The sequence below is a fragment of the Halichoeres trimaculatus genome, unplaced genomic scaffold (assembly GCF_033239565.1).
Source record: "Halichoeres trimaculatus isolate MK-OKI-2021-1 unplaced genomic scaffold, fHalTri1.1 fHalTri1_scaffold_4, whole genome shotgun sequence".
Classification (NCBI taxonomy): Eukaryota; Metazoa; Chordata; class Actinopteri; order Labriformes; family Labridae; genus Halichoeres; species Halichoeres trimaculatus.
Genome location: NW_027437182.1, coordinates 16,276,592 through 16,342,535, shown reverse-complemented (window position 1 = coordinate 16,342,535; position 65,944 = coordinate 16,276,592). Strand labels below are relative to the sequence as shown.

Sequence of the window (65,944 nt, the reverse complement as noted above, 5' to 3'; positions counted from 1 at the left end):
AATCCCCTGGCTGTTTTAGAATGGAGCTGTAAAGCTGGCATGATAACACCTCTCTCACACAAGCCCCACACATACAGTAACCCTTTCCCAGTTTGATGGTCCTGATACTAGTTCTGGGCTCTGATATTGATAGTTCAGAGTTGGTTCAACTTTGAAAGCCACTTTGTTCTTCTTAAGGCAAGGCCCCAGAAAAGAGCCTAGTAACACATCATTATTACACCTCCAATGTCCTGTGAACAACCTCATATCTGGGTTCTACTTTTTTACATACATTATGTACGACATACGTACGAGACAGTGAGGGGAAGTGCCTGATTTTTTCATTTCAATCATACACAACATGTCATGTTTTGGCTGTTATTCCACGGATAATTACTTGAATGCTTCCAAGCGGCTAAGTTTTCTCAAAGAAGCAGCAGAAATACCCTTTGCAATTGGAGGGTAACGTCGCGCTCACATTGGCTCCGGAACGGTTGCAGTCCAGATTCCGTGCTGATTTTCCGCAAGCTGCCACTCACATCAGCTCCAGATAGAGACTGTGGCTGGCTCCAGTGCCGGGTCGGGAAAGGGCACTCACGAGAGTAGAAGCTCACGTGGGTTCATGTTCTTGTCTGGACTTCGCCCGTGACCTTTATTCCTCTCATATTTATTATTTTAAATAACATTACTTTTTTCTTTTCTTGTATTATCCTTATAAGGATGGGATGTGTCATATGAAATGGAATGACTTTCCACTTCAAGGATGAGTCTCTTGTCGTCCCTTGTTGTCAAAATGAGTGAGGAGATGCTGTGCTGCTCACTTTTGCGACCTTGTGTCACCGAGTGTGATGTAATGTTTACATTAACTACTAGCGCGACTGTGCTGTCAAAGAAGAGTCCAGTTACATTTGTTTGTACACTGATTTTATTCTAAAAAACAACGGATCTTCATGCCACCCGGCAATTCACTTCCTGTATAGCTCGTCATATTTCATTAAGCATGACGCAGACTCTCTCTGGCGTCCGGGAAAGATAGACTTCTTGCAGATTCTTCTTCCGTTGTGCCATATAGCTCATGCAACTGGACTCACACCCCGCGGGGCTAATGTGAGCCTACAACAGTGATTTTAATGATACGGATTACATGCGGAAGCCGCACCAGAGCCGCACAGGATTCAGTGTGAGCCTGGGGTAATACGGCAACAATCAGCATTACATTACTGGATGAACCATAGAGTTTGTACAGGTTTACAGAGACTTTACACTTACAACAGAAATGAGGAGAACTTTGCAGCTTAGCAGATGAAAATAAATCGCTAAAGAATACAAAAAAAGAAAAACATCTTTCCTTTGACACTTATGGTCAGTAGTAAATGGAGCAGAACTTACAAGTATCTTTTCAGTCTTTCTGATTTCTTCAAGCACTTTTACACATCTATCACACACAGATAGAGACTGTCATTGCAAGGAAGCATCAGAAATAAACAGTTTTATTCAGACACAGTCACACACTGCTGATGAACAATAGGAATAATTTGTTGTTTGGTTTCTCGCTCAAGGACATTTTAACATGTGACTTCAGGAGTTGGGCTCTGAACCACTAACTTCCCATTGGGAGGTACATCTCTACCACTCAGGCATAGTGCCCCACTACCTTATGGGATTTTATACGGTATGAATATATGCAGTATAACAATATTTAAAATGTAAAGTTAATGTTAAGACATCTCCATAATCCTCCATCTCTGAAAACACCAGCAAAGGAATTTATTTAGAGAGGTTATTACCACAAACATTGAATTTGCATTTGTTTAGCCACAACAAAGACTTCAGAGGTGAGATTTTTCTAAGATAAACCCGCCTCCAGCTCCTGATATAAGCAGTTCTTGTTCTAGCCCAGCAAGGAGTTGGTGCTACTCTGGAAATTTTGTGTTTTAGGGACGTTTCATTTGCAGTTTAAACACATAAAACTGATACAATATTAAGCGATAGCTTCAAACTGGGCCTTGAAATGACTTGGTAGGAAAAGGGTTAAAATGTGGAGTCACCACTGTTGAAGGGGAGTAGAGGATAATGAGTTTGGGCAAGCAGGAAATAACATCAATTTATGTATGTACATTATGTATCATGTAGCTCTTCATACAGCTCAGGCTGTATGATAGGAGTATGGTCAACTATTGGGTGAATTTGCTTCCACCTGGTCTGACTGACTTTAAAGTCTACCTAAAGCGCAGGATTTAAACCATACTGACTTAAGATTTATAAATCTTAATCACCTGTAATTCTTTTTGGGGTTGTCCAGTATTCAATTCATCTGCTCGTATTGCATCATTCTTATCACTTTTACTTTGTAAGGAAAAAAAAAGAGGCATTGTATCCTGGACTATACTCTCCATTTGGCATTCAGCAGTGTGATTCTCAGGAATGCTTGGCTTTGGTGTTAGTTACATGATAAAACAAGGAGGCCACTGTGAGGGATTTAACACTCTGATGGTCCACCGGTCCACTCTGAGCATTTGCAGCTCTAGGTACAGATGAAATCAATCAACACAACATCTGCACGCTAATCTGCCGAGGCGCCCTGCACTGGGAAAATCTTCCATTAGCACAATTCCCACTGGACTCTGGGAGACATATGTAAATACATACACACTAATGCACTCACACTGGTAGCCTGCATTCACACAAATTCAAGAAATGTGATCGTTTGCTGCTTTTGGCAGTAATCTTAATCACTGTAACAGGATCGGAGTGAGAGACGGTCATTTTATCAGGTTGAGGGATTATGAAAACCTAGATAACAAGGTAGATTTCTGATGGAGAAACTTGATTATTTGGAAATGCATAAGCTCTTCTAGGTTTCTTTGTGCTGAGGCCAAAATAATAAAACCAAACCTTGACTCCTAAGAGTTGCAAAACAACAGCACATTGACTTTACTTAACTCCTTAGAAACTTTAAAGTAACGAAACAACCTAAAACCTCTTGGTGTTGTAGAATAAAACGCAAACTGAGGCCAGTTATTACCATGTAAGACATGAGAGGGCTCTGACAACCAATGACTATAGTTCTTAAATACATACATTTTTGTTGATGGTTTTTAATTCCATTTGGTGTAAAGAGCACATTTTCTCTGCCGTGTCTTAGTGCTCCTGTGAACTCAGATTTCCAGGTAGATCCTTCGAGGCTTCCAGGAACAGCCACATGCTGAAACCATTCAGGCACTCAGAGTTTCATTTCTGTAAACAAATACTCCCCGATACTTCTCCCAGAGCTACCAGTCAGTACCTTGTGGCTTCAAACATTGCCTTAATATTAGGTAACTGACTGAGGATATTTAAGGTCATATTGGCACATGCACCCCTGTTGTTATTATTGATTATCACACAGCTGTGATAAATGCATCTTAAAAGGTCAGTGATGGCATTTCTTCTATGTAGTCTGTGGCTTTAAAACAATTACCTCCTCTTGAGACTCTGGTCTGACCTCAGAACCAAAAGGTAAAAATGTAATCATATCAGTTAATAGAAAAGAAAACTGGAAAATGTGATGCTGGCCTACTTACTGTGAAGCTAATGAAAGAATACAGAAGAAAAACAATGAAGGAAAGGCAAAACAGATCTGAACAGCCTGATTCCACTACATTAGCCACGTATACATGGACCCAAATATTCTGCTTGCATTCGGTTTATTTGCTCAAACGGAAAGAATTTAACCTTTGTATACACCTCATTCAGAAAGAAAAGTGTCAATCCGAATGGACATTTAATCTATTTCACAGGGGTGGAATATTCCTTTCCCCAAACCGATTGAGGTATCATGTATCCACTAAAAATGGAAAGTTGTCAGGGTGCGTTCTTTCAGCGCATGCTCAGATATGACCTAAGACGCAACTAGAGACGTTCCTCAACTTTATAAATGGCGGCAAGCCGTCAGCACTGGACTGCTGTGGAAAGTTTGATCCAATCTTTTAAAGAAATGAACATAATTTCAAGACTGGACGGACTATTGCAACTCCGTGATAAACAAACTGCCATCCTCCAGCTTTGATTAATCTTGTGATGTTTACATTTTTCTGCGCATGCACCATTGACTATTCTGTTTGATTACAGCGGCGCATGTAGACCAGAAATTGGAATATTCCTTTCCATGTATACTATTGTTTTCAGAAAAGTCAATCGGAAAGATTCCATTCGGAAAGACGCAAAACTCCTCATGTAACTGTGGCTACTGATATCTGGTACATCTTGGCCGCATCAAAGCAGATCTGATTGGTTTCAATTATAGTGAATGTGCTCACTTTTGATGGTCCTGCCTTATTTTCTGCCAACATTTTAATTCACATCAATTTGCACTAAGCAGATCCAGCAAGGCAGAGAGTAAAACACCCAAAACAACATTAAAGCATCTTGTTTATTTTCAGATGACAACACTCCATGGTGAATCCACAACGTCCTTCTCTTAACTTCAACTATCATACAGATCGACTGGAGTCAACAGGTTTTCAGACATTTCAAAAGAACATGAATGAGGAGAGGCTTCTCACAGGGTGGAAAATCATTTGTCATGTGACTCCAGCTGCTGTCAAGCTCTTGACAAAGCAACCAGTGGGTGCTGACAGACAAGGGAGGATGGGGCAAATGTAGTGGAGACTTATCAGAAACTGATCTGTTGAATACGGTGGCTGGTAGGTGTCAGCCGATTTGCAAAAGCAACAACACGAATGCAAACACCACAACATGAATGCAAAAGCGGCAACACAACGGGAGTACAGCCACAACAGAAAAGGAGTTAAGAGGACAGTTATCCTAACAGACACACAAAAATGTTTCTTTTATAACTTCATTTATGATAAATAAAGCTCTAATGCTCATGTTGTGACTGATTCATAAAGCTAAATATAAGATTACATATTTTTCCAGTAAATAAAAAAATATAAGTACAACAAAGGATATCACAACACCCCTACGAAGCTATATTTATGATAGATGATAACTAACCTCTTTTAACTTCTGTTTTGCCTGTTGCGTTGTGGCTTTTGCATTTGTGTTGTCGCCTCTGCATTCATGGTTTTGCAGGTTGTGCAAAACCATGCCTGACACCCATTGGCCACCATAGTTAAAAGTCTGGCCTTAGACTCAAAGAAAACGTAAACAAAATTAGTCAGATCTTTTAAAAATGAAAAAAATATTCAGTCTAAAGGCCTATTTATACTCCCTTCACATACAAAAATGTATCTGTCTTTTTCAAAGGATGTTACCATCACTTTACATTGGCATTGCAGTTAACCAGTATATCCACCAGGGAGAGCAGCCCAGAGTCAAATGTTTATCACACTGAAACTCAAAAACAAGGCGACTGTGGAAGAGGTATTGCTAATGTACCACTTGCATAAAGGACGAAAGTGGAGGCAGTGTTGTAGGAGGCGGTGGTCAGTGAGACTGTGAAGTACATTGCGGAAGTTCAGCCATTGTTGTTTCTTCTTTGTGTCTCACTAAAGCTTGGTATCAGGTAGTAACAGCAACACTGCCCCCATGGTTTGCAGTGGTACTGCTACGTTTAGTCTGTATCCATAAGCTCCATGGAAACATGCAAAAATATGGACGAAACGAACGCAGAGCATGGACAGAATGCTTTGTCCGTATCTGTATGTAACGTTGAGCATAAATGGGCCTTAAATCTCAAGCAGGAACAGTGTTTTCTGTGTTATGTAATCAGCTGAAAATAAGTTGTTTTAACTGCCTGCTGCACATTATAATTGACTTTTTATTGTTCAAATCGACAGACATACTTCAGCGGTGGTAGAGTCGTCATCCTGCTGAGACCTTGGGGAGAAACCCCTCTAAGCTGAACCGTTAAGACAAATGGAGGAATGGGCCTGGGGTGTGCACAAAGGCTCCAGACAGCCCCTCTGAGTGTTGTGTATGTGGGTCAGGGATATATCTGCACATCCACCAGATTTAGCAGATTCCTCCTATTGTTTGTGTCAACACTGAAGGACCAGAAGCAAACAAATGAGGCTTGTTAGAAAACGGGGCCCTGTGAGGCTTCAGCTGTGTCCTTTGAAAGTCAGAGAAGCGCCTCTCTATCAGAGGAACTAATGTTGCGCTCCATTGTTCAAAGACACAGGGGGTTCACCACTCCACAGTGATTGTTTGGACAGATTTCTGTAAGCTTTCTTCAGGGACCACATTAACACAGGATGACTACCACATCTGATTATTGTCTAGGGCCTCGGTGGCAATTGCTAGCAAGCTAATGAGACTGTATGAACATAAAGCTTAGTGATTCAGTACACACAACTAAACAAAGAGAAGGGTACAGTTGGCATTGAAAGACAACCAGTGAGGCCATAATGGGTTTGTCAGATCACTAATGATAACATTTCACTAGAAAAGGGGCCCTAAGCTATAACTAGAAATGGGGCCCCTGCCTAGTGAAATGTCAGACATCTATTATAAAAAAAAACTTGACCAGGAATTTACACAAACTTTATGTAATGATGAGGTACTTGTGAATCAACACTTAATGTTAAGCTACACACTCATTAAAAACCCATGCAAAAATCTTCCCCTAGCAGTGACCTTGCCTGTAGTATTGTCTCTGACTCTCAGCGGTAATTGCCACTTATCTGCTACATAAGCACAATAGGTCATATGGTAAAAATTACAAAAATGCAATTAAAGAAATAAAAAAAAACCTTTTCAGTTTGATAAATGTTCGAAAACAACAAGGGTAACAGTAACAGCACAGTGCGTACTTGTCCATTCCTTTCTGCCATATAACACAATCTGCCTTTGGAAAGAAATCAAAACATCATCAGGAGTCTTGGCTGCAGTCATCACAAGAGAAAATAAATCATATCAAGACCCTGATAATCTCTCCCACATGACCCAGAGGACTCGGGATGTATTAAAAGAATTTTGTTCAACATGATGGTACATTCCCCAACCTGTTGCATCACACCGAACAGCTCCTTGATCATTTAATAAATCTGGTCTGGATAAACCTTCTGTTTTATTGTCTTCTACCATGACAGCCAAGTCACCACTCCCTTGTCTTTTCTCAAAAATGGCTCCCCAGTGGAGGCATTTCAAGGATTTTCCCTCTTTGGCAGGTCAGTCCGCTATTGTCTGCCAACTCAAAACATCTGGGTTATAAAAATACACTTTTCACATTATGTTTAGACGACAAACTCTGTTCAAGCATGATAATTTGGAGTAAAGCCCAAAGACGACTCAACACTGATACTGTTCAACCAAAAATAAAAAGTCCTTGAATCAGAACACTGAACTTTTGTTCCCCTGTGAACGATACAGTTTCAGCTCATGAAAATTCTTTGTGGGCCTCAAAAATACCTGGAGTCAAACCATGAGTAACCATGAGTTAGCATGAAATCTTGAAAGAAGAGCCCTTTTGAAATAGACAGAGGTGAAGTGTACAACTGTGCTGGCGTCTGATAAGCTAAAACTTGGCGTTCTTTTTGGAAACCATAAATATTGAAAAGAAAAGTATCCTAAATCCTATTCCCTATGGTGCAAAATTCAACTTCAATAGCTCCAGAAACTGGTCATTTTCATCAATTTATGTTTTGTCTTTGCGATCAGTACTAACACACACAATGAACTGTCTCACTGTCACTCCCTCATGTCATTGAGTATTTCACGTGTCTCTGACTCTTTTTCATTCGGAAGTGTCCTTATATAAATAAAATAAAAAAGATAAATGTAATTAATTATTCATACAATAAGATTTGGATTCATTTTTCTGCATTAAATTCACATGCTGAGATTAAAGCAGCAGTTATCAACACTCTTATTTCTTCTGTGATTTCAGTGTAACTTGTGTAACTTCTGAAATACTAATTGAACAAAAGTTCAATTCAGAAAGTGAGAGTAAAGTGAGGATAAACCTACTGTACATATACGCAGAAGTTAACAGATTTAATCATGAAGCTTGGTGTAGTTCTTTGTAAAATGCCGAGTTGTCAATAAACTGCAGTCAGGAGTGTCTTTTTCACAATGACACTGTCATTCAAATCACCCAGTTCTATGCTGTTTCGTAAAAAGGGGATTCAACAGGAGGTGCAAGTATCTCAGATGAAAAGCTTTGGCCTTGTTTCTGAATCACCAAACATAAGTGTAATCAATCCAATAAGTGGCTTTCTCCCAGTGTTAGTGCCTGCCTGTTACAGAGATTTGGTGCTGCCAGCAATCTCAATACTCTGCCAGTTTAGGTGATATAAAGCAAGTAATTATCTTCTGCTGAAATGAAGGTTGTACAAACAGATTGGGAGGGGAACCTTACTGAAAGTTAACAGCCGTGATAGGACAGTTATGTTATAATTTCTACTCAGCTGTAACAGTGATTTTTTTGTTGTTGTTGATTTGTCACTGATTGAACGGTGGTCAGTCACTTTGTGGATTCAGTTTGGGTTGCTGTTGAACTGGACTATTTTAAATGTCACTATTTAACAACCTATTATATTGATTAAAGAAGGCTGCATAACATAAACACCTTGATTGACAGTGGGTGTTCTCAGTAAATAAGCTATTTAGTGTAGAACAATACCATCTAGAAAGGTGTTTCCTAGAGTATCAAACCATGCCCTCTTGTTGCACCTATTCTACAGTTGCCACTCCCAGGTTTGTATGAATGTGTTTAAAGAAATTAACTAACAATGTAGGGAATGGATAGAATGTAGAAAGGGCAGTATTACAATAACTGGTGGCATGCAAATGAACTAAAGGCCTAAACCTCCATTAGGTTTAGTTTTTTTTGCCGTCTTAAGGGAATTTTTTTAGTCACACTGTCTTCTACTAAAGGCATATGGGTAAAGCCTGTAAGTTTCACATTAGTATGAATTTACATGCTCTATATTACAGAAATTTACATTCAAATCAATAACTTTGAAAACAGAATATTTTCCCACATGATGTGTTTTCACAGCTGTGGTCTCAGAGGATCTTTTACTTAATGGACAGTGAACAACCTGACTGATTTCTGTCTCCTGAGTGTCTGCAGTCATGAAATGTTCCTGAAAGTGTCACAGTCATGGATGATTTGAGTACTGAGAATCTCAACAGTGTTGCTAGACTAATGGCAAGAAGCCTGGACTTGAGTAGCTTGCATAACATCTTTACTATTTTGGGAATGCAATGTGTAAAATCACTTGGACTTGTGGTTCGTGCGTCTCTCAGTTGTCACTCTCTAAACTTCTTCTTGTGGGTTCAGTCCTAAAACTGCACATGGCCTCAGAAACAGTAAAATAACGAAGTTCATTAAGAAAATGGGAGCAGAATGCTTGAAAAGGCTTGTAAAGTCTCGTTAAGCATGCTTAAATTGTAATCCAGTGTGCTGGGGTAACAACACTTTGCAGACTGTTAATGCAGGTATCTGCCATATCCACAGAGCCTGTTGCTTCAACCTTATGTGGGAGAGAAGATGTTTCTTGTACCTTGCCGTCTGTGTGGTTTGGCAATCTTATTTCAGGTTCTGTAACACGGCTTAATACATGCTGTGTAAATAGTCCAAGCCAACTGCTGTTTGTTGCACTAGCATTCACTAGCATTAACATACTTTGTCATATTAACATTGGAATGTGTGGACAAAAAATGCTTTGTTTCACAACTCCTCTTATAAAGTGGAGTTAGCCCTTTTAAGCCTCTACAGGAAGGACAGGGTGCATATATATATATATATATATATATATATATATATATATATATATATATATATATATATATATATATATATACATATGTGTGTGTGTGTGTGTGTGTGTGTGTGTGTGTGTGTGTAGTCTTGTATACCTCATCTGAAACTACGACAGCAGGACAGCAGCATCTGATAACAAGTCCATACCTTCATCACTTGAAGCTTTGCTGCATTCATTAACCTATCCCTGACCCTGCGATTCTAAAGCTCTGCGTGATTCCTGGACTCTGACCCTCTCTCCCCTGATCCCTAACACTTAAGTATTTCTCTTTGTTCTGCTGCAAATTCTGTTGAATAAATGCACCTGTAATATTTTGTAAAAATACACAACTGAAATTTCCACTCCTTAATTTTTTTTGCCTGCCAAAAAGGCTGATACAAAGCTAACTTTTGACTAAAGTGTTTATGTGGAATTCCAATTTATATAGAAAGACAGTCACCTTTCAAAGTTTTCATCCTACACTGAGGGTTAGTGTCACAGAGAGTAAAAGAAACATTGAATAAGTTTTTGTGTAAATAAAGTTGCAATGTTGCAAGAAAAAGTTTGACATAACGAGATTAAGGTGAAAGACAGCATCCCCCATAGCCATTAGGGTGATCTTAGATGCAAGATTCCAATACCCTTTAACCAAACCAGCTAAATGGCCACCACTTATTTTATCACTGACACTTAGACCTAAACCAACTGTGACATTTCAGTGACTGATTAAGAAAAAATGCCTATGAGTAATTTCCTTTGACATCAAACATTTGAGTTCAGTTGCTGTCTCCACCTTGAGCTATAATTAACCATGTAAATCAACGCCTCAGTGACCCACTATTGAGGAACGCAGTTATATACACAATGTATGTGAGTCATGTTTTACTAAATAAAGAACATAACTGATTGTCAAACTAATTACATATGTTTTGACAGCAAAGTCAGTTCAGCCACATAAACACAACATCATTTTGTTTGATTTAATATTTCATTTTTTTTCCCCAGACAGTCTTCCAAAAGGGTAAGTGAGGTAGCTTCACGTTTAAAAACGAGGTTTTTATAATGATTTTCATGCTGTTGGACAATGCATTTGATTGTGCAGTCCTACTTCACAAAGGAAAATCGTGCAATTACACTTAACCTCCCGCACAATCAGCTGCTATTGTCCTCATCAGCGCCACGTGGTCATCAAATCTATTTTATGAAACGTCCCATTGTTTCTGCAGTCAAACACCACATGATGAACTCCATCAGCTATCAAACCAGAGCTTTTGCTGCTATAAGTTGATGGAAAGTGGGGCAATGGAGAAATGCAATCATCAACTCTAACAAATGAAAATATTAATAAAGTACATTGTATACAGTCTTAAAGAAAATGCTTATCAATTAAGTGAAGATGTGTTTAAATAACCATTATTCATTCAAAAGTGGAACAACCTGAAAAAGCAGAAACAGCACAGTGAGGTGGTCGGAAACTTCTGCTTCACATTGACTGAGTCTGAGTCCAAACAGGAGCCAGAAGGTTCTGCCCTCCTACCAATAAAGACGAGACTGTGTTTTTGAATTGCTGTTATGCAGCACAGTGGCACATTGATGAACACTGCTGTCTCACAGCAGGCAGGTTCTGGGTTAAGTCCAGAGTGGTCCTTACTGTTCACAACTGCATTGTGGGTCATGGTTTTGAACTACCATTATGTACTGGTTGTAAATAAACTTTGACAACCAGCTTTGCAAGGGCATGTAGGTTAAAGTAGTGATTAGCACCACATGCTTCTGGGTTTAAATCCCAATCACAGCCCAGTGTGGAGATAGTGAGATGGTTGTGAGTACAATGCTGATTGGTTGCTTGGTTGCCATGTGTCAACTCAGGGAGAGGTAATGGGGAAAGGAAGAGGAAGAAGGCATGTGAAAGAAAAGAAGAAAGAGACAGTGTAATTAAAGCACCCACATCGAGAGGGTTGTTTATAATGTGAAAATGATATAAAGACTTGTGATCGCATTATACTAAGAGAAATTTTGTCATAAAACACATTAAATGTCCACATATATTGACATATGTTGTTAGTACTTCATTATTAGTTATTTGGCATACCTCTAGCAGATGTGTGCTCACAGTAATTGGGCCACACTGGTTGGATCAAATAAGTAAGGGGCACTGTCACGAAGCAAAATGTTGCATCATGCAAATTTACTGTTCCATAAAAGTCTACATATGGTTCTATTAGTTCAGGTTGATCCAGTATAAGGTAATGCATAGACTGCATTTCTCAAAGAAAAAACTTCATCACATCTTTCCTTCAGTCTCCTGTAAATGTGACAGATGCTGTTCTGCCAAGGGTTCTCTGGCACATCTTCTCTAGTTTTGCCCTGTATTTTGCAACTTTGGACTTCGTTTTCGAATGCTTCTTAAAACCACATTCCAGAGACGTTCAACACAGATAAAACCTGGCCATCTTTTGGTGCTTTGCAGAGACTTTAAAACTGTCGCATGATTTGCAGACTGCATTGCTTTATGAATGATGGTTGCTAAAAAACTTATTATTCTCACATGGAAATCCACCTCACCACCCTGCTTCCTGCATTGGCTTAAACACATGCTTTATGTTGTACAAATGGAAAAACTACATTTGCACGAACCCAACACAGAGAATTTTTTTTTTTTTTTTCAAGAGGGTATGGAGACCTTTCTTGGCATATTGTGATATTAACTTGCTTTCACAACATGGTTTTGGTGATCCCAGAGTTGTACCTCTTCGACCATATTTTCATGCCACTTACCTCATTCCTGAGTGGTTACTCTTGTGATAACAACTTAAAACTCTATGAATATAACTATGCCATGTTGTTGTTTGTTTGTTTTTTGTTTTTTTGTCGGTGTGTGTTTCCTGTATATTTGTACTTGTGTTTATTTGTGTATTTGGTCTAAAATGTGGTTTTGGGTATTCTATTACCAACATGTTGATCTTTGTAAATTGAAAAATCTGTATGAAAGTTATTTTGAGAAGAAAAAGAAGAAGTCTATATCTGAATCAATTTCCCAAGAGCCACATTCTGTTAAACTTCATGTGAGTACTATGTTTTTATGGTATGTTGACCATGGTGAACAGTGTGCAGTCAGCCAATAAATTTTCTCCCTGATGATGTCACCTTTTCCTGTGAAAAGCTTTATCAGTGAGGTCAGACCCGAACATTATGCAAGTTGTTTTCCCTGCCAGCTGTCCTGTTCTCAAAGTGACTTTCCTTTACAGCAGAATACTCACTTTTCCTTCATTAGTGTTCAGTTGACAGTTAATGTGACCCACAGTTATGGTCTTTTAATGAGCTGATTTGTGCATTTACCTGTCAAACAACACAGTAAAACGTACTTTGATGAAGAAGGTAATCTGTGTTCTGATGTTCTGCTGAAAAATGAATAGACATAGTGTTTTTATTGTGGCTACTTAGGCGAAAGGCTGGTAGACATACAATAATTTGAATGATACCCTCTACAAAATGCTGTGTGGAGAAGGATCATCTTAACTTCTATAAGGAGTGTCCTTTTCTGTTCATTTTCATAATTGCATTATGGTTAGCAGACTGAAAAATGTCAGTGATAAAAATAAACATGATAAAAGCCAAGGTCAGAAATAAAAGATTTCCGTTTTGTGAGGGCAAGTGCATCCTTGAAATACAAATTAACACTAGAGTTTCGATTTGTCCAATCTTTGTTTCAGGGTTTGTTTTCTTTTCAATCAGTGTTGCAGCCTTGAAAGAGAGGAACTTCACTTAACCTCTCTTCTCTTATCTCTGTCGTATGGCAGAAAGCCAAATAAAACTTTTATCATTTAGATGCCACGTTTTGAAGTGCTGAATTGCATGTGAACTACTGGTGTGTGAACACATGATTGCTCAAAATGAGCTTGCAGCTTTCTCAGTGGAGAAATTGAAAGTGCCAAATTCCCTGAAGAAAGAGGCTCCTTGAGCTACTACTTAAGTAATTTCCACCTCAATGTGGTTCATCCTGCAGCTGTAGCTCTCTGAGGTGAGCATACAGGTAGCCTGGCTCTAACTGATAGAACGTCTTACCCACTGCAGGGTGAGTTCACTTTCATGTTATTATCTCCCTGAAGGGGGTAGGGTAGTTTAAAAAGTCATAAGGTAATGAGTTCACTTAGTGATGAGGTACTCGATCAAAGAGCAACGTGCTCACATCTACACTTTGAAAAAGGCACACCAGAGGTCTTTTAGAAGTTCGAAACTTTGAAAATGATCTTCAACACCAGCAAATGATCCTACCTGTACAGTAACAGGAGACTTAGTATATCAATATCTGATCCTGCCTTCGCTAGTTTTGCATTTATATGCAAAATAAGAATTTTTAAGGCGATAAAATAACTTTTCATTTCCCACATCTCTTCTCCCGTCTTCAAAATAATTGCAGTGTCAACTGCTTCTCAAAATTAATCACCTGCAACTTCAACATAATGTGCTAAGATAACACGTCAATTCAGTCAGAAGCACATTTTTTGTTCAAAATAATTAATCATTTGTATGCACAGTGCACCAACTTTAGTTTGGCAGTATGGCTCTGTGCTGGGAGCACCCTGCTCTTCTGCGTACCTATGTGGAAAGCTAAAGCCTGAGGTGAGCAGAATGGAGCAAAATCAGACACAGAATGAGAGGAGGTGCCAGGATGGGTTTAAAAGCAATTAACTGAGGAAGCAGCAAAAGTAGGCAAGCTAATGCAATTTAAAACTCAAGCCCATTTTTCTATTTGCAAATAAATGGGCTGATGAAGAGAGCAGCTGATATTCTGTGCTTAACTTTATGGTTTGAGCTGAACTAATGGTGTGTGATCAGTTATTGGAATAGAATAGAATAGAATAGAATAGAATAGAATAGAATGCAATTTATTAATTATTGAAGGGAAATTCAGAGTCATAGCAGCAAAACAACAAAGTATTTAGTCTAAAAGTTCAAGAATGTATAAAAAGAAAAATATAATATGTGTCAACAAGGAAAAAAAAAAAAGTCCATCAGTATTGATAGCTTAGTCATAATTCTCCTGTTAGCCTCCACCTCCACAGGGTCCAGGACTGAGCTGCCTTCTTCATCACTTTGTTCAGTCTTGTATTCTGACCACTCACAGCAGGTGCAATCCTTTAATGTGGTGTTAGTTTCTGGTGTTAGCTCCATTAGCCATGTCTATAAATAGAGTGATGCTCCTCTTTTCTTTAGTATTTCCTCTGATGCTAGATTAGCACTGCTAGCATCTTATTGAAGAAAGATCTTACAGTCCCCATAACGGACAGGTCCATGTCGATTCTTCCCAGTTCACATCAGCACGACATCCTCACCTCCTCAGCTAGCAGAGAACATTGGACCCAGCACTGGTTAGCATTGAGGTGCTACAGGATGCTAACAGCTAAATCTGGTGTGTAAACAATGCAACCATGGTGAAATAATAGGAACAAGACACAGGCAAGAACAAAAAAGGTAGAAACACCACTGTAAATGCAACTGGTTTGGTGTTTACGGCTAACAAGCAAGCCATAAAAAGTAATGACAAGCTTCAAATATGAAGATAATGAAAAAGACAAAAAATAAAAAAAAGGGGGGGGGGGGGGGGGGGGGGCAAAGATGAGAGAGCTGCTACAATAAGCTGCCATTCGTATATGGGTCACCATAGTTTCTTTGGGAGGTGTTTGGGAGGTGAGATATGGAGGGATGCTGACACTCAAACACAGAAGTTTGTGGTGCTCACCAGGTTTTCGGCCACTTATCTTAGCTACAGCGCAGAGTCAACACAGATCTATAAACCAGTCTTAAGTGTCATGCATCATGCATTATGCTAGCACAGGGAAATGCATGTCCCACTAGCTTTCAAAGGGGCTTGCACAGCTCTTAGCTTTTTTTCACTATTGTCTGACATCCTGCTGTCTTCCTCTGGTAGGATGCAGCTGTCAGCTTATTCCTTGGCCAGTTAACTTGGTTCACATTTCCCGTGTTCATGTCATGTGTGGTTGTCCAGCCAAATACAGCATGATGAAATGCATTATGTGATTTGCTTCTTTTCAAGACATTTATTCCTTACCCATTATAAGTCAGTACAGCTGGCATACCACAGCTTTAAATTATAATGGACTACTTTCTGACCTGAATGGTCACCTCCATGGCACAGACTTAGGCATTTGTTACTGCCTTTCTAATCTGCTGCTAACCTATATTCATCACAGCTGTCTCATTCCCTCACTCTATATTATAATCCCCATTAGCAGACTACCTGCCACGTGAAAATACCATCAGCTGCATGGACTCTAGGGTGACATGCCTCCTCTAAAGGTCTGCTAATATCATTTTATACAGTGATGAATCATCCTGTCGCCACATAATGAACTGCCCTGATGTCAGGGTTAAGACTCAGTGGCACTTTGTCAGAGGAACTGATCGAGAAAGTGTGATTAAATCATCGATGAAAACATCACACGAGGCACGTGAAGCAGCAGACAGATGCCTCGCTGTGGGGGAATCTATTTATGGCTCATAGCACAGTAATTAGGGGATGAACTGCAGTGTTAGCATGGCCTCGTTCTGCCTTCTGCTCATTAGTGTGAACATGTTTGGCCACAGTGAATACAATGATGAATATTTACATTACTACACATCCTATCAGCTGCACAACACGGCATCACTCACAACAGAATGTATTTTTTAAGCATGAAAATAATAGATTTATGTTCATATATTTCATTATATATACCCAGTTGTGACAGTTTGTTCTGTTTCATAACCACAGATGGTCCTTGATGAAAAGGGAGGTCTAAATCTGCCAAAGGCCAAACACTGAGAGGATGGATGTTGCAGAAGGAGGAAACTGGCTCTGGCCTCCTTCGTGGTGACTGTTTTTCTCTTTTATGAGCAAAGTGACCTCGCCCGTTCATGAAATCCTGCAGGACCTGATCACAACCACCACCAACTAGATCACTCTGTCCGGTCAGAATGAGGCTATTAAGAAAGGGCGTATCGATCCAGGATAAAAGCTTTTTTTCAATAAAGCTCAGAATTAAAATTGAAGTATGACAGAGCACATTTTGAATGTCATAGAATGTATGGAGAAGTTTAAAATGCAGCATCATAACCGAAAAGGACAATCAAGATAGCATTGCTGCAAAGTTTTTATTTTGATTATCACATGATTGAATAGAAAGGATAGACAATGATTGAAATTACCTCTTGATAGAGTATTGCATTGTATTTAGGACTGCAACTAAGTGGTAAAAAGTGCAGTTTCTTGAGTGTCCATGTGTCACTCTGATGTAGATTAACACATGAAAATAGTTGCCTCCCCCTTTAACTTTCATTAATTAAGGCCACTTTCTATTGATATAACTATTGTTGATGTCTACTTTGCTATAATAGAGTCTAATATAACAAGTTTCACCAACAGATGGATGCTCGGTACCTTATGCATTAGTAGCCGATGCCCAGTAGAAGAAGACTAGTCACTTTGTGATGAAGCAGTGTATTGATCAAAAGCTGAGAATGCTCCTGTTAACCTGTTTTTTCTGCTTTTGCAGGTTAGCTGCTTGTTACATAATAATGGCAGTAGTGATGGATTGTAAATGCCTGGGATAGTGAATGAGTGTAACAAATGTCAAGCTAAAGAGTGAATTCACAAGTTGACGGGTTTGTAAAAGTGCAGCTGTGAATCAACAAGACATAACTCCCAGCTTTCACAACATTCAAAGATGTGATGTCAAATCATGCAATGAAATACTGTCATAACGTTACCTCATTAAATTGCTTCATTGCAGTGTGTTATTACAAAGGTGTAGCAGTAATGGGCTTTTGTTTCAGCTCTGTTGCTGGGTTGCCGTATGTGAGAGGCCATTGATCTGATATGAAGGCCTCCTTATATTTCCCTCGGTGTCCTACTTTTTCTGCCTTTGTTAATAAGGGGAAATGCAGAAACTAGTAATGAAAAGCCATTAAAAACTGAAGGACAAACATGTTTTCAGTCAACAGAAGGTGTGATGTGGGTGTGACATGGTGCTAAACTCACGTGTGCTTCCTTTATGAATGGAGAAGGTATGTAGGACATGAGTGGGAGGGATGGAGGATTTGTGCAGAGAGGACAAGGCATTGAATGTCCTTCTCTTTAATCACACCTACACTTTAGTCTGCTTAAGTCGTTGTGCTACAGACAAACGCAGATGTTCAAAAACAGAGAAAGAAATTAACTGTAGTCCTTTTTCTTATCCAGTCTGATGTTATCATCTCAGTGGTCATCCTGGTAAACCCTTGATGAGCCGAACTAGAATTCCCTCTTATGTTTGTAAAAGAGACCACAGCCAGTGTTTTCAACCTCACCCTTGAGGCAGATCTTGCACTTTCACTTCATTTGCAATTTTGGGCAAATAGATAGGTAATATCACCTGGGTAATATAATTGGATATCTGGACCTTTGGTGTAGAAAGTGTGAACAAGTACATCCATTCTCAACACTGACCTACATCTGAGACGGCTCTTATGACATTAATCAATTTGATGGAAAAATGATAGCCGAAATGTCAAGCAAAAAATGTGTCATTGTTATCACTTGTCTTCATCCATCACCTGAGCAGCTGTACTGAAGAGCACTTGGTAGCATACTTGCACTTCTTACCTAGTTATGACAGGAAACAGTAGAAATTAAGGTAAGACTGGACCATTTGGTTGGAGCATGTCACGGATACTTGGTTTGAGTCATATGAAAGGCAGTTGAAAATTAAAAAAACATACTTCATAAAGAGTCTGTAATGTTAAGTCAAAAAATAATTAGAATGGCTCAACAAAACTAGTTTTTGCAAGATAATTGTCCAAAAAATTCAGAAATAAAACAGGATAATAGTAGTTTTACAGAGCAGATAAACCTGCCTGATTCACTTTCTGAAATCCTGCAGATCCATCTTGCCAGGCTCCAGTGACCAATGAATTCACTCGACTAAATTCTTAATAGCCCAATCAGGGAAGAGCTGCAGGTAGCAGCGTAAGTGACGAGCAGACTTTCAGGTTATGATAATAAGTGAAAAGGATATGACAGCCATAGATACCATTGGGAACTTAGTTCAAGGTTAAAATAACAGTCACTATACTACTGGATGTGGCAGATAGAAAAACTAACAAGGATGGAAAGAAACATAGGCTAAAAGAAACACTTCGTCTGAAGTAAAGTATGGCAGTGCTTTAGAGATGCTCCGAGGCTTCTCAGCTTTCTGTGGCACTCAAACCCACAATATGTATAGGGCAAGATCAAATATCAGGAAATCCCATGAGAAAATATCATGCTCACAAGGAGGACGATGAAGCTTGACCTTTGGAAGATCATCCAATGGGACAATGATCCAAAACATACCTCAAAGTCCATGAAGGCTGGATCTAGGGTGACCATCACAGTCACCTGACTTAAATCAAATCAAAAATCAGTGGTAGGATTTGAGGGGAGGTTAGTGTACACAAGAGTACTAGACAACTGAAGGGATTGCCTGTGAGCTATGATTCCCGAGGAAAGCCACTTTGCATCATAGTTGCAGCAGGTCATAAAGGAGCACAAGCTTCCCATCTCGAAAGAAGACAAGACTAAGTGGCTAGAGTTCATTTATCAAGGAAATGTGCCAGCTACACTCAGTAAAACTGTGCATGTGTGTGCTAGGCACTTCCACCGCTTTTCCAACTTTGGACAGTACAACAGAGGGCTAGCGAATAGACTGGTCCTGAATCCAGGCGCATTACCAACCATCCTCTAACAAACCTCGGACCCTGGAAATATGAGTATTTTAAATGCTGTGTGCTGTGGAGCAGATGTGAGAGCTTTTCCTCAGTGTTCCCCCTGTCTCTGTGTTAGCTTCAGGATGCTAACTTTAGCTGCGGTTAGCCTATTGTTTTAGCCTGTAATGTTACCGTAAACAAGCTTCACTGTTTTCTGAACATTTTGCACTCTGAACTTGTGGCGCCGCTCTCAGTGACATGGAAGAGCGGGGCGGTAACAGCCGTGGCTCATTTACATATGTAGGTCACGCCCACTAAATCGGACCGTTCTGAACAGAGGGACTCTGAGAGCCTGGAAACAATGCTGCTGTGCTTGATTTATTGGCTTTTTGGACCAAAACATGTTACTACCATTTCACGAAGACACCAATGATCCTTATTAAACTGCAGAAAAGGAGCATAATATGGGACCTTTAATTCACCATGGGGTTGAATATTTTTGAGTGCATCTATACATGTTTTTATAAGTTCACTTCGGACAGTTTAAAATAAAAGCAAAGATATAACCATCATGAATGCACTACATTGGATGTTCTCTAAGATAAAAAAAAAAGATTTTATGAGTCATCCTCCATGCATGGAAATACCACCATGTGCTGCTGACCTTCTTTGCAGATGTTTCCCCTGTGTTGTTGTTGTTCTCCCTTAGCACCATGGTGCTCTCTCCCACTCAGCTGGTGGCCAGTTAGCATCAACAGTGTTTCTTTTTAAAGAAACACAGGTGGTTCTAGCAACATGTATGTCTTGATGTGTCTCAAATCTGCATACCACAACATGGTTTTCCTCTCTTCACAGGAAATGCTTTCCCAACACTTACTGGTGAAACGGCTGTGGTTTCCTGAAGTGAAGAACAACTTTCTCTGTTTCCTCATGTACATAATAATACTTTATCAACAGAATTGAGGTGGACTGCTCATTTTACCCAGCCACGATCATGAATCTGCACCCTTTATCTGCTTAAAAATAATGTTTTTTTTGGTTAAATCTTAGTAGGATTATGGCAAACATCACACAGGTTATTTAGGATCAATTGTGAAATACTGTACTCGTGTTTTTCCTCCAAAAGGACTAAAAGTGTTGATAAATCTCTTTGTTTTGCAACTGGGGGGAAAAATTGCATTGCTGAGCAACTTTTAATCATTTGACTGCAGTAAGTATTAATAACAGTTATAAACCCTGGTTTTGAAAAGAAGTGTTCAATCTCAAAATGTGAATGTATACTTTATCCACCATTCCTTTTCTCCATTAAAAAGTAACCTAAAAAAGGTGTTAAAACAGTTTCCTCACTAGTGGGCTCTTCATTATATTTTCTTTCCTGGAATAAGAGCCTTGACGTTTTTTTTTTTTTTTTTCATGGGTATAGAACCATTTTGGGCTATTCAAATTATTATTATTATTATTATTATTATTATTATTATTATTATTATTATTATTATTATTATTATTATTATTTTGTTTCTACTTAAAGTGAAAACTGCATCTTACATCATGCATGCCGTCTAGAAAAAACACTGGCGTGTAATTACAATCACATACTGAGGTCTCTAAACTTTTTTTCTTACTGGAACTTATGGTTACATATTTACATTCCTTAGCCTGGAGGACAACCAAATACTTGTTTTCAATTTAAAACAGCTCACTCTTGGTCTCTTCACTGAATCATCTCTCCCTCAAGAGTATTTCACAGCCTCCTTTATCACGTTTTCCCCACGTTGTCACGTTCCCTTGCATATTTAGTTGCCTTTTCCGAATAAAACGTGTTATTGTGAGTAATGGATTGGGTCAATGGAAATGATCAGTGAGCAGTTATCATGTGATGTGTGTTCTCTGTCGCACATGCACAGAATATGATGATGTGTGTGAATGTTCCCGTGGAAAGGACATGTTGCCCTTTTCCTGCCTCACCTCTTTCTCATTCTTAAATATCACGTGCATAGAGCACCCAGGGGGAGGGTGATCTCGTGACAAACTTGGCCTTGGCCACAAGAATCTGAATTTAAACCATAATCCAGCACCTGTTTCATATGAGGTAAATATACACCAGCTTCATTTATTTATAGGGCTAATAAATTATCTTCCTTTGCAGCACTCAAGGCATAAGAGCATGTGTGAGTGTGTGCAACAGTGTGTTAATAATGAGGTACTCTGATTCTTTCCAGAATAGAAACGGGGACACTCTTAGTGTATCCATCACAACTGTTGAATTTATGAGTGGAGAGGAGGGATATTCTCAGATATTAAGAGTTTTATATTTTGTTAACACCAATACCGAATGCTTTGTGTTTTAAAATGTGCTTTAAGTGGTTTAATATAGTGTGGCTTTGTTTTAACATATTCCATAAGTTGAGGGTTGTGGGCACAGCTGGGTTTGCTTGGTCATGTTTTGGTCCCAATGGGAAGTGACCAGATCAATAGAAAGCTCTACAGGATGTCTGACATGTGCACAAATACATTTCTTGAAAAGAGAAGGAAAATCCAGATAATGTCACTACATGTTACAATTGTAAAGCAAACAAATTTGCACTGACTGTACTGGAGGGAAAATTATTTGTTTTAAATTAGGTGAAGTTAATGGTCCTACAGTAAAACATATAACTGGTGCATTCTGTTTTAATGAAATGAGAAAAGTCAAGATGACGAGAGACACCAGTTTCTTTTATTTCTGCTTGTCCTTCTGTTTTCTATAAAAAACTCTCACCCCGTGTGTCTGGGTGTGGGATGTTTATTTCTGTTCAAAATAACAGCTTCAGCTTGAGGCAGTGGGAGCTAAAAGTGATGAAAACTTTATGGCTTGTGTCCCTGTTTGTCTGATAGTTTGAGCTGTGTGCTATAGCAGATACAAACTAGACTAACAGGCTGCAGTGTTCGTGTCGTTTCTCTCTTTTTAGAATTGGGTTACAAACAATTTGTCTAATGTTGCTTGTGTTTAAAAAGCTAGCAAGACAAAACTCTTGCCCTTTGGTGGCAAGAGTTCAGTAATAACTGATACACTTTTTTTTCTAATTTAGCAAGTTAAATTGTGAGTTATGGTCATCACTTAAAAACGGCTTAAGTCTGAGAAACAACATTCAGTTTCTACCTACCTTTGGTCATTGTTTAAAATGTACAGTGACGAAAGTTCTTTCCTTTCATCAAATATTGTTTCAGCATCTTGTAAGTCCATATAGACATGGTGGACTCGAAAACATAGATGTCTACCACTACTTCTTTTCTACAACCCATTAAAGGCTGATTTATGCTTGAAGCGTCTGCAGGGTGCGTGGCTCCGTGCGAACAAATGATGTCATCACACAGAAAATTTCCCTGCTGATGGCAGAAGAACAGGATCTCCTAGTGGTCAAAGTGCAGAAATACAGGCATCTGTATGACTTTTCACACACACATCACTGTGATAATCAAATGGTAAATAAATCTTGGCATTAAATTGCATCCACTCAGTGCAGAGAAGAGAAATCGGTCAGAAGAACCTGGGATCTCTGGGACAGATATGTCATGTTGTAAACAAAGGCAAAATTCTTCGACACTCGTTCAGTCCTCTGATACACTGCCCCCTGCAGTTTGGTGGATGGACACCAACGGATGCCGCCGGGGGGGGGGGGGTACAACGGCGTAAAACGAAGCTCCTTCTGCTGCAGAGCCACAGCTTGCTACGAGGCGCTCGCCGCTTAGTGTATCAGTCCGCGCACGCAGCGTGCCAGATATAAAGAAACGCAGGTAGTCTGCCAGGACGAAAAGACATGATGAGAACTAGAGCCTTATTTAGCGGTGTTTTTGTGTGAAAGTAATGTGCTGAAAATTCTCTAAATAAAGCGTGAATGCAGACCGATATCAGACTTTTTTGGTGGGAGTCCGTTTATTTGTGTCTTTAGTCAAGTAAAAATTGGTCCCGTCTGAGTGCAGAGGAAACCAGTAGAGGAGCAGGGAGGGGGTCTTTGGTGCGAGCGCCCTGGGCTCTGCTGCACAAAAACACTGCTGTTGGGGTAATTTCTGCCCTAAACCTTGTGATAGGACCCAACTTGTTCCATCCCGGAGTATCGCTTTAAGACATTTGGTTTTTAAGATTATTATCAAGAAGAATCTACATCTCACATTTTGCCAAAGATGCTCTCTAGATCACCATTAAGAAATTAATCAGAGCAGTTGCTGTTTGGTTTGCGGTTAGAGGTTAGAGGTGAAAGGGGTAGTTAACGTTGGCATTGATCAAAAGAAAGATGTTAATACACCAGAAAAGAAGTACACTAATAGCATTATTTAACTGCCCAGCAGCTCACCAGACTGCTGGATTAAGCTAATGTTATCTCCAGAGATGTAGGCAAGTTAAGGTCTCTTGGCTGTAAACAAAGTTCATGATGTTTCACAGTAAAAGCAAGTTATCACATTTTATTGGTGACCCAAAAGAAAATAAAAGTGTACGGGTCAAAGCAGCATTAGAACAAACATTTAAAGCAACGTTTGCCTGTGCGCATTTCATATTAATTATTGGTTCAAAACTTGGGTGTCTGGTGGTCTCAGAATTTCTATGAGTATATGCCTGTGTGTGTGTATAATTATGTAACATAACTGTGGTATTAGCAGAACAAGGCCTCAGGAAACATTTCAACAACCCCAAATAAAGACAAATTGAGACTATCCAGCACTCCGCACTACTCTCCATGCTCCCAGTGGACTCATATGACAGTTTGCATTAGACAGAGACATGATCAAGCAGGAACACTACACCATCCTTAACCTAATCTGCACCCCAAGCGGAAGCAGCAGAAAGTCTAGAGTGGCTTGTCTACTGTAGACCTCCTCACCCAGCTGTGAAAACCTGGAAAGTGAATAATGTATACATGGTCTCTCTGGTTTTACTACTCATTTTTTTGTGGGATTAAATTTTAGTGCTGTTGCCTTTGTTTTTATAGTAGAGCTTGAGAAAAAAGAAATGTGGAAAGAGCGAGCAGGGAATCACATGCAACAAAACATCTAGGGAAGCAATGGGGCGCCTACTCTACCAGATGAGCCTAACTAGTGCATCAAGATTAGAAATGCACATGCAGAATTTGCTCCCACAGGTATTTATTTTCAAGGTAAACCCAGAAAAGAGTTTCTTCTTAAAGAACTACATTTTGATCTGGACACTTGGCTTTGGATCCAGTTTGAAACAGTGACTTTTTCTACCATGTGTTTTCTGCTCCTAACTCTGTAGCCTTGGTACCTAGAGCTTATTACTGAGACTGACTGTTTACACACACATACATAATGTATCAAGATTATGGATCCATGCTTTATACTTACTTTTTTTGTGTGTGATAATGAGTCATTTCCAGTTATTTTTCTGAGATCTAAACTTGTTTGTGTCAAGATGACTGGACTTGTTTGCCTGTGATATCAGGACAATCTTCTTGTGATCTGTGAAACAATAAGCTGGTCTCTGTGAAAGACCCCATGATGCCAGTGCCTACACTAATGACATAAACTAAGCCCAATCTATGTCTGAAAGTTTGAAAATCAATAAAATCACTAAAAGACTTCATTACTCAAATTCGAGACATGACCTGTTTAACCCTATCATTGCTTCTTTAGCTTCAGATCCAGACTTTTTCACTCAGAATCCAGTGGTTGTTCTTTTTTGTTTGTTTTTGTTTTGTTATTTGCTACATGCACCAATATATTCATTCATTTTCCAACCTTTCACACACACACTTACAACTACTGACAATTTAAAGTGACCAATTAACCTGAAGAGCATGTTTTTGGACTGTGGGTGGAAGTACCCGGAGAGAACCCACGCATGCATGTGAAGAACATGCAAACTCCACCGAAAGACCCACTGGCCAAGCTGGGAATCGAACTGGTGACCATCTTGCTGTGAGGCTGCAGTGCTAACTGTTGCTCCACCACGCAGCCCTTTTTTTTCCCCACATGAAACATTAAAATTATACACATTGAACTCTGTGTTTTGCAAAGTTGTGAACAGTGAGGGAACTGGCAAGCCAATGGACTTCCTGCAGTGTCTCATCTATTTTTCAATCTTTATGTTTCCACTGTTTTTCCCAAGGTTTGATTTCATACAGCTGTGTGTTTGGATTCACGGCTACCAAACAGCTGACCCTGGAGCAGAGAGGTGACCACACTCATAATAGCCGGACACGCTTGAACACCATCAGGGGACGTGTGTGTGTGTGTGTGTGTGTGTGTGTGTGTGTGTGTGTGTGTGTGTGTGTGTGTGATTGAAAGTACTCACCAGATGTTTTGATAGTATATCATGTTCTGGGCTTAATTTATCCTCACAGAGAGGCAGGTTTTGACCTCTCTTCCTGTACTGAAACATTGAACAGAGTTGTGGCATCCCAGGACACTGTTTATGTAACATCAGGTAATTTCTTGTACTGAAATGAAAGAGGCCCATAAGCAGTTTTCACATGTTCATACATGACCTTTTCTATATCAAGCTGGTAAACACATTCATCTCAGAAGTAGTATTTAATTGTGGTTTTGCGCTGCGTAGTCATTTATTCATTATTGATAAAACCGCTTGAGGTGTCAGTTTGTTTTAACTGGCTTTAAAAATATCTTGTGCAAAATTTCCATTTCACACAATTGGAGATTAATTGATCCAGGGTGACGGAGAAGAACACATAAATGCATGGTTTCTCTCTGGATAACATCAGGTTAATCGGTGATTCCAAATTCCCAATAGGTGTGAGTGTGCTTTTGAAAGGTTGTCTGTCTCTGTGTGTAAGCCCTTTATTTGTCTGGCAATCAGTCCAGGGTAAACCTCACCTCTCACTCCAAGACAACTGTGATGAATAAATGAATGAATGAATGAATGAATGAGTGAGTGCACAATGTTTAGAAAACAGCAAAGCTCGTTTATCGTAACATTACAGGCTAAAACAACAGGCTAACCGCAGCTAAAGTTAGCATCCTGAAGCTAACACAGAGACAGGGGGGACAGCTCTTACATCTGCTCCACAGCACACAGCATTTAAAATACTCATATTTCCAGGGTCCGAGGTTTGTTAGAGGATGGTTGGTAATGCGCCTGGATTCAGGACCAGTCTATTCGCTAGCCCTCTGTTGTACTGTCCAAAGTTGGAAAAGCAGTCGGCCTGGAAGTGCCTAGCACACACATGCACAGTTTTACTGAGTGTAGCTGGCACATTTCCTTGATAAATGAACTCTAGCCACTTAGTCTTGTCTTCCTCCGAGATATGAAGCTTGAGCATGGAACTATGTTGCTGTTTACAGCCAAAAACAAAGCAGTGATGGCTCTTCAACTTGGCATTAACCTATCCGCTGCTGGAGGGATTTCTCTCAATCAGGTCAGACTTGCTCCTGATTGGTCAAAAAAGGAAATCGCTGATGTCAGCAAATCACCAAAATCCAAACAGTTCTTTTTGGGTCAGGATTTTACATTCACAAGCACTACTAAGTACAGATTTTGTCATTAAATATCACATTTTGCGGGCTGGGAGGAAAGACCCACAAATTTCACTTAAAGACTTAATAAAGTGATTTTTGCACAATATGGGACCTTTAAGATGTACACCTTACAGCAACATATTAAAAAAAAAAAATTAAAATGTTTCTTATCTCAACACATACTTTTTGTTATCAAATAACCTTCTTCACTGAAACTGTATTTGTTACCCTTTTTATCTCCTGTCCTGTTTATGTGGCAGGATAAATGTGATGTGACAGGATTTCTTTAGATTGCATCAGAAGTAGCCAGCGCGTATGTGAGTCAATTCATAGATGCGGTGTGTTGTGGGAATAGCAGGTACAGCCCCAGTAGCTCTTAAAACTCTGCTAGACTGACAAAAAGACATTATAAAAGGGTCAAATAGGGATATTATATGACTTTGTACCTCACAGAGACTGAATATATCTGCACAGCTTAGTCCTACTCCTCATTTCCTGTTTATATTCAAATAAAGAGTCTAATATATTCAAATGGATGGCTTTGAACAATCAGAAGCTCTAAATTGTCAGCATTACTACTGATCATCCCAATCATCCCGAAGGGTATTAGAGATTAAAAGGAAAGGGCTTAAAGTGAAATTCAAGGTACAAACACTGCCTTATATCAAAGGAACACAAATGGGTTTCTGTTTTATTGAGATTGAGGCCTTGTTTACCTGAGAATGGCCCATTAAAATGGAAAAATATTTTCTTTGTGTTTTTAAAAATCTTGATACAATTTATAAAGCAACCAAAATTGAAACCTTGAATGCATGACCAGTGGTTAGTTCTGTTTCTGCTCTGTGCCATTAAAGGGATAGTTCAGTTTTTTTTTGAAGTGGGGTTGTATGAGCTCTATGTGACCACTAAGGACATTAGATACAGTAGAAAGGTGTCTCCTCTCCCTCAGTAAGACACAGACTGTAATTGCAGGTGACGAGGAAATAGACGCTAACAAGGACAGACAGTACCAAATTCAAAGGTTATTTTCTCTGCCTACAAGAACTAAAATCAAAAAGTAATACCACAGTTTAAGAGTACGCTACATAAAATATTTTTTAAGTGCATTAAGTCTTCGGAAATATAAACATTTATCCGGACCTAACTGACTGGTCATGTATCCTTCCGCGCAGCGCTAGTGCGCTCTGTCCCCCCTCGTCCTTCCAGCTGTAGGGAATGTAACAGGCTATGCTTTGGGCGCCGGTTGTAGCCTCGTGTAAGTTTGATCAAGTATCATAATTCTTTTGTTTGTACTCTAAGGATTGTGAGGCAGCGTAGGAAATTCAAAATGAGTGACTATGACAGCGACAAAGAAGTTTCATTCACTTTGGAACCAGAAGGATACCTGTATGAACCGGAGCACACAGAAGAAGAGCTGCTACAGATGGCAACTGAAAGGAATACAGAGGAAACATCTTTGAAACTAAAATAAACACATTACAGCCTCTTTAAAAATGTGTTTGCTCTAAATAGCTTATTTCTCTATTGACACACACGGTTACAGGCAGGAATATTGCATAATTCACAGCTGAATTTACCCACAGCAGTAGCTACTCATCACCTCAAACTAGCTCAACAGAAGTTTCGCATTTTCTGTATGGCACCCAACGATGACAGACTTCAAAATTCAGTTTCTAATAGGCGACCCCACAGGTAGGCTACTACTTCCCTGCATCACACAGTCTAAAGCATAAGGCTGTTCTGCAACAGAGTGGTGAGTAAAACTAACACAAGGACACATTATAAGCTTTTAACCTTGTCTGGTTCAGTGTTGATAGACTGAGTAGAGCCAGCAACACAAAAAGTTCAGAAGTTCTCTGTTTATAACACAGCATAATGTAATAATAATCAATACAAGAATGGTGATCACCATTTTCAGAGGATCACGGTATCGCTTGTTTTCACAGCAACAGAATAGGTTCAGATTTCAGTCACCCAGTACATCTTTACTGTGTAAATGAAACCTGTTTCCATTTTCTGTTAGAAATAAACCTATTTGAACAGCCCCTGAGTCTTTCATGGGTAACTGATTACAGTATTGCTCGGTTATTTCAACTGCTTGTGCAATCTGCTGCAACATTTACACTGTAGAAACTCAAAAATAAGCAAATATTTCTGATCTTATTTCCAGTTGAAAATACCTCATGAGATGTAACGTAAGCCCCATTCACCTAACAAGTCTAGATAAAGTCTTATTTCCAGATATTACAAACTACATGTTCAACGGCGTGTCAGATCAACCAACAAAGGGGCGGACAAACATAAAAAGACAGGTTCCTTTCTTTCAAGTTAGCAGCTGGGTTACAACAGTTTGCTTGGAGGCAAAAGGTTGGGCAGTAGAGAGGATATTTTAGTGCAGATATGTCTTTTCCCTGGCAACAGGAAGCTGAAGCAAAAATGAAACCACCTCTCACTGCCTGCTCCTGCTTCCTCTCAGTTCTTCATCACCTGCTGTGGTAACCCTCATTATTTATCTCTGATGTATTTTTAGCCACAGGCCAGATGTGCCTGCCATGATGTGTGACAGATAATTTGTGCAGTGAGAGGAGTCCATTTATGTTTCCCTGTTTATTCAATATGTGTACTGGGTTCACTTTAATGTTGTGTGTAACCTCTCGATCTGTCTGTGGCTTTGACACAGGCAGTGCAACAAGTACATTAAATCTTTTTATTTATTTTTTTCATCAGAAAGCCTCTGACTGATTTTTTATTTATCTTTTGCAGAGGTTGATATGCCTGTCTCTTGAGCAGCACATCACAGAAACGTCTTTTAATCGGGTAAGTTTACTATTTTGGCTTCTCTTCATATAATGTATAAATGAAAGGACTCTTGTCTTGACTAGATTTTTGTCTGGGTTGAGGTTTACAAAGTGTAAACATGTTTTCAACCATGTACCGCTTTAAACAGAGCAGCAGGCTGCCCATTAGTATAAGTAGAGTTCATAACATAGACAAGAGTCAAACAGCCACCATTTTTTTAGATGAACATCTTTTACAACTTTTCAGTCTCTTCATGTACTTAAATCAGTTTATCCAGTAATGTATTTCAGACAACCATCATGTGATCATGACCTCTAAAAGGCAGGGTTGGCAGTCCTGAAAAACTAGCATGAATTTGAATGTAGCATCTTGTCAGGACTCCACACCTCCCCTTGGAGCTCCTCCAATGCAACGCCCCCACTCACATGCAAGTGCGCTGCTGATTTGCGACTATTTGAGTTTATTAGACTCTGATCCAGACTACAGCCCAGAGCCAAGTACCTCATCGGGTCAGAAGGGACAGGCCCGGAGTCGAGCCAGAGGGGCAGTATTTACAGGCTTTCTTTTCTTGCTCTGTTTAGCTGGAGGAGTGGTTACCAGTAGTTGGGGTTGGGTAGTTTCTCTGCCATTCTTTTGCTGAGTGCGAACCGGTACACTGCCAAGCTCGAGAACACGCATTGAGTCAGGGGCAGTGCGCGCCGGTAAAATGTACGTGCAGGAGGAGGGTAAAAACAGCAGGACGGGTTTGATTGGTTTAACAGATTGGATTCTAATCGATGTGATTGGCTGATGTTTTCCTGGGTTTTCTCCTGCTGTAGATAGAGGATATTACTTGCTCACATTTAAGAACACATCATGTATTGCTTGCCATCGGGACATATAGATTATTTTAACTGGTATAACAAAAAGTGTATCGAAATCAAACTACCAATTATACCTTTAATACTGTCCTTGAGGATGTAATAACACTTACAGTTGTCCTTGTTTATTCTTCAGTGCTCTTACATAACCTACCAGAAACTAAGAAGCCTAATTTTTCTACCTCACTTTGTTTCATACCAGCTTGAATGCCAGATAGATTAAAAGACATATTATTGTCAGAAAAGTGAGTCGTTATGAGCCCATCATTAAACCTGAATCAATCAAATCAAAATTACATGTTTTATAACCGACAGGTGAAGATACAGTCGCAGGTTTTGTGTCCTTATTAAAGCCAGATGCTGGTAAAAGAAATAACAAATCAATTACTGAAAGGTCTTCACACCCTGAGAGACATTTCCTGTTATGCAATTCTCTTTTTACAGCTCATCTTCACCTGAAAGTGGCACCGGTTCGGTGCAGAGCCTGAGGATAAAGAGCGAAGCGCCATTAAATCTCCCCCTCAGACAATTACTGCAGGGAGCCTACTTTAAAAGCTCAATGAAAGAGGTAGCCTGTGTGTTGTTTTGACTTTCTGTTATATAAGCCTTTGTAACAGATGTTAGCACTGTATTGACACTGGCAGTGAGGACAGGTAATGCCTTGTTTTGCTGATTTCTCTATCAGATTTGGTCAAAAGAAGGTTAGATTTCGAGTAAAGGAGGATACATTTCAAAGTTTGGCTGGCTCATAAAGCACAACACCTATGTGATGATGGTACCTGTTACTTAGAATTAAAGATAAAACAATGCTCATGTAGCCAGGCTTAGTCAGCAGCTCAAGTACATGGACTGATCTAACCCTTGAATAATTAGGCTGGGGTTGAGGGAACCATTGTGTCAGTTCCTGTTTTCCTTCTGCTAAGACAGCAGCTTTGCCAGTTTCATGTTACTCAGTAGCTGTTACAAGAAATACACTGATTCATTCATTTGACAGTAACTGTGACTCCTAAGGACAAATAAATGCATAGTTTGCTGATTTAGACATCCAGGTTTAAATGATAGCTTTACCAATGCAATCCTATGATTCACTGAGAAAAATCTTTAAAAGACAACTACAAGTTTAGAGGTGTGTCCACTCTTTTTTTTTTTAAATGGTAGCCCAATGAGGGTTCTAATGTACAAATGAACAAAATTTATCCTATAGAATTCACCCTCCAGTCTCAAACCATTCTTGCTTTAATTGATTAGCATTTTAATAAGAGACTGTAAAGGGTTAATAATCCTGCCATAGCATTAGTAGCAGCTCTAGTTTAGGAAATTGAACCTCAAAATTTCAAAAAGTGGAGATGTCCTCCTCTATAGGAACCGCTGCCATTGCTGTTGACAGTTGATATCAGAAGTCATGCCTGTTCTTGATTTTGATTGGTCAGTGATCAAGACATTACATTAATGAATGGGGTAGTGTGCCAAAACTTAAACTGTTTTCAACCAATTGAGATCACTGCAATAAACAAAAGCTGAGGGTTTCTTTGCACTGAGGACACTGCACTGAAAAGGCTGCATCACATTTGCTTTGCTTTGCACTAAAAAAAAAAAAAAAGCCCTTTGTAAACTCAGCGACTATATCTTTTTGGCTCAAGTCTTTCAGGACTGTAAAAATACTTACAAAAAGACATTTTCTTCAATGAAACACAATGATAAAAAAAAGGAAAAGAAAAAAAAATCAAAAAAGTTTACTATTTTAGCATAATTATATTTTAACACCTTCTCCTCACCCCTGAGAATGAGGCCTCTTTCCCCTAATTCTCCCCAAAGATCTGTTTCTATAGGGTTTAGGATTAATTATCGGTCACAGTTGGTGTTTGGTGTTTATGTGGGCTAAGTTATATTTCAAAAACAAGAAATAAACCATTTTTACTTAGAGTCCTAAAATACACACATTTATATGTATTTGTCGATATATTTGCAGCTGTGTGGCTTTGGGAACTGAGAGGGAGGACAAATCATTCTCTAAGTGTGATGTGGTCCTCCATGCTCAAATGGCTTTACAGAGTGAGTAAGACTTTAGTACAGAGGTACAATACAAAGAGTTGCAGAGAACTACATGGAGCGATGATATCAGCTTCTTAAAGCTGGAAAAGATCCAGTGATGTAGTGTCTTTATGTCCTTAATTTAATCTACTTTAAGATCACACTACTTTTTGTGTGTTTTCAGTACAAATAATTAATATACATGTATAAATATAATCCCTAATAGGATCATGTTTTGAGTTTACACTTCCCACAGTGTGTTACACTTCATCCTCGACATTTACTTTGCTCTGTTGGTAATCCTGTAAAAAATGGGGTCATTTTCCCTCTTAGCCTCCTTTGTGAGGACTTACCAGTGTTCAAAGTCATCAAAAAGAAACTACAAGTCAAGCAGAGGTTACAGTCAGGGTAAGAGGGTGGAGCAACAATTCAAGGGAACATGGGTTATGAGAACAAGGGGTATGTGGATCAAAGGTTACAGAGAGCAAACTGCACAGCTCCAAACTAATCTGAGCTCCTTCTGTGATTTGCTCCACAGTGAGGTTCTTGACTGCTCAGAGAGAGAAAAAAAAACAGATGTCGAATGTTGAAATTCTGTCCCATACTGTAAAGCTGTACAAGTACAGACATGTTGTGACAAACAGCCAAGCAGAAGTTACTCATCAGTTTCACATGAAAATCACGACACGTCTGAGAAAGCTCAGACAGGAGTTTGTAGAGACATCTTGTTTATCATCAGAAGTCTCTGACTCATGCATGAACAGAGAACTGACGAATGAGTGTCAAATCATGGATCAGTGTTTGTGTAATCCACTTTATCTGAGTGATTCAGCACTGTCACTGTGCTGCCACCAGCACGTACCTGCACGAAAAATATGCAAGGCATCCTGCAAGCTAGTTGGCACAAAGTCAAGCTAGTCACACTGATTACATACCCCAACAGTTTGCTCACAGAATCAAAAAGTCTGTCCTGACAGCCAGCAAGAGATTAGCGCATGAACGGTTGGAATTTGTAATAGCAAAATCAGGCAAATTAACAGATTGTCAGAATTGACAGATTTTTAAGCTTTGACCCTGAATATAGCCACAGAAAACAACCACTTCATGTTCATTTACTCAGAATCATTTGATGACATCATCAGCAGGAGTCCAATAATATATATTTGTAGAATTTCTTGGGTGGCTAAATCTGGGGACATATCACCCATTGTGAGTGCATTTAGGTTCAGCTCAGGTCACCGTCTCCAGGGGCTTGCCTGCTTCTTACACCTCATCATGTTTATTCCTGGTGTTGCGGTTTAGACTGAGAAGTCAGGACCCCTGTGATTATCTGTGACTCTGAGTCCTCTACTTAAACCTGGCTGCTGGTAAAAATACCATATGGTGACTCTATGCACGCCACTCGCAGTCATACCCACCCTCACTGGGAACACAAATACTTCTAAGGAATAGGAGAAGATTCTTGTAAAGTTCACATTTACTGGGAATGTGACCGCAAATGAGATCACCAGAAAGAAGTTTGAATGGTGCAGACATAATGTAATGAAAGAGTCAGATGGGGGGTCAGAGACAGAACTGATGTGAGTTTGAAAGACCAGTTTTCAATAAGGAAAGCACCTGCTGAGATAACAGTCTGTGTGTTGCTGTGAGTAAGTTTGTGAATAAAATAAGCATCCAGGTTAAGGAATTTAAAGGGATAAGAAAAATAAAAGTAGACTGAAAAAGGGCTAAACAGAGGTCACCTCTTTTTCTCAATACAAAATGAACGGAAAAAAAGCTGCGTCAGCTGTTCTTCAGGCAGCATCACAATGCTCAACATTCTGAAACATCAATGGCCCTTTGTGTTGAATTTGATCAAAAACAGCCATCCTTTATCGCTTCATTTTAAACAAAGCTCTGGAGTTCATGACCAGGTTGTTGTCTTCAGGGGCTGCGTTGATTTAAACACCTCTAGAGGACTTTTTCCGGAGCCAAAGAGGACACAAGCCAGAGCAGAAAAGCAGATAGGAGTCAGGACCCTCTGCTTTCTTTCTTCTCGCTCTGGGCTGCATCCGGAGAGCAGGCGGCGGCTGGAAATAGCCCAGACATGCAGGCCAAGCTGGAGCAGAGCACTGTTGGTGTTGTCTCCTGTTAGACTTCCTTGGTTGGCCGCTAATCAGCAGAGACAGAGGAGGATACAGGACAGGAGCCAGACACAGAGCAGGCTGTGCTGGGCGGGGCATGTGACACACAGAGGAGTGTGCGTGTGACAGAGTGATTGGGTGTGTTTGCATGACGATTGTATGCAAATATACATGAGTAACTTTGAACACGTGTAAACATGACGCCAAATGGGACAGTGTCAGATACATCATTCAGCAAGGTGTAATAAAATCCACTGACACAACAACTTTTACTTCAGTGCTGGACTCCAATCATGATTTAAGAAAACATGTGGTCACCTGTATCGCCGGTAAAATAAGCTCTATCTACAACAGCCCCAGCTTAAGTGTCACTAATCTTATAACCTTATCTTTTCATATTAATATATTAATTTAGTAAGTCACCAGGACCAGTTTAAGGTCACAGTTGGTACTCCATTTTTTAATGATCCAGCTCAAAAAAATTCTGTGCTTTTAATTTGAAATACAAAAAAATGACTTTTTACTGTTGTTTTGTTTCTTGACTTAATCTGACTCCATCTTCTAGCTCTGTCTTAATTATTGCAAGACTTTTTAGAACATCCATTTTTCCAAAAAGGAAAAATTCAGTCAGTGTTAAAACTGCCCTCAAACATTACTGAGACCTGTTTGTCTCCTCTGCTGCTAATTATTTTAATGATGTGCTCTAATTAGACTTGATTGCTCAGTACTCCACCCATTTGTACACAACAAACCCTACCATTAGCAGGGCAAACATATTACAGCGACAGAAAAAGAAAATTTCAGGGAGTATTTTATTCAACTTCTTCTCCCATTTCTGTTCTGTTTGTCTTTATAAACCTGTAGCCACTGGCAAAAGTAATTGAAAAGTTTCAACACATCATTTTCTCACAGCCTATTAGAGCAGAGAGCCTGACAGTCATACCCAGTCGTGTGAGTTTTACCGTCTGATCATCTTCTTCTGACTCACAGAGAAATCTACTGAACACGTCTCGAGCCTCAAACTATTTTTAAACGTTTTCTTGTACTGGGTGGCTGTACTGTGTGCTCTGTGTTTTAACTAGTAGCTTTGACTGGAGACAAATCCTTGCAGCTATTTCAGGTTACTGTTCTCTGACATTTCCGGAAGATATCAGACACTATTTGACTCAGCTCTCTGGTTTCTGATTTGAGGAGAGATGTGTTTTCATTAGTGATTCTTTCATGGCTTGAATTTCCAAATATAAGTCAACTCTCAAGGCCATGAAGAAGAGAGACATTCTCTTCTTTCTACGTTACTCTTTAAAGGTCCCAAATTATGCAATTTTTCAACAAGTTCAAATAGGTCTCAGAGGTCCCAGGACAGTCAATTTAAAGTTGTATGCCTCAAAATCCAGTTATTTCCTGGACTTCAGCCATTCTGTAAATCCCCTCTCCCAAGCGCTCCTGAGAACAAGCTGTTTCTGTGGGCGTAGCTCTGAATGATAATGAGCTGCCCTGTCCACGCCTCCTTCACAACATCTTTGGACGAGGGTGTGGCTTTCGCTTCGGTATCATGCGGTAACATTTGTTTACACAGACTGCGTAGATATGGCTCATAGAAGCGCTGTGGTTCAGTCATACCAGTTTGATCCAGAGTCTGACCCAGAAGAAGAGGCGCCTGAGGAAATCCAAACTCTTCGGCTGCAGCAGGACGTTTCTGTGTGGTTAGTAACTACTGCAGTTACCATCAGGTAAATAAAGCTAACGTTAGCAGCTTGGTGCTAACCAGAGTTATATGACCATACCGAGCAGAAAGAACTGCATGCAGCCTGGACTGTTAGTTTTTCGGGACAGTACCATGAGGGACATCTATCAAGCAAATTAAACTGCAGCAGTAACACACACATTAGTGGTGAATGTGGTCTTAGCGTCCATAATATCACCTGAGAGTGCATTCGCTACCCTGTAGCACAACATTAGCTTCGCCGAGGGCTACCGCGACAAGTAGTCTCATCCGTCCAAACAAAACATAACATTGAGTATATAGAGCTAGCTTCACGTGAAATATATGTCCATATATCTTCTCTTTAATGTCCCCTGATATTATTTACTCATGTGTGTTAACGTAGTGTACGGAAACTCAGTTACAAACCGTAACTTACGTTAGCTGCCATGCTAAAAGCGCATTCATCCTGCTATCGCTCTAGGTAGAGCAGTTGGACAGTTGGTACAGATCCATGCTTCAGCTTCAGGTTCTTGGCGAATCCTGCTTTGTACTGGCCCTCGTTGAGAAAGCAGTCCAAAGTGAAATGGTGAGCACACACATACAACATTTTAGGAGTTGTTGTGGGTGCATCTTTATCAAAAATAAAATTAATCCACTGCGTCTTCAAAACCTCAGATGATGGAATTTAAGAAAAGACTTCTGTGCTCTTTTGTGCAGCCAACAACAGAGCAACCGCCGTGCTTTGCTCGTACCTTCGCCATGTTTATTTTACTGGAGCAGCCAAAGTGAAAAACGCGCTGCACAGAAGCGGCAGTACAAGGGGTGGGCTTGGTGGAGTTACTTTTTTAGGATCATGACGTCACGCAGGGCAGATCTCAACTCCGCATGTTTAAGCACACATGTCCTGAGCAAGCACGAGGAGACAATGGAATTTTCTCATATCGGAGGTGTTTTTGTAGACAGGCTGGGGACGCATATTACTGTTACAAAACCTGTCTAAAGGGAATTTTGCATAATATGGGACCTTTAATAATAATACATACAATTTTTTGTACTAGTAAATGTATTCCTTTTTACTGAACGATGCCATCCCTTTTTTAGCCAAATAGAGACAACCAAGGTTCCCTGTGGACTTTCTGACCTCTTGTTGTGCTGCTTAGGCTTTTTTTTTCTTTTCAAAAGCATGTTCCTGTTTGTCTAATGGCCTTGCATTGTTTCCCTACAATGGCATGCTTCACAGACATGACGGTGGAATATTTTCTCTAACGCGAAGATAGTGCTGTACAGAAATACATTTAATCCCTGGAGACCTTTCGCAAACACTGACAGAAGCAAGAGGATTTCAATGAATCTACGAAAGCAGTCGGAAAAAAAAAAAATACTACACCGCAACAGCATATTATTCAGACAGATATAAGGTAGCATGAGAAAGAAGGTCTATCTGGCCTAAAATGCTGCTCTAATTCGATGTATTCAAGTCAACAGTAACAACAGAAATGCTGAGTGTACATATGGTCTAAACTGACCTTTTAAGTATTTTTGTCCATCACTGCTACTTGTCTTGATGATCAAATCAATTTGTGTCTTTCTAGTTTAATCAGGGCATTAAATCAGTCACTCTGAGTTTTTCTGTTTTCATATCTCAGACTGACTCAGAGAACACTTTAATTCAAGCTAAAACTGATTGATTGTGGCATTTCAGCATTGTTGCACGTATTGTATTTCTTTATTTATAATTGGCTCTGGCATGAAGGGGGGAGGCACGCTCTGTTCATTTGTTTGTCTGCATGTCAGATATGATAACAGCGCTGGTGCATATTCCACAGTAGCACTCTCTGTAAATCACAGTGGATAAGACTGTCAGCCGAGTGATTTAAAGTAAACAGAGGGGGACAGTGTTTTACGACTCTGCTTTTTTGTTTGTGTTAGAGCAAATAATTTCTGTCAAATTCTTTGTAATGCCCCTGAAAATGTGAGCGAGTGGAAGTTTGTAGTTTCAAAAAACTACAGCGCCACCTCCAGCTGACGCTGCAGTTGGTAGAGTGTGTGAGGTCAGCTGAACTTTTTAGCCAAAGGACGGTCAGAACACACACACACACACACACACTTACACACATACACACACTTTCTCTGATACACAGTTTTCAAGCTTCTTTATCTTCGCTGAGAGAGTGCAGAGAGTGTGTGAGCAATGATAAATGAAGTGAGACAGAGAGACAGCGGAGGCACATGACACGACAGGGGGTTAAGAAAACACACACACACACACACACACACACACACACACACACACTTAAAACACACAGTCAAAAGCTCTGTCTCGTTTCCTGTTTACAGCATTGTGAGGGATATTTTTGTTCTCTGGTGGTGTGCAGCGAGGCCTTCAACTCTAACAATAGAGGACAGTGTTTGGCGATCCACACACTGAGGAGAAAGGAAACACACGCTAATTGCTGAACTATTTCCTGTTTGTTAGCCAAAGTAAATTTTATTAAGTGTTGTTTAATTAATATTTAAATCCCCGTTTGTGCAATAGCTCATGTAAAACACAGCCTCTATATGAGCAGTCATATGAAGGATAATGTGAAGTGAGTGGTATTTTATAGTAGATATAAATCTCTATCAACAAAAATATCATCAATCAGCAGCATTTGAAGGAACTGTTGACATTGAGGCAGTCTTAATAGAGCTAACTGGGCTGTTATAACTCACCTTACTCAGTTCTCCTATCATCAGCAAACCAACGTCTTATTTCCTGGATTTCTTTCCGTCTGTGATCACAGCTGCATCCATAACCATGAAACAGTCCTCTATCAAGACATAACACACCTTAACTGGAAATGTTGCCACCCTAATTACCAGTCAGGATCAAGTTTCCTGAAAAGTTGTGAAGGAAATGTTAAATTACATATTTCTGTCAGGGTAATCTACCCCATAATATGCATAAACAATAAATGTTTTATATGTATTTTTCAATCATGAAACAACAATTAAAGTCAGGGACATTGTATGGTTAGTTGTTGGTTGTGTTCAATATAATCCCAACAGGCTGAAACAAGACCCGACTTTAAGGTATAACCAGCTGCTAACCATACACTAACCATACACCATCCTACTTACTACCTGGATAAAAAACTAAGATCCAAACACAATGGCAAAAAAATGACTTAAAGATGCTATAAGGAGGATCTGTTTTGATTGCACTCCCTCGCCACCTTGTGGCCTGGAGTCTTCGCACACTGTTGTAAATTACTTTTAGCGAAGCATGTGTTTGTTTTGAAATTAAATGGAGATCAGATTGAAATAAATGTTCTTTGTTCAAGACAGTTTTTTACTGGATACAATGCACCTAGGTGAGGTACTTATCAGTACAGTTACATAGCACTACAGTTCAAAACATGACATCAAGCAACGGTGTAGCAGCCAGCTATACATTGGCTACATCTGCAGCCCGGTGCTCCAGCTTATATTATTAGGCTAACGTGACAACAAGTAAACACTGTCAGTTTGTAAGTAGTTTAGTAGCTGTTTTTATTTAGCGCAGCTGGCAGCCTGGTGCTCCTAGACGTGTCCATAATGTCCAACATTAGTGAATCCTAGTTAGCTTTCTCTTGCCAGTCATCCACCAAGCAGAGCTAACTTAACCTCTCTCTTCATTTTATTGACAGACTCTAAAGTTTGAACAGACCACTGCAGAATAACTGCTGCATGTGGGTTGGAATGAACCTTATCACAAATAGCTGAGCCCCTGTGTTAAAGAGTGATACAGCCCGAGCTAAAGGCTAATTGTGATGCATCACTCTCCCGTTTAGCTTTTTTCTGTCCTTTTCCTGTCTGACAGTTAGGCTCCTGTTTCGGCCATCACTACAAGATTAGTCATAGAAATCTTTTTTATTAGAGCAAAACACAGATCTCTGTGTTTTATCTTCTCACTACTAAACTTCGTCAGACGGTGTTGTCATAGAGACCCAGTCCTGGACCACCCTGTAGGCTAAGAAGTAGCAATTTGAAATAACCAATAACCAGCAATATTGGCGCTGATAATCTCATTTTAAAGTGTGGACTATAATCAGGCATTTATCTAGATCGGACACTTTTTTCAAGATCACTTTAAAATTCCTCACAGCCCCTTACGAGATTATTTCCTAGATTTACAATAATTTATGTAGTCAGTTTGTAAAAAAAATGGGTTAAAAGTTTGCCAATACCACATTGTTTACCAATATAATGCTTAATGAAGTGGTTTAATCTCACCTTTTGGTCTATGGAGTCAACAAGCAGAAGCTAAACTCTCTAAATTCTTATATGTTGACAGATTAGAAATGAAGTGATCAGTCTGCTTCTAGCATTTCTCACCTTTGTGAAACTTAGTAAACATTGTCAAGGGATTTTGACCAGTCAGGATAATCTGCAAGAGGTTTGACTATAAAGCCCAGTAACACATAGATACTTACTTATATTTGAAGAACTAGAACTTTGTATAACAAGTCACTTAAACCTCTGCCTAAACATATACAGACAGATTTTTGTGTAAAATAACAACTTTTAAAGCAACACCCCAAAAAATGTCTCGTAATGTTACTCCTAATGATACAAATTTTAGCGTGACTCCAACTGTTCAGTTATTTCAGAAACTGGAAATAGAGTCCGTTTGATGTTTAAATGTTGTTTTCTTTTCTGACTGGTATGAAAAGAAAAAAGAAAAATATCCTGCCCTCTATAATAGGAGGAGGGTCAGAGGTCAGGTAGAGGTTGAATGGTGCAGGTCACAGAATCAAGAAAAACATTTCAGTGCAGCGGTCTGCCCTGGCCCCGCTGTCTTCCGCCATGACGCCTGCTCATCTATCACACTTCCTGTGTGTGTATGCTGGACAGCATGTGCGCCTGTGTGTTTTTTGGTGTGTGTGCATATCTAACCATCATAATCTAAATCTTGGTGTCCTTCAAAACACATTACTCTAGCTTTGCACCCCTGTTCTCATCTGTTTTTAACATCTTTGTTTGCTTCAGTCAGTGCATACACAAACAGCACACACAAACCCATCAGACTGATGAATCACAACATTGTGAATTTGTCTGAGGCTGCGGTGTTGGAACATTTCTAAATATGTTAAGAGAAAAAGTGAGAAAAAAAAGAAGAGACACAATCCATCCACACGTTTCTAAAACATGAAAACATTAAGATACAAAAATATAATAAACATTAACAGAGTATTAAAAAGCCCAAAGGTTGTACACCAAGTCACTTCAGAAGAAAGTTTTCACTGTTTTTCTTCTGACTGAGTTCCTTAAATAAAGTGTCAGTGTTGTATTTATAAACCTCTGGTTTTTATAATTGCACTTTTCTGTCTCCAAGCAACAGTAAAAAAAAAGAGCTGTGAACTGTGGATCACACTGAAATAAAATTTGACTGAATCATAACAGTTCACTCAAACTTTTTACTGTGGCAGACATTGAAGCAAATAAAGGATTAAATATCAGACCAATTTTAAACTGATTGCGTGATGTTCATCATATCTGCCAATCACAAACATTCTGCATTGCAGGCCCTGACCCATGAGTTCCAGGACCTATGGGAAGTGCTTTCTTCAGAGCAGGTACTTTTAAGTGAATGTAATCACCCCAAAACTACCTAGTCTACCTACTAGTTCTTGCTGTTCAAATGCACAGAGTTCCTCCAAAGCTCCATAGTTCCTGGGGAGAGTTTCTTACTGTTAGGCCTGAACCACATGTATATGGATATATTCCTAAATGCACATTTTTCTGTCCAACTGGGCCTCTCACCTACTTGAACACGGCTATTTCACCCACATAAACGGAGATTTTTATAAACTGATAAAACAGTGAAGAAATTAAAAAAATATCCGGTTGAGTGGATCCGTGTATCGATGTTAAATGAAGCTGGTGTTGACGCGATGACGTCTAGCGCCTAGCAACAAGTCTCTGTGTTTGACTGCGCATGCTCATAAAGTTCTTCTTCTATGGTTTTCACATTTTGCTAACCTGCCACTTATTGGCCAGGCATCGCATTGCCGGCTTCAGAGGCGATCGTTTTCAGTTTGGCCTCTTCGTATGGACAGAGATATTTCTGTGGTGTGGACAGAGATTTTTTTTTAAACCAGGACAAAGATATCTGATCAAAAAAATATCCATATACGTGTGGTTCAGGCCTTAAAAAGAACCCAAGTGGCAACCTCCAGTCAAAACCTACACTCACCGGCCACCATCTTAAACATGTTGCTTATAGCTTCAACACCTCCGACTGTCTGTGAACTGAAACATTCTCCGAACTTGGCCTTTAAAAGCCAGCCTCATGTGGACACAACTGGAACTGCAATTTTAGAGGACAAACCAGTCTGACTGACTTTTTAAAATTTCTATCCACATTATGATCTCTTCTCAGCCTAACAAAATAGGACTTTACCTTAACACGACAAATTGCAATCATTTCCCACCTATCATTCATTGACAATAATCTCAATGGCCATTGGAAGGATCACCTGACTCAGCCCTCATAAAACTCAACACCAATATGTAGGCCAAGAGAATTATCCTTTGGGACTACATGCTGTCTATAAACTCTCCCAAGTGACTGCATTAAAAAATGTTTGTTCAAATGTTAGATCTTTTTCTTTTCTTCACACTTTCTCTCTGCACCCACAATTTCCTTTTGTACAAGCTGCAGCAGCCTCCTGGGGCCAAATGTTTTCTATTGATTTCAGGTCCCGTGGATCAGACCTCAGCTCTTACAGTCCACAGAAAGTGTCTTTTAGAAAGGCACTGAACCCTCTTTTCTTTTATTTCTTTTTGCAGTATATATTCACTTCAGTATATATATGCCCTCTAGGTCTGAAGTTGTCATCCTGTCTCAGCCCTGAGTGAAAGTGAAAGTGGAGGCACAGACAGGGAAAATGAGGGGATCACCCTCACACCCACACAGTCTTTTTTAAGCGCCTCCAACCACAACCACCACCCCCTCTTTCTACTCCCTCACAGCAGCCAAAGAGGCAGAGGCTCAGCGACCGGCTGTTTCAGATACCCTGAGCCTGGTGTCTATTTTTAACTTCAGTCTGTGTGCTGAGCAGAGCAAGCTTTGTGTGATTCTTAGCCTTGAGCTCCAGCTTTTGAAACACAAATGATGTAAACCCATGTTTCCTATCCAGGGTCATAGATAAGAGGGTTTCTGTTATTCAGGCGGACAGGCAGCCTCTGCATAACAACAATGAGCTCTGCTGAAGACACATGCAAAACAAACAGGCACATTCTCACACACATTCTTTGTCTCTCTATGTAAACATATATGTGTGTGTGTGTGTGTGTGTGTGTGTGTTTGTGTGTGTGTGTGTGTGTGTGTGTGTGTGTGTGTGTGAGTGTGTGTGTGTGTGTGTGTGTGTGTGTGTGTGTGTGTGTGTGTGTGTGTGTGTGTGTGTGTATGTGTGTGTGTGTGTGTGTTTGGGGGGGGGTATGTGTGTGTGGGTGTGTTGTTGACGGACATCTTTTTTCTCTCCCTCACATGTACAAACAAAAACAGATGAAAGTGAATGCAAGCTTTAGCTTTACTTTCTTTATCCTGGCAGAATAAGTTTGTTTATAATCAAATCAGTCTAAACAGTGACATTAATGACATTTCGGAAGCCCCAACTAGAAAAGCACTCAGAGAGCACAGACCTCCACCAAGAATATTGTGATTGTCACGCAGCACTTTAGTTCCACTTTAATGTTATACTTCCTTTCAGCGGACTGTCTGCTACAATTTGGAGTTAGTTGCAGGTTTGTACAATAATTTGTTACTTGACAGAGTTGAAAATTATGATGACCCAGTTCATATTTCATATCCCAGATCTTAGTATCCAGAGTATTGTCATATACCTACCTGTGTTGGCACTTTACACTCCTTTCTGCACTAAACTTCACACTACTTGGCGCCCGATTTGTCAGTGTCCAATACTTAAGTTTATTTTATTTCATTTTTTTAGTATTAAGTTAGCACTTTAATATTATAGTATTCTATTAACTGAGCATTTGTCTTTACTTTTTTATCTTCCTGGAGTTAGGATTTTAGCTTTTTAAACAATATACTTTGAAATATAATGTACAATATGCTCAGCTTGTGCTGTCTGTTCTCATCTTTGTTGACTGCTCTATGCACCTGTAATTGCCCCTAAGGGATAAGTTTTTTTCAGTTTGATTCAATTATGTATGTTTATTGCTGTCTTAACTTGATTCAAATTGGTCATTAGGTAGCATCATTTCACAGCAGCAGCTTGTTATTTCTCAAAGGCTGACCGCTGCCATGACAAGCTGTAAAAACTGTTGCTCTAATAACATACTCTGGAAGATAGTCATCATATCAATGTGCAGGAAAAAGTTGGGTTAATTTGACTCACAGATTGTTTCTCCCTGTTTCCAGCACTATCCACTGTCCTATTTTCTCTAAATCAGGGCGTAAAAGGTGGAAAACAACTCAACAGAAAACAAATGGGGATGACGTCTGAGGTGACCACTTGTGGAATTTGGTAATGGGCACAGTAGTGGTAAAAGACTGATTAAACCAAAATGAAATGTTATAGACACTGACTGTGACAAGGCAGAAAAAGTTGATCAAGAGCTTCAAAGGTTAGCTGATTTTAAGAAAGCTACAGAATTTACCCTTACTGTTGACACAAATCTTGTGAGAGGGGATTGGTTCTCTTCAAAGGCCACTCTAGTCTCTTGACATCTAACCAGGATGAGTTTGACTACATTGTGAGGTGAACCCAGTCATGCTGTTTGGGGCTGTCCTAACTTATTAGGGCAACTGGTAGCTGGAATCAAATGACATTCAAAACTTTCACAGATACAATCAATTTGTCTCAAAATTCAGATGAATGAACCTCTGGTAGGCTGCTCAATCTCATGTCACCAGGGAATCTCCATGCTGAATAGATATTGGTGTGATTGATCCTCTGTAGTTCATTCATCTTTCAGAAGAACTTCATATTTTACACTGACTTCCCATTTGGTGTGAACGCAACATCAGATTGTGTGTGCAACACAGTATTTTAGCTGTAAAACAATCGTAAAAGTAAAATAACACACACTCTGAACAATGCACACAAAGCAACCCAGCTCACTCATTCCTCAGACCCTCAAGTATTTATCAAAGGTGACACAAATGGCACTAAACCAGTGACAGCAGTGAGCACCACCACTCTCAGGGGAGGAAACCCTCGTAGCTGAATCTCATTCCATCTGGTTATTGTTGTTCCTGCAGCTGTAGCTGTTTTTAATTGTTTTAATACATATTCAACACTTGGGCTTTTCTGACCTACTTTCACTCACCGCCGTTTTTCATTCCATTCATCTCTGACTCTCATTCTTCTGCTTTTTAAGCGAAGATAAAGGGAGAAGGTGGAGACATCAGAATGAGAGGAATTTGGCAAGCCAGTAACACTGTGAACAATGATTAAGGACATCTATTGAAACACTAATAAAAGACACGCTGTGTGTTGTTGGGTTGTGTTTCAGCAAAGTGAACCTCTAGGGTGCTAACCTAAAAGCTGTGACTCTAATATGCCAAACAGCTACAGATGTCCTCGTGTGAAAAAATCATAAGAGCATGTCACCATTGTCGAAGTGTCTGTAATCTGAATAACAACCTGTTCCCCTTGTTTTATGCATCATGTACCTTAACAGCTGTATGCTGGTGTAACTTCTGGAGTTACAACTCATTGAGACTACAAACTCAAACAACATGAGATGAAACACATTTATGGCTCCAATACCAAGAAATAAATCAGTGTATGTGAAATTAGCTTAAACAGCAGCATTACAAGAATAACATTAGATGAATTAGTTAGCCCTTACGAATGTCTTCCAAGTCTTTTGAACAGTCTGATTTTCTTTGAAATGATTTCTTGATTGCCTGTTGTCAGGCAAAACTTCAAAGCTTTTTTTCTTTTGTTTTCTTTAATTTTACAGTTCATTATTCAGCTATTTCAGCGTCTGAATATACTCCAGCAACTCCTGCTTGTCATGCACTGTCTGTTTTTATTCTCCAAAAGTCACATTTCTCCTCACATGCATGTGCTTCCTTCTGTGTGCTTGTTACTTATAATTATCTGCCACATCATTGATTGTGATTTGAGACAGAACAGAAAGAATGACTTCCTGTGAAATCCTCTTAGCTCTGTCTCATACAGATTATGTATGAAGAGGATTAATCAACCCCATTCCATTCATTGCTTTGATTTACAGGTTATTGTCCACCATCTATCTAGTGTCTGTAACAAAGACAATGACCATCTGAACACAGATTTCAAACACTCAGCATGTTAAAGAGACTCACGTGTCCAAATCTGTGAGAATCACACTTAGATGAAAGGGGCTCTGCAATCTCATTTCTCTTGTTGTACTCCACAGAAAGGTCAGAGGTCACATCACATGTACAGACAGCAGCTTCAATTCCTGAAAGGATACATCCTCAGGGTTTTGTTAGATGGCTGACCAAGAATAGAATATTGTTAGTCTGGCGTGAATCAAATTTGGTATGCTCCCATACAGCTGCACAAAAGTGTAGTATACAGGTAAAACAGGCTACTGCTAAATTACAGAATGTAACTTTGTGGACGTATGGTAAAAAATATATGGAGACTGTGTGTGTTATGCTTCAAAGGTGAGATGTCACAATGTGCTAAAGTTTGCACAGTCAGGACAGCTGAAGTAGGTAAATAACCTGTTGCACCAGCAACTGCAATAAGGCTACATATTTGGCATCTGCTCAATTTAACTATAATGAAGACGGAAATTGAAACATTTCAAAGTTGCTGAAAACCAAGCCCACTTCATGAACAGCTTCTTGATAAAGTTGACAACTTCTTTTTCAACACATTTAAGCTCGGCTTGGGGACTGTTGGCACACCATGTACATTACTTTTGATAAGGCGTGTGCTTGTTTTGGAATTAAATGGACATCAGATTGAAACAAATTTTCTTTGTTCAAGACAACTTTTTACTGGATACAAAGTGCCAAGGTAAGGGATTTATCAGTACAGTTACGTAGCGCTACAGTTTGAAACACGACAACAAGTAAATGTTGTAGCAGTCGGCTATATGTTAGCTACATCTGCAGCCCGGTGCTCCAGTGTATCTGTAGGCTAACGTGACAACAAGTAAACACTGTCAGTTTGTAAGTAGTTTAGTAGCTGTTTATACTTAGCGCAGCTGGCAGTCCGGTGCTCTAAGACGTGACCATAATGTTTAAAGTTAGTAAATCCTGATTAGCTATGTCCTGCCAGTCATCCACCTAGCAGAGCTAGCATAACCTCACTCTTCATTTTATTGACAGACTCTCAAGTTTTAACAGACCACTGCAGAATATCTGCTGCATGTGGGTTGGAATGAACATTATCACAAACAGTTTAGCCCCCGTGTTATAGAGCGACACAGCATGAGCCAGAGGCTAATTAGCCTTTAGCTTGGGCTGTATCACTCTCCTGTTTAGCTTTCTTCTGCTCTTCTGTCCTTTTCCGCCTGACAGTTAGGCTCCTGTGTCCGCCATCACTACAAAATTAGTCATAGAAATCGTTTTTAGTAGAGAAAAACATTGATCTCTGTGTTTTATCTCTTCTGACTACTAAACTTCGTCAGCTGGTGTGGTGTTGTCATAGAGACCTAGACGTGCCGTAAATCAATCCAGTCCTGGACAAACCGTCCTGGAAGCTAAGAAGTAGCAGTTTAAAATAACCTGTAACCAGCAATATTTCCACTGATAATCTCATTTTAAGTGTGGATTACAATCAGGCATTTAGAAAGGAGCCTTTTTCAGGATCACTTACAAACTCCTCACAGCCCCCTGAAGGGGGATGCATTCAAAAAGTAGCCTCAGAAATCTCACCGCTCTATTGTATTTTGAGGCAGCTGTGGCTTTGAGTTGTCAAAATATATATATATATGTATATATATATATATATATATATATATATATATATATATATATATATATATATATATATATATATATATATAGAAAAGCTCTACATAAGTTCAAGTACATTTACAAATCCATTTTGTATATGGAACAGCTCTTGTTCAGTATTTATTGATTGTTAATGTAAACACATTTAAATTGATTTCCTGCATTAGCCCTTGGCTCCTGTTTTGCAAAAAGAATTCACTGCTCAGTTCTGTCATTTAATGACAGTGAATCGTATGATCTAAATAATTTAAAGGCTGCGTTCCCCTCTTCCATACAATATCACATACAGAGCCTTGTAGATTTGTATTACTTTCTGGAGTGAATGCTAAAAAGTGGATATTTTCACAAGTGAGTGAGAAAAGAAGTGAAACTGAATAGAGGCAACCAGGTGGAACTTCAACTATCTCTCTTAGTCTCTTAAGGTCTCTTCAGCCACCACACTCTCTACCTCGTCTACTCTCCTTCTTACCTTTGAACTTCTCTTTCACATTTTTTTCTTCTTTCATCTCTCTTTCTCTCAGGCTACTGGAGGAATGCCAAAGTCTTCAGGCAGAGAAGCCAGATATGAGCAGGGCTGCATTCCAGCCTGTTTGGCTGTGTTAAAAGTGGACAGGTTGGAAAGGCCGGTGGAGGCACGTGACTCCTCTGGTGACAGACGAGAACAGGGCCTGGAGGAATCCACCTCTGCCTCCATTACCCCTAACCCCAAACTCACCGCACCTAACTGGAGGAGTTCAGTTTTGCATGCTTACAGTTTCTCATGCCATTTTCCCTCACCTTTACAGTTCAGACATGATAAAGCAAGTCTGTGGCAAAGTCTGTGGCACAGCTTCTTAAACCTTTGTCATTAGCCATGTAGATAACACATGTGCATTAGTTGTCAAACATAAAAAATCTTAACCAAAGAGCTGACTGCTATGATTTCTGTAGTTAAAGATGTGCACATAAACACAAGCTAAGGAGAGAGGGTTGCCATAAACTTCTATAATGTAAGGTGTATCTATGTGTTTACAGCAGCACACAGATGCACAAGACAAAAGCTGTGTTCCTTTCATCATTGGGTTGAGTATGCACACACACATACACACAATGTACTGTCCCATTTAATCACAAGAACCCTGAATGGGAGCATTCCTGTCACATTGAGTAAGTAAGATTTGCTTATTAGAGCAAACAATGCTATCTGTCAATTTCATTTTCATAAGCTGAAAGATTACAGGGTGATGTGCTGATCCTCTGTATCCAGTCCAGCACGCTGTACTCACACAGCTTTCCCACGTCTGTACTTCATGTGATTTCAGAGAGCTGATTGTCACATGTAGTCAAATCCTGCTGATGCATCCCATCAAGCGAAGAGGAGCCTGATGTACAACGGTCTCCCTGTTTGCACTTCTAGGAGTATGTATGCTATTAGACACAATATAAGTGTGAAACAGCATTTTACTGCATCTAAACCCTTTTTTATGCTATTGATGCTGGTTTGTTGTATGGTTTAGTTTTATATTTTGAAAATGCTGTGAGATAGTGTAATTATTTCTAGTTGAGACCTTAAAAGGTCAAAAGTGTACTGTTTTATATAATTACAAAACACAAAACACTGTGCTGTTTAAGAAGCATACAAATACAAGAGATAATAAACCACAGCCTTTTATGACAGTAGAGTGGGGTCTTTTCAACGTCTTGTTTCATTTTCATTTCATTCAACAAAAATGTTTCCAGTTTTTCATCTTTCATTATTTTGAATTAATGACATTGACCTTGCCATCGAACCCCAGAGGAGGTTTCTTCATTTCTAATGCTGATACCATCTTCTTCTCTATCTGTCATGTCACCATAGTGCCATTATTCACATTACACAACACCCTTTGAGATATTATTGCTATAGCATTACAGAGAAGCCTCTGTTCAAACCGGCTGACTCTAGTTTTAATAACCTGCTGCACCTGAAAATCTGCATTGCTTCGCCCTTCAAAGCGATAAGCTGATTCAGGGTAACATGCTCATAGACTGCACCTAAGAAATGATTGAAGGCATGTAAATCCACATACTGCAGTGTAAAAACTTGAGCTGTTGTTTGTGTGCTGAGTGAATAACCACCAGGTATAAACACATGAGCAAGTCGTGTGTGTCATGAAGAAAAGTTTACCAAACGAGCTGACGACTACACTCCAAACCTTCCACACATGCAACAACACATGCATACTATTTGCATGTGGATGAACATACATAAATATGAATGAATGTGAGCTGAGCTTATGAGCAGACATTTGCTTCAGGGTAAGATTACTTGGTGGCTTTGTTTTTATGAAAATCCTGCCAATGCACCTGCATTGTGTTTGCTCGCTTTTGTGCAGGCTGAAAAGTATGTGCATGTGCACGAAAAGGAATTCATGAGCTTGTTTGTACAGTTTGTTGGTAGAATCATGCGTGTGTGAGTGTGTGTGTGTGAGTGTGTGTGTGTGTGTTACCAGGTGGAGGAAAGAGGGGGCAGTTTGCAGCAGGAGACCAGAGAATGAAGTGAAGGAAACGGGAAGGAAATGACGAAGGCTTGTTCTCTGAAACCGCAAAAACTGCCACTCTCCCCTTTGTTGTCCTGTGTGGAAACTTGGACACACACTCTCACACAAACACTCACACGCAACCTGTTGTTGTTGTGACTATGATGAAAAACTGGTACACAGGATCTGAGACACAGGATGGGGAACGGTCAACAGAGAAAATAGAGAGCAAGAAAGAGAACACAGGATGACATAGTTTCATCTGTTAACTGTGCAGCATTAAAACTTCAAGTTTATTTAAAGTATCAAGAATCAAATGTTCTAAACTGGGGATAAAGCTAAAGCTAGGCATCATATCTGTTTTTATTCTGCATTGATTTTGTCATGGCCAGCATCCCACTCTCTTTGAATCAAACTCCTTAAAGTGATGTTTTCTATTTAGGAGAGAGTGTCTTTGTGAATAAAGATGAAAAATAAAGCACAAATAAAATCATTTCTGCTCATTTGTCAGCTAAACAGTGGCCAAAAAAGAAGCGTTTATGCTCAAATCAACTTTAGAGCAATGCAGCATAGGAAGTCAGTTCTTCCATACTGATAACCTAGAGGGCAACAGGCTGCAGTGGCGACACAAACATCGCTGCCGCCTCCACAACAAGACAGCCCTGAATCAAACCAGACGGGAAGATGTTTGCAAATGTTTGTTTTAGCCATCCTGGAGTGCTAACTTGGCAACGCTTGTAGTTGTAACGTAAATCTCAGTCGCTGATTTTATGCTTAGGGTATGTTTTCTTTTGTGCTTGGGATGGACGTGATTCATCTGCAGCTACAGACACAAAGGCAACAAAGGGCTGTCAAAGGGAGGTCAAAGGTCAGTGCAGGAATGCCGCTGGAATGTTTTTTATCACATATTTTCACACTCATATGTGCAAAACTGGTGTGTGTTTGTGAACACATGAACACACACTTTGATGTTCTGTGAAATGATCACATCTTGCAGCTCAACAATGCTGTTTTGGTTAAGTTTGTTTATAATAGTAAAAAGGCTTTCCAGAGGGAGATTTTTTTTCTCAGTTCTGTTGAGCTGGGCATACACTGTGCAACTGCATAAATGCTATGGCTGAGTGTCAATTCATACTTTATGATTAGACTGAATATGACACATAAGTCACAACAATTATCTTTTCAACTCTGGGATCATGGGGGACAAGAGTTTATCCTAGATGTAATTGGGCCAGAGTTTGAATGCACCCTCATAGTTTTATAGTTTTACAGGCGCTTTGTTGTCTTTTTTTATTATTTAATTAATTAATTATTTTATTTTATTGTATTTATCTATTTATTTTTATTTTATTTTTTTTATTTTTTATTTTTTTTTATTTTTTTTTATTTTTAATTTTTTTTTCGGGGGGGGGGGGGGGGGGGGGGGGGGGTTACCCACTATGTGTATAGTCTCTAGTTGTTTTTTTTTTTACCCATCATTACAAGATTCAGATTTCACAATTGGTCACAACTGCTATGACTGGTTGCTGTGTATTTGTGTATTCCTGCTGTCCACATCACTCAGAGAGTGCACCATTGAGCTGAAATTCAGCCCACCTTCAAAATCAGACATGGGTCTCAAGTTGACCTCAATATGCACGGTGTACCCTGTCAGAGTCCACTCATTTGAACTGATGGTTGTGAATCTGACAGAGGAGACCCAAATCAAATTTGAAGTTTCTGTATGTAAGGCAAGGCAAGTTTATTTACATAGCACATTTCAGCAAGGCAATACAAAGTGCTTATGTACGTATTGTATGTCCTACATTTGTGTGATACTTGCTTGTCTGGATTCCATATTTGTATGATAATTGATAATTATAGCACTGAATGTATGGCACGTGAAAACTTGGCACCAACTAAACTTTGAATAAACAAAGGAGTTTCGATTGAGCATTGAGTCATGGTTTTACATTATTTGACTCTCTGCTACATGGTCAAGAATGAGAAGACAGTGAGAGTTGACCATTTTATCTCAGCACATGGTGAAAGCAGGAGAGCTTCCCTAGGGAACAGTATGTGATTTATTCAGTGTTCTTGGCAGCAAGATGATGCTATAACAAGGAAAAATGCCGCAGCTGGCATTACAACCCATGACCAACTGAAATATTGGACTCTCGAAGAAACTCAAGAAAAAAACATGTTACATTGAAGTTTAAAAAAAGAGCAGACATTACTTTAGTACTGCCACTTTAAGAATTGCCTTCAGGTAAGCCAGGTGACCAAGTGGTCATAGCAACAGCCAAGGGCAGGTCTATTTGCTAGATGGTGTGTGTATGTGTGTGTGTGGCTCATGAGAGCTGATGACATGCTAATTCCACGGAGACAGCATTGTAGGGGGTATGAGATTACAGTCTGGCAGTGGACGTCCAGCAAGGTTGCTGTTGTTTCCTGGAGCTCATGGTCTGTGTCTTAAGAGGCTTTAAGAGGCTTGGACAAGTTGAGCTGCCATCTGGTTAAATCCCAAACGAGCCCGTCACACAGGGTCGGAAAAATGTTGACACCACTAATGTGATGTAGCACAGGTGCAAGATCCCTATGGTACAGGAACATTTGATGAGTTTCCAACATCAAAACACATCTTACACTTGAATCACAGGTGTTACAACCTTCAGTGCGTTCAGTGGCTGTGTATTTTTGTGCAGCAACCCCAGATATTTTTGGGTTGAGCTGCTTATGTTCTTGGAAATGGGTAATTTTTATTCTCTTTTTTTAATCTTTATTTTATCTTACAAACTTTTTTCATGCCATTGAACTCTGTGTCACCCACTGTCTAGTAATACCTTTAAATCATTAGCCGGTGACTACTGCACTGTCCTTTTTACCTCATGCCCTGCCTCCTGGGACCTTGCCTTCCTCCTGTCTGACAGGATCAACTGAGGGTTGTGAGGGAGGTGAATGAGCAACTTTGAAAATCTCAAGAAAGTCTGCACAGAATTTTTCAAGAAATTGTTAGTAGTGCATAGTGAATATTTTTAAAAAGGCTTGTGTATTTTCTGCAATTTGCTTTGTCCAGGACCAGATTGACAGCACATAGTCCCAATCATAGACTGTATATAGAGTGGACAGTGTGGCTCCGCCATTTAACATTGTACGGTTTTAAAGCCAAAATACCCCCGTCACAGGAGCAGCCATTGGGAGCCTTTGCAGCCAGAGTCTGCACAGCAGAGACGATAAGGGATTCTGGGACAATCTGAGTGGAGCTGGGTGGCAAAAATAATATTTTTTTTTCTTTCGAGAGTCTAATCACTTCTTGACTCTACCTCCCGACATATTTTACAATACCCAGAAAAAATACACGAGAATGGCATCCGTCAATCATCGTTAAACGTTATATAAAGCCACGTTTTTAACCTCATATAACTAATGAAAACGGCACTTTTCAGAAAAAAAGAGGACTTGATTACAAGACAGCCAAAAGATATCTTCAAATCACCACAACAATTGGACGTGAGAAACATTTCTACAAGGTGTATTAATTTTTTAAAGTTTGACTACAGCTTATATGGAATGGCTGGAAAACCGTATTTTTTAACCTATACTGCAGCCAGCCACCAGGGAGAGCAGTTTTTGTGGTGACCTCACTTTGAGCCGAGCAAGCGGACGTCCATTTTTTTTTACAGTCTATGGTCCCAACATGCCAACCAACTGCTGAAAAAATATTCATTGGATTTATTTTGCAGTAATGGTGAACACCGGAGCAGTCAAAAAGAAAAAGAACAGAGGGGCAGAATAAAGGGAAAAGAAACAGTGGTTGAGCATGGGCTGAAGGCTAACATATGGGCTAAAGCCTAATACACAAGCTAAACTGATTTACCTATGTGCAGCAGTTAAACTGCAGTGGTCTGTTTAAACTTGAGAGTCTGTCAATAAAATGAAGAGCCACGCTGCATTTGCTCTGCTTGGTGAAGTTGTAGCTGGTAGATGATTATGTCATGAGTAGCACAAAGTTTACTTGTTGTCCCATTTTAAACAATATGGCAATGAAAATGATTGGTGAATATTACCTTGTTGCTTTGTGTCTGTTAAAAGTTGTTTTGAACAAAGAAAATTAGTATCAAAAAGAAGATCTGATCTACATCGATTTGCTGCAAAACAAACACTTGCTTTTGCAAGACTTATGTCATCACAACAGTGGATACGAGTTCTCATGGGAAACAGAGTCTTTATCCTAGAAAAAACACTAGCTTTTCCAGATAGTCCTCACAGTCCCTCAAAGTTAGAACCTGAATTTAGGATCTACACAACTGACCTGTCACTTCCAGAAATCCTTCATTGACATTTTTTGTTTCCTTTTGCCATTGCTCAATACAAAGTACACTGATGTGCTGTGTTACAGTGTAGTGTGTGAACTGCTCAGCAGGAGATGGCTTTACTGAGAGTCATTCACACAGCACAGAGAGCAATTGGACTCCTCTTGCTTCCTCTGAATGACAGTTTCTGATCACGCTGCCTCCACAGAGCCAGCAGCAACATTAAGGCTGCAACTTACCCTTCAAGCACGAGACAACCAGGTGTTTCAGGGCCTGAAAGATCTACACATGAAAGCTGTAATATTGTTTTTACCCCACAGCCATCACAGGACTTTGCACAACACTCAACACAGCAGGGCGTACGCTCAAACAGCGTGAGCAGGCAAAACAGAGAAAAATCTAAATAACAAGATTGCAGTGAAAGCACCTGTTTATTCACTATATGTTTTATCAAGCTTTTGACGACAGCTGAATGAATATGTGTATGTATGACGTATGTATGACTGAACCCAAGAATAAATGTGACATTTTGTTCATATGCACGTGTATTAAGTTGGCTAAAGTGGACATAATTCCTAGTTAGCACCAGAATTACTTCTCGATTGAATGGACTGTTTGTGTACAGAAACAGAATGATTCCCTCTTTACAACAGTACCAGAAGTGCCTTCAATGTACATGTGGCTAAAAATTAGATGTACATTGACAGGGTCTGGATCTCTAGTATTTTACCAAACATGCTTAAATGTTAATTTTTTTTCAACAAAATTGTTTTATTAGTTGTTTAAGTGCAACATTGTTAATTAATAGAGTAATGTATGGTGGCCCTGAAGGGCAATTGGAATAAAAATTTGAAAAGTGCAAAATAAATTTCAGAGGCATTAATATATTTCACAAACCACAAATATATTTCCAAACAGACTAATACATTTCACAGAAGATAAATACTTTTCATAGAACAATATATATATATATATATATATATATATATATATATATATATATATATATATATATATATATATATATATATATATATATAAACACAAATACATTTCACAGAATGCAAATCATGGATCACAAATAAATTTCACCAATCACAAAATAAATCTCACGGATCACAAAAAGAGTTTTATCCATCACAAAATAAATGTCACTGATTCACAGATTAATTTTGTGATTGGTAAAATTTATTTTGTGTTGATAAAATTTATTTTGTGATCAGTGAATTTTATTTTGTGATCAGTTACTTAAATTAGTGATCTGTTATTTTTTTTGCATTCTGTGAAATGTATTTGTGTTTTTTGAATTATATTTTTGGTCTGTGAAATGTTTTCATGCTTCTGAAATTTATATTGTGATTTTCAAATATTTATTCCCATTGCCCTTCAGGGCCACCACAGTAAAGTGAACGGAATAGTGATGTGTATTTGTAGCTATGGTAGTCAGCCACAACAAAATGTTAGACTCTGAAGATGCTTCATCTTTTCTGATTTGTCATCCCTAACTTTGTTTGCTTGAAAAAATCACATAATTATAGCAGTAAATGAAGAAAACTGACTTTAGAGGAAAGGTAGTTGTGAGGAAGAATTTTATCAACATGACAGACAAAGGCCGAAACTTTTGTTCTGAGCTGCTGGCATCTAACACTTATCTTGGTAAAGATGCATCTTGATGAATTTTATAGAGTTAAAGGTACTTAAAGTATTTATCTTTGAATAAATATTTAACAGAAATAAACCTCTGGATATATCCTCATAGTGTCTATTGAATTGTGGGGCAGTTGTGGCTCTGTGGTAGTTAGTGGTCTCTCAAGTCAGGGATTCAAGCCAAGGTCCAACTGTCCACATGCCAAAGTGTCCTTGGGAAGGACACTTCACCCCAAACTGTAGCTGGTTGTGAATAGGATTATTTTATACTGATGGCGTTTTACACCGCAGCTTCTGCCATCAGTGTGTTAAAGTGGTCTGAATGGGTAGAATGTGTCTTTTCTTACAATACAAAAGCACTTTCAGTGGTAAGGACACAAGAGGAAGTGTTACATGAACACAGTTGTGAACACACATCTGTTTTCTCCACCTCAGCACTGATTTGGTTTTGCAGCATACTTGAGAATGTTTACAGTTTCACACACTTCATCTGTGTCAAGTTCAGAACTATCCTCCAGGGAGGCAACATGCTGGCACTCAGTCTTCACTGAACCAGTCTGATTAGGTCTGACAAAGCCCACACAGTTCACTGTGCTTGCACTTCAGTTTGAGCTTTGAAAATCACAACACTTCTGTCAATCAAGCACATAATCAGACAGACGCTAGACAACATCAACAGTGGTAAAATAAATGAATAAATAACAGCAGAGAAAGCACAACAATACACAACAGTGTTCAGGCTATAACCCGAGATCTTTGAATCCTTACAGCAAGTTTTACTCAGTGTTTTTTACTGTATGGAAGAGTTTGTTATTTTTGATAAGCATTGCTGAGATTTCTGAGAACAAAAGGTCCTGTTTTGTTTGCATTTCACTTTACAGTGACACACGTGGTTTGGACAGAGTGGAGGCATACAGCACTGAATGTTGCTTTGCTCAATTTATGCTGTTGTTTTCTGAAGTTTGCTCCTGCAACACATGTCATGCTTTTAGGGGAAAGGTAATGGTTGGAAAGTGCCTGTGAGTAAACCCTGCTCTCTGGTAACAAATCTCTGGAGCCAAAAGAGCAACATTGTGAGCAAGATTTTGGGTATGCTGCGCAGGCAACACTGTATTGATAAAAGAATTTAAAAAAGAGAACAGAAACTTGTCTCTTAAACATTAAAGTTATAGACTTTCAGGAAACGTCTGTTTCAAAAAGAATGATGCACCTTCATTAAGCAGTCATGGGCAAGTTACTGAAAAATTAGTAGTTAGTTACAGTTACTAGTTTCTATCATCAAAAAGTAACAGCTGCATTATAAAAGTACTTAATAACTTGAGAAGGTAACTTGAGAAAGTAAAAATTTCTTTTATCTTCAGCTCTCTTATTGATGTACCCTGCCTCTTGTCTCACTGGTGTTTTGCTCATTACTTCTTCGAACACAGCAAACTCATCACATGGGAGGAATGTCTTCAATAACATACCCTGCATACTTTGCAATCAGCCTGTTTGGTTTTTCCTGGTGTACAGATTGTTGATCTGGCAGCAGTTTTAAATCAAGCCTGGTTGTTTGGATGCACAGCCCCTTCTCGATGTGCTGAGCAATAATATGAACTGCACCTGGGCCACTAACGACTGCCTCAACAACTCCCTGTCATCCAGCTCACTAGAAGTGTGATGTTTGGTGAGCTGTGGTGTTAGTGGATGACGCAGTTTCCTTTTCTGGACATAGACTACAGTTCACCTCTACATTCATGTCCTTTACTCAAAGAAGAAAAAACAGCAGGAACATGGCTGAGATGTCGCAGGTGCAACATGGCTGCTGATTTTAAATAATGAATGATGGGACCTTTTAAATTTATGTAATTGTAATTTTTCCAATAAAATGAAAGTGTAACAAGATACTCCACTTATGTAAAAATAATGCTTTGCTCAAATAGTGGTGATATTACAGTAATGTATGACTTAGTAACCTGGGACTGTATGCACACCTAGCCATTGCACAAACAGGACCATTAGTCTTAACGTACCATTGGGGAATGGCTCATTTCGCCATTCCCCAATGGTATGCAGCGTTAGCTGCATGCACAAATGTAAATAATTGGCCAGTTATATTATATCATAAAACCGAGGCAGATGTAGAACGTCATATGTCAGGAGAACCTTCTGGAAAACCCCTACGCCACAATTTTTGAATTGCGAATTGCACCTGTTAAGCATAAACATCAATAAACAGAGCACACAATAATGGTGTGACTGAGAGAAGATCAAGAAAAGCTAGAAGAAATGTACTTTTTACAGGATTATAGAATGAACAAACAGCTATTATCAGCTAGTCAATTGTCAAAGATAAAGCGAAAGGGAACGATTGGCTTTGGCAATTCCCCAGAAACTCAAATAAATAACTCTAAAAGCGGTTGTTTGATGACCTCCTATCATTTCATCACACACATCTTGGAAGACCCAGACGCATAAAAGCAAAGAACAAGGCAACTTATAAAACTGACGGCAACAAACAGACTTTCAGACTTTGATTCCCTTCCTAATCACATCTGTTAACTGAAAAGTGTTGTGACTGCTAAATCTACATTTTCTGTACAGTTCCAGGTCATCATAATTTTCTAAAGGAATTATTTGATCCCTAAATATCATTTGTCTTTGCATACTTCATCTTAGACCGCAGTGCATTAGCACAATGTCCACCATCCACAATGTTATCACCTGTACATGTACCTTCCTGCTTATTGTTATTATTCTTTTTTTCAGCATTAGTACAAAAGGTCCATTTTCATTGCTGATGGCCTAATGTACTTATGGGCCCTGTTACTCATGACAGTCATCCTGAACTGTTGTATGTCCTTGCTTTTGAGCATAATATGCATCAATTGTTCATATAATGTTGTTTAAATTTCCAATATAAGTGTCTTCATTTTACCTTTTAAATATTATGTCTGATAACGTACATGAGTCCAGTTTCTGTATGTGAATTCTTTTTTTCTTTTTTTTGCCTTGTGAAACCTTAAAGCTCTGATTTTAGTGATAAAATGGTGTAATTCAAGGCTGAAAATTACACAATCTGACACAGGTGCTAGAAACAAAGACTAAAATGTCAAAGTCAAAGAATTTTAATAAGATCTTATATTATTTCTATGACTAACTGATGTTTTACCCGCTCAACTTTATAATGATTTCTCTTGACTTAAGTATGAAAATGTGGAAATGGATGGAAAAACAACTTTTTCCTCAATATCAAAGGTGGCTGCTCACAGACAAGCAGGTCATCTATTGATCACCCTCAGAATAGATTATCAATAGGACAATCAAGTATATCAACAGTCAAGCTGGCAAAATGCCTCTGCATTGAATCAACAGTCACCGAGCAATAGACCCTGATTGCCTTCTCACAGCATCAGTCTGTCAATACCAGGCTGCAGCAGGCTTGTACACAATGCCCTGCACAGCATTGATCTGGACACACAGGTCAGGTCATGTCTGTCAGTGATAAGTTCTGTCTGTTACAGGTCATGCAGCACATGGAAAAATAAGATTTGATCACGCTAAATATTGGCTTTAAGAACTGGGATTGAATAAGTATGTGACTGTGTTTAAAATAAGAGGACCCATACTGAACAAAACATAAGTCTTAACACCCTCTGAACCAAAAGCAGCCTTCAGGACTCTGAGGATGAAATGTCATGTGTTAAAGATGCTATGAGGAGGATCTGTCTAAATTCCCAACCATGCATTACTCCCACACAGTGTTGTAAATTACTTTTAGAGAGGCATGTGTTTGTTTTAGAATTAAATAGATATCATATCGGAACAAATTTTTACTTAAACTTTTTACTGGATACGATGCGCCAAGGTAAGGTACTTATCAGTACAGTTATGCGGTGCTACGTTTTGACGTGTGACATCAAGCATGACATCAAGCAGACATTGTAGCAGCCGGCTATCTGCAGCCTGGTGCTCTGACGTATCTGTAGGCTAACGTGACAGCAAGCAACCACTGTCAGTTTGTAAGTAGTTTAGTAGCCATTTATATTTAGCGCAGTTGGCATCCATGTCTGTAATGTGCAGCGTGAGTGAATCCTGGTTAAGGTCTGCAAGGGCTCATCTACCAAGCAGAGCTACCGTAACCCCACTCTTGTTTTTAGCAGAGAAAAACACAGATATCTGTGTTTTATCTCTTCTCACTACTCAACTTCATCAGCTGTCCTGGTGTTTTCATAGAGACCTAGACGTGCTTTAAATCAATCCGGTCCTGGTCGACCCAAACTGGTTGCTAAGAAGTAGCAATTTAAAATCTGTAACCAGGAATATTGGTGCTGATAATCTCATTTTAAAGTGTGGATTACGGTCAGGCATATATCTAGAAGGGAGCTTTATCAAGATCACCTTCAAACTCTTCACAGCTGTAAGATAAGAGCCATTCATAAAACCACAGCCAGGTGCAAAGTACATGAACATAACAAAATAATTTTAAAGGAGTCAAACCTGTGACATTTTATAACCAAGAGTTTACTTGTAATGTGTTCACAGGGAACTAGTTTTTTAAATCCTCCTGATGATGGATGAAAACACCTACACTCATTCACACAAAAAAAACATGTGCATCCTCTGGGACCAACCAGAAGCCAAAGGTGTAGGTAGCTGCATCTGTTTCCTGTCTGTAGCTGAAACAGGAAAATTACACATGTGCGTCTCACCATAGCTTCCTGATATTCAGGCGTATCTGAGAAGCAGTCCACAGTATCAGGAATAAAGTTGCTCAGAAGTGACTCTTACTTCGCTCTCATCACCAACAGGCAAAAGCAACAAGAGGTGCTTGTTCTGAGGACAGGGATGTGTCTCAAGTCTCCCTCGGCACAAAACGTGAGGACAGGAGTCTCATTCAAAAGTTAACCAAACCCAATTTTGGCTTCTACATTATGCTCAGACAGAAAGTCTGTCTGAGGGTCACCCAGTGATTTTCTCTCTCTCTCTGTTATTATTTCATTTCCTTCCCTGTGAGCGGAAAGACTGAAATAACCCCACTGAAATCTATGGCTCTCCAGGGGCATAGCTTTTCTGTCCGAGCAAGTGGAAAACAAGAGCAGCAGTGCCTGAATGGGACACTGCGAGATCTAGGGTTTCACAGCCTCATGGGGCTTGGTGCATAGACACAGACACGGCTCATTACACCGGCAGACTGTATGGAGACCAACCGAGAGGTGTCGTGTGAGACACAGCAGGTATGATTCACAGAGGAAATTGTGGGCTGGACTCTGAAACTCAATGATGTCTGAGTGCACAGTGATGAAATATTCTTTGAGTATGTCACTGTGTATATGATGAACTGAGGAAGGAGAGGTTATTATTCTAGCAGAGGGAAACAAACTGAAGCTGATAAGAAAAAAAAAAAAGTCCTCTACGCACCTGTTTTTATTTTTCACCTCCCACAGAGGGGGTAGTGTTTTTCCACTGGCTAAAATATTAACACCACCTTTGGTGGTTTTCATATTTTTAGCACACATGCGTGGGGCCTGGACATCAAAATAAAAGTCATTGTGACTATTTTAGGGCACCCAGTCAGTCAAAGGTCTTTTACTTTTAAATTAATGGTAGCTCTGTCTAATAGCCTAGCTTAGGTTATGGTTCAGGGGTTGTGAGGGCTCAATTTACTGGGATCTCCTGTATCTAATACACTCACTGTTGACAAGTTACTCATACAACCCCACCTAAAATAAATAAAACCTGTCCCTTGAAGTTTTAGCTGTCACTGTTAAAGGTCCCAAATTATGCTCCTTTTCTGCAGTTTAATATAGATCATTGATGACTGCATGAAATGTTAGTAACAAGTTTTGATCCAAAAAGCCAATAAATCGAGCACAGTAGCATTGTTTTCAGGCTCTCATAGGCCCTCTGTTCAAGACAGTCTGATTTAATGGGCGTGACCTTCATATGTAAATGAGCCACCGCTGATACCGCCCCGCTCTTCCGTGTCGAGTGCACAATGTTTAGAAATCAGCGAAGCTCGTTTAGCGTAACATTACAGGCTAAACAAAACAGGCTTACCGCAGCTAAAGTTAGCATCCTGAAGCTAACACAGAGACAGGAGGGACACTGAGGAAGAGCTCTTTCATCTGCTCCACAGCACACAGCATTTAGAATACTCACATTTCCAGGGTCCGAGGTTTGTTGGTGAATGGTTGGTAATGCGCCTGGATTCAGGACCAGTCTATTCACTAGCCCTCTGATGTACTGTCCAAAGTTGGAAAAGCCATGAAGTGACTAGCACACACATGCACAGTTTTACTGAGTGTAGCTGGCACATTTCCTTGATAAATGAACTCTAGCGACTTAGTTGTGTCTTCTTCCGAGATGGGAAGCTTGAGCATGGAACTATGTGACTGTTTACTGCGAAAAACAGCCACTCTCCTCTCCAGATGCTGGGAGGGGAGTGGGCAGGGAGGGGGTTCGGGGGGAGCTGTTCCGGTGGACCAATCAGGTCAGACTTGCTCCTGTTTGGTCAAAAAAAGAGAATCGCTGATGTAGGCAAATCCTCAAAATCCAAACAGCTCGTTTTAGGTCAGAGTTTTACATTCACAAGCACTACCAAGTACAGGTTTTGTCATTAAATATCACATTTTGTGGGCTGGGAGGAAAGCCAAAGACCCACAAATTTTACTAAAATACTTAATAAAGTGATCTTTGCATGAGATGGGACCTTTAAGGTTTGTAAGAGTCAAAAGTTACCATGTTAAACTGACAGAATGGAACAAAAAAGAAGCAACAGGTTGTCATGGCAAAGTAATGTAAGATAGAAAGGGAGGTTGTGGAACGTTGTTAACTTGTGACTCATTTACTCCTATTTTAGGATGAAAGGTGAGGAACTGGTTTATTCTTGGGCTGCTCACAGCCTTGAAATGAATGGCCTAATGACATATGGATTGTATGTGTCCAGCTTAGTTGTACGTTATAAATCTTTCTCACATGCACAAAATCACTAGCATTTATATTACTAGTTTAACTCCTACTTTAACTGGTGCACGTTTTGAAGAATTCAAATGTTTGTACCTGTTTTTGTCTGTTGATTTCTTCTGTAGGCCATTTCTTAACACTGGACCAAAGGGGTGTCTTTTATGTCATTAGATGTTTACCTATAAACAAACACAAAAACCTACAGAACTCCAGGAGAAGACCTGTTAGATCTAAACTATTGACAGTTAAAGTGGGAGCCTTAATAGATTTTTTTTTCTCTTATTCTGTCATTCACAATCTGTCTGTCTTTCTCACTTTCACAGCATCTATGCTGCTGTCTGACACTGTCTGCATCATCCCCTCCTGTTTTAAAACCCTGTTGCTTCACATGCAAAGTCCTTTTCATATGAGATCTGCGGCAGCTTAATGTTGTGTGCAAAACTGGCCTTTCGTGCTGGATCCTGTACCTTGAGTAAGTGTTATTTTCACACCTTCAAGCTTCAAATAGCAGCATCACATCCAGCCCCTCCTCACCTATCGCATGTCCTGAGTTACTGTCTCTCCCAAGTATCTATTTATAAACTGAGGGCTCGTTAGGACATGTTGCTCTGCTGTCCCTGGCAATTTGTTTTTGATGTTTCCTTAGTCAATAGGTCACCAGTGTATTAGACTCTGATCCAACCCCCTAGCTTTAGTCCTTAGTGCTGCCACTGTAATCATATCCAGGCACCCTAAACAACCTCTCTGGGTGCTTTCCCAGCCCTGCTCATGCATTATATACAAACACATTTTCAAGCATGGTTTAGAGTGAAGGGGTGTGTCAGTCCTGTGATGATCTGGCACAGCGACAGCTTGAGGCAGCGTTCCAATCACAGATGATTAGAAATACCTTCTGCTTCTGTGCCAAAGCAGGCAGAGATGGCTAGCTTAATTTACTGATCTTATGAGAAAAGGCAGGTGTATTTGTTCAACCGAAGTGTGATTATATGTTTTTGGGAGAGATTGTCTGTGAACAACATAACTGAAAAAGTAACAAACGGATCTTGTTGACATTTCCTGAAAATGTTCAAAGTGTGACAAGGATTACATTAAATTTTGGAGGTGATCCAGATCACCATCTTGATCCAGGATTTTTTCAAAGGATTCTTTATCATTGTGAGATAGGTCTGTTTTCACCATATGTCTATATAACTCCATGATAAACGGTCTGATTGCTTTGCAAAACAATTCAAGACAAGATCACTGTCATTTCTGACAGATGTAAAAGTACGTTCCAGATCCTGACAATATTCTGGATATTAAGATTTGGATTGTGAAATATGTCCTGGGTCATCATAATTTTCAACACTGTCAGGCAGCAAATTAAAGTACAAACCTGCAACTAACACCGAATTGTAGCAGACAGTCTGCTGAAAGGGAGTGTAACATTAAAGTGGAACTAAAGTGCTGCGTGACAATCAAGTGGTGATCTATATATTTAAGCATGTGTTTCCTCCACACAGCAAAAATGCCAACACAGATTTTAATGGCGTTGTAAAAGCTGCAGTTGTTATCTGCACTTGTTGAGTATGCCAACAGTAGAAGGGTATGTTTTGACCTTACTATAATTGAAAATGTTCAGTTTAATATCAGTTTTATCAACAAGTACACAGGAAATAATGTTGTTGCCAACGTAATGTTCAGAACCAAACAAAGTCATCTTGTTTAAATCTGTAGATGGCAGTAATAAGCTTTTCCTCTGCCAGTTACAAGTTAAAACACATTTTTTTGCGGTAACACAACATTAAAATCATTGAGTTTGCACATTTAAAGTTACAGAATAAAATGTTGACAAGCATTGCAATGAAAAGCTCATGCTTGAAACGTGTTTTAGAGAGGGTTGTCTTGGTCAATATGCAGCCTTTATCCCATGGCTCACACATGCTTGAGAGAAGATAAAGCAAACACCTGAGTATTTTTTCTTTACAAAAGTGAATGTGTCATGTGAATACTAAAAAGCCATTTTTATTATTCTCTCTTATCAGCCAGGAACTGTCTGCTTTCTCTGCTCAGGCAGCCTGGAACGAGTTCCACAACCACTTGTCGTCAGCTAACATTTTCTAACCTTGTGCTGTGTGAGTGGGCTGGCTGGAAGATTGCAGAAATATAACTGCTTTTGCACTGGTGAGGCACAAGAGAGGCTGCCTTAGAATATAGGTCAAGACCAAAGTCTCGGCCGAAA

The 65,944-nt window shown here is 39.5% G+C and overlaps 1 long non-coding RNA gene across 1 annotated transcript; it reads left to right on the top strand.

Annotated features, from left to right (window-relative positions):
• Window positions 1-36,293: 36,293 nt before the first annotated feature.
• Window positions 36,294-51,670, top strand: LOC141789233 (uncharacterized). Its single transcript, XR_012598189.1, has 3 exons — window positions 36,294-36,410; window positions 48,863-49,739; window positions 50,813-51,670. It is a non-coding gene; the product is annotated as an uncharacterized LOC141789233 (long non-coding RNA).
• The last annotated feature ends 14,274 nt before the right edge of the window (window positions 51,671-65,944 follow it).